Source organism: Cyprinus carpio, chromosome A7, assembly GCF_018340385.1.
Source record: "Cyprinus carpio isolate SPL01 chromosome A7, ASM1834038v1, whole genome shotgun sequence".
NCBI classification, from domain to species: Eukaryota; Metazoa; Chordata; class Actinopteri; order Cypriniformes; family Cyprinidae; genus Cyprinus; species Cyprinus carpio.
Window position 1 is genome coordinate 36,867,745 of NC_056578.1, and position 60,948 is coordinate 36,928,692.

General features: G+C 38.1%; 1 long non-coding RNA gene across 2 annotated transcripts; it reads left to right on the top strand.

Moving 5' to 3' along the window:
• Positions 1–55,911: 55,911 nt before the first annotated feature.
• On the top strand, positions 55,912–60,325 carry LOC109057593. Of its 2 annotated transcripts, none has more exons than XR_006160509.1 (5): positions 55,912–56,364; positions 56,464–56,526; positions 56,968–57,225; positions 57,450–57,554; positions 59,830–60,325. It is a non-coding gene; the product is annotated as an uncharacterized LOC109057593 (long non-coding RNA). The 2 variants fall into 2 exon arrangements; XR_006160510.1 differs by having other exon boundaries at positions 56,968–57,076.
• Positions 60,326–60,948: the final 623 nt, after the last annotated feature.

Sequence of the window (60,948 nt, forward strand, 5' to 3'; positions counted from 1 at the left end):
ACTAAATGCCTTTTTTTAGCAAGTAAATCTGAATATGTCTCCTTTTCAGTCCATGGTACATGCTGTCACTGTGCATAAAGTGAAATAAAGTTTATAATATTTCAAGAAGAATATTTTCTGAACTGAAACAACTAAGGTTTACTTGATTATCCATACATTTTGGTGAAAGTGACATGACATACAGCCAAGTATGGTGACCCGTACTCAGAATTCATGCTCTGCATTTAACCCATCCAAAGTGCACACACACACACACCGTGAACACACACCCAGAGCAATGGGCAGCCATTTATGCTGCAGCGCCTGGGGAGCAGTTGGGGGTTCGGTGCCTTGCTCAAAGGCACCTCAGTCGTGGCGCCAGCCCGAGACTCAAACCCACAACCTTAGGGTTAGGAGTCAAACTCTCTAACCACTAGGCCATGACTTCCCCTTTGATTTTAGAAAAATCATATTCAAATTTAAGGACCAAATAAAATATATCAAGAGTTTGAGGAACATTTGTACATCTATCATCATCACCTTATTGCATACAATAAAAACTTCAAAGCTTTGATCATAAAACTAAAGCCGGGCTCAGACTACAGGAGGTTTAAAATCCTAACCGATTATGAGATCTGGCTGCAGCACACACAGAACGAGAATCTTCGCAGATTTTCTTTCCTTTAACCTTAAACACGTGCACACTACAAGATCTAGAAATCGTGGCGCATTGATCATCAGATTGTCTCAAACACCAATGTGAAGCAGTCATATAAATGTATGGGGATGCAATGCATAAAATGCAATTTTGAAATAGTCATGGCTACAAATGACAAAAGGAGGACACTGAAAGAATGCTCAATGGTCTTTCAATTAGGCCAATCACAGAGAGCATGTGGGCACACATTACAGTCACAAGACTCTGCAGAATCACTTCCTGCAGTGATACTGTCCCATTTATTCAGGGTCAATGGACCATATTTGACACGATCATCATAGCTTTCATGGTTTCAATCTTTACTTCAATTATAACACAAATTCCTTGTTAAAAGGTTGAACCTAGACATTCCTGAAAGAGTGAACCTATTTCATCCCTGCAACTGTCAAAACACTAATATGATAAACTGAGCTTGTGTTTCATTGTCACACTAATCTTACTTTAAAAAAAAAAAAAAAAAAAAAAGCGGCAAGATTTTAAACACAAACAGTCAAGGCAGACCTGTTGGATCAGTCTTATCAAACTTGAAAACAATACCACCCAGAAACCACCTCTAATCAACTGAAGTTATACAATTACTTGGAACCAAAATATGAAATGTCATTAATATTAAATCCATTTTTAAATCCTTGTTTTTGAAGGACCAGTAAGTGGCAAATTCTGTGATTAAGGAGTTATTGATTTTATGTGCAGTCAAGTAATGTTGCATCTCACCGAATACAAGTTACACTTATTTTTAAAACTCATGTCAAATTATGTAAATGAGAAATACCTGAGTATGTTGCAAATAACACATTGAGTGAGAATTAAGTGAGTTGTATATTACAGACTTCACCCAAAAATTTACATTTTGTCATCATTTACTCACCATCATGCCATGAAGAATGTTGGTAACCAAACAGTTCACGGTAGCCATTGACTTCCATAGGATTTTTTTTCTTTTCTCCATACTATGGAAGCCAATGGCTACTGTCAGTTGTTACCAACATTATTCAAAATATTATATTTTGTGTTCAACAGAAGAAAGGAACTCATACAGGTTTGGCACAACTTAAGGGTGAAAAAAGATAAAGTTTTTAATTTTGGGTGAACTATCCCTTTAAAGTAAACTTGTAACACAAGTAAACTTGTCAAACCATTCTAAAGAAAGCAGTTACAACAAAAATCTGTGGTAAAATAAATGTTATCTTAGAAGGATGCTTTTAAAGTTCAGTCAAGGTGAATAGGAGTTCATTGAGCAGGTCCACACAGAATCAGCAACCGCAGAAAGATTTCCACAGAACTGAAATGCACCTTGCATTTGTTTATTAGATATATTCAGCTAAATTGATTATGGTTTCAGCGTGTTTCGGAGTGTAGTATCTCCACTTTCTTTGACATGTTTTTCCTCCATATTCGCTTCATAAAATGCAAAAATTTATTTGATTTAGAGATTGGAGATATTTCTTGACCAAGGATATATAGACAGATCTTTTTGGCTGTTATTGTAACACAACACGCAGCATTTTTTTTCTTTCACTGTAGACAGACAAATCATGATGGTATAAAAGCAAATGGTCTGAGCATTGCATGGGAGTGTGTTTGTGAATTAACCCTTCTCATGCATGTGGTCAGGCAGAGAAAGCATAAAAACTTCCTCTTTCTGATTGTTTCAATGTACAGAATCTGTAGCAGTGAAAATGCAAAGTGGTCTCTTTTTCTCTAAGTGACAAACCTCTGAGCCTGGTGAGTGAAAGTGCAAAAGAAGCATTTCCCATGATGGTTTGAGCATGAGCCTGGAAGACTGACAACACACATAAACACTCACAACAACAGTTCAACCTTTCTTTGGCAAAGGCCAGATACTTCTTCAGTCATCCAATCAAAGGCTACCTGTGTGTGCCACAGCAGCCAATCAACTTCTTGGATCTTTTCTCCAGCAGTTCTTGCAGTTTCTCATCCCCAGCCCCATTCACAAAATGCTGTAGGGTCTGTTCACATGTGCCATTTGTTCTTCATTGAAACTATTGTGCAACCACTTAAAAGAATCAGGAACTGAAAAAGCAGAAGCTGTGCAAGCAGTCAAACTCAGAACTTCCATTTTCACCCATTTGTTTAATATATTCAGAACATGGCCGATCATTGTAGCAATGATAGTGTTTTAAAGCACATCTAATAAGATGACTAAAACAATGCAATGTATTACATTAGGAGACAAATGTGTCAATAATAGTCATTTGAAATTCCAACAAAACAAAATTCACCCAGTGGTAACAGTTGTCAAAAAAAACATTCAAAATCGTGTGCTACAATGCTACAATAAGTCGTGTTGAAATATGCTCAAACTTTTATAGTGTGTTTTGATTTTCAATGGAAGTGTGAATCAGCATCCATTTTAAGTGTATGGAAAAGAGCTGCTTGGACATTCTATATACAATCTCCTTTTGCTTTCCATGGAAGAAAGAAAATCAGTGGTTTAGAATGACGTGTGGGTGAGTATATACAGTATTTCTCCATTAATTTCCCCCTTTTTAGAGGAAAAGCACTGAAAAGAACATCACATTTGAACATTTCATAGAAATGAACTAAGTGAAGCACAAGGAATAGCATGCATTTGGGATTCTGACAGCAGTGTGGGGGTTCAAATAGTCTTAACAGGATCTGACCTATCCGCTCGGCCTCAACCAGAACAAGAGCCCTTTCCCTCAAACACTGGCTGGCCATCTTATGCAACACATTACCCATCCTCAAAAAATGGGGAAAAAAGGCTAACTAACTTGTGGGACTGTCATAAGAGGTGGCGATCTATAGGGCTCATATGGGCGGACACTTAAAAAAAAAAAAAACAGAACAATCTTTGCGGGGGAATGATAACAAAGACATACGCTTCTGCACTTTGTGCAGGCACACACTTGAAAACAGACAGATTTTGTGATAATCGTTCTGTTGAGTGAAAACTGATGGTCTTAAAAAATTGCTGCTGTGCACTTTGGTGGAAAGTGGAGAAACACTATATCTCCTCACATCAACAAAAACTTCCAGCCGGGAGGAAGACATAGGAAAGGGGGATGTAAAGGGGGAAAAAGATAAACAAAATCAAGCACGGAGTGCTCAACTTCTCAGACACAAAAGCAGGAAAGTTTGTTGGACAGCTACAAAACATAGCATATTCAAGCACTTGTGGGTAGCTTACATTTATCCTATATAACAGATTTAGCCTGGTGCTTGTGCTTTTACCAAAATAACAAACTGTACACAAATGTGCTTCTAAGAAAAAGCATGTGCTAATGCAGGGGCGTCATGCCCATATTATTTTTGAGGGGGGACGAGTAAATGGTGGTGGTGGGGGCGGGGTATCTTGATCCTCAAATATGTGAAGGTAAATGCATTTTGCACCTTTATAAATCATATTAGTTGATCTACTGTACATTAATATTAATAATATTAGTGTAATCTATTAACTACACATAAAATCCATCATTTTAAATTAAGTAGGCCTACCAGATATGGGTGTCATCCCATAAAATATTTTTGATATGAATGACTTTGTATTTAGCGTGAATTTAATAAAAAAAAAAAACATTGTAAGTTAGCCTACTAATAATAACACTTTCATGTACAGAAAGAGAGCAAAGAACATTTTCATTGTCAAAGAACATTATCATTGATGTTCAAACAAATGTGTCTAAAAAACAGATGTCTCAAAAACTCCCATTATAATCGCTGAAGCTGTTTACACTATTAAATGCATATCTTAATTACATCATTGTTCCTGAAGAGGGAATTAATTCGCCAGAGCAGAATTCAGTCACCGAGCGCACACAGTGAACGAAACTCAGCAATGACTCATCTGAGCACTTCTGATTGGCCATTGCATTCATAAGCTCAACAGAATCATGTGTGATTGGTTATAATGCTCAGCGCTGTAAAAACGCGTCTGCCTCTTGCTCAGTGCCAGCCAACCAGTGATCAGAGATTTGAATTTAGCAGCTAGTGATGTGCCGCACAGCATATCTGTGTGTTTGTATCAAATATATATATATATATATATATATATATATATATATATATATATATATATATATATATATATATATATAGATATATATATATATATATAAAAATTACTATTCGGCTATTTTTCTCTTTAGGAAGCTGCATTCAAATCCACTTGGCTCAGAAATCTCAGAGCACATTGCTCAGAGGAGAACTTACGTGGGAGCATTACCCTGCCTAGTGTGTGGGCTGGGAAGCCTTTGTTGTAGATTACCGTCCCATGAGAACCTGGAGCAACAACCAGGCGGGGGAAGCAGGCTACATGAGGGAGGGGTATATGGAGACAGACATGCATCAAGCAAGGAATGCTGTCAAACCCCACCACCCCCATGCATACATACACACGTACACACACAGAAAGATGGGTAGATGTACACACATGTAGACAAGCGTACCCACACACCATGGCCTCTCAGCGAAAGGTGCATTTGAGCATAAAGTAAACAAAATTGATGAGAAAGCTGCATAAGGAGATTCCCCTTTACTGAACAACAGCTGGGCTGGGATGTGTATAAAGCAGTCAATAAGACAAACTCAGCGCTGAGGTAAACACACGGTTCCTTGACAGATATCCCTGTCTGATGAAAGATCAATGCTTGGAATGCCATTGGATTTTGAGCTTCTTAAGAGATGGGGGAGAAAGTCTATTTATATGAAGCGCGGCAAGCTGGGTAAAGCTTGGAGTTCATGAAAACTCTGTTTGAGGAACACTGACTGATGATCTTGTGGAGATTGCTGGAGTGCAGCCTTATTATGCTACACATTATTATTGTAGATACTATACTTCAAGCATCTGTTTGAGGTCACAGATTTGTGTGCTTCTCTCTCCTTTTCTCTTTGAGGAAAGTACAAATTACAAATTTACTTGATGGACATAAAGTGAATAGTTCCCAACTCTTAAAAAAAGGCCACATTAGGACTATCACATGTCTAACATGCCATTACAGGTCAGGACCTGTCATGTTACCTTTGATATCAATATTTGCAGTCCACTTAATTGAACTGTCCTACCTCACCTAACTACACCCAATTTCATCCCCCAAGATGTCTCTGAGTGTACAGCCACAATGTGTGTCCTGTCTTATAGTACTTCTAATACAGTTATCAGCTCAAAGTTCCATAGAAGCAACTGGATTACAAGCACCACCTAGAGGACCCTGTGGGGAACTACACTCAGTTCATACCTGGCATTTGGAAGCACAACCAACTTCAAAATGAGCAAACTCCACTTTCCCAAGCAATCTTTATGACTCAAAAGTGGTTAGGTAAATAAATTTTTTATTATCTGAGGACATCTGAGCAAGTTGTCCATTAAAATTGTCATGTAATGGGCAGAAATAAAGTGTAGGTAAAAGAAGACTAAGATAGTCTTGAAAACTTTGAAGTTATGCAGAGCTGACCTGATTGTCTTTTGCAGAGCTCAGTCAAGTTATTACCATGTTTTATTACTTTCTTTCTGAAAACAGTATAGACAATTCCACTTTCATTATCAAACTATAAAATTCAAGGTCCCGAGATAAAACAGTCAGTAAAAAGTCAGTGTCAGTTTATGTAATTTACATCTCTGAAATAATACTGCATGATAATGTAGAGATGCTGCTGCAGCGTAAGATGCTGTTTAACCTTAATGGTGCTATGAATACATACATATATATATATATCAAGTGGTAGAGCATTGCGTTACCAAGCGCAAGGTTGGGGGTTCGATTCCCCGGGAACACATGATAGGTAAAAATTGATAGCCTGAATGCACTGTAAGTCGCTTTGGATCAAAGCGTCTGCTAAATGCATAAATTTAATTTAATTTTAATTTAATATTATATATATATATATATATATATATATATATTATATGTGTGTGTGTGTGTGTGTGTGTGTGTGTGTGTGTGTATGTATGTACAACTGATACCAGCTTTCAAGTCAAAACATCAATGAGAAATTACTATTATACATTGTCTAATTATTATCCAAGACTTATGTGTCATGTGATGTTACAAGAAAACCCATTCCCGAGAACCATGAAAAAGGGGTTCAACTCTGCCATTCCCTGATAAGCAAAAATTATCACCCACCCATTTTTCTCAGAGGGTGTGTTCACGGTCCACAATGACATTGCACTAATGATGTCCTGATGTTATGTCCTCCGTTGAGGGTGTCCGAGATGGACTGAGTGCTGTGGGAATTGCAGTACTGATAGCAGTGTCTGAAGCTTTCTTCATTATCATGGTTTCCAAGATGTCACATCAAATCTACATCAGAGATGATTTAAAGTGACAGGTCCCAGACTCAAGACTTGGAGGCCATTGTCTTTTACTCCCTGAATTCAAGAAAGATAGCGGGTGCCATTATGCCTGAGCCCCAACAACCATTTGTGGGTCTAGGAGAGTGGAAGGGAATTCACAGGATTGTTTTTTTTGTGTGTTGTATGCTTATGATAAACACATGGTAAGGTTAATTTAGTCAGTGTGGCCAGATTTACAGCGTTCTTCTCTTTAAGAAAGTGGAGGCAAGTGTTTTGAAGCTTAAATATGGTAAGTAACGAAATTTGGTTTCAGTTTTTGCGACTCCACAGAGGTCCCATCCAGGATCAACTCATCCAGCGAGGTGCAGTCCGAACCAGTGGCTGGGTCAGAGTCAGCTGTTAGTGGTGAGCATTTGAAAACTCAGTTGGGACAGATGAAAACTCTGCATGACCTTGGGAAGATGTATGAGACCAAATAGGGAGGGGTGACATGTCTGCCACGATTGTTATGGCTTACCTCAGGCCAGCACCCTGTGGGCCTCTGGACACACAACAGTGGAAAAAGCAGCTGCATGCAATTATAAACAGCCACCAATGAACAGGGCATACCTTACCCCTAAAACCAGGTGCAATCTGTCATGGCGAATGTCCTTGGGCCGACCTGGGATCAGGCCCTTGTTTGCATGACCAAGAACCTGAGTCATTTGTCAAAGAGGCATCTTTGAGATGAACAAAGCCTCTGGTTCTGTCCTTCCGTTCACTTGTAACTAGGTCAACCATGCATATCATCCTTCAGCTTGCAAAAGAACACAAGAGAAGGTGATGAGAGACCCCTTCATCATTAATACGTTGTGTAAATATGACAGGAATTTTCTTTTCTCTCAAGATAGACTTGAACATACACAATTAAGTGGCTCCGTGAGAACACACCCCAAAGTAAAACATTCCTCTTAGAAGACACAGAAAACTGGCTGTGTTCATGATAAAGCGGCAAGCTTTTAATATAGCTCCACACAGTGCTATCATTATCTGATTGAAGTTCATATGAATATTGTTTCATGGATGAACAACAGTAGATCACTTGGCTTTTGTAAAAGAGATATATGCACTGCCTTCATTCAAAGCTGTGAATGTGACATATTGCCCCATGTTACTTGAACTGCACCTCAGTTTCCTCTTAGACCTCCTCAGGAGTGTGCAGGAGGAAATGATGAGCTGTTTACATTGTTCTTTTTGTTAATCAGGTACACTAATTGGGAAATGAACCATAGGTAAACATTAATAATGGATCTCCTATGTTGGCATCCACCCCTATTTGAACAGTATAGGTCAGGTGACTGATGGTATGAACATTTGTGAATGAAGGAGTGAGCTGCTGATATGTAGAGGCCTCCATTCATGCATTCCTGCCTCTTAGGGAAACATGAGCCAAGGGCAGAGGGAGGGATCAGGATCATGCTACACAGGCACAAGGCTATTATCCTGTTCACTGAAGATCACATGGGCAACCGCTAAAATTAAGAGCTGATAAAGAATGAATGAATGAACGTACGAAAGAACGAAAGAACGAACGAACGAACGAACGAACGAATGAATGAAAGGTTAGGCAAAATGCATCATGAGTGAGTGACTGAAGGAATTAACAGGCATTCACTTAATAAATTAATCAATGAATGAACAATCAGGCAATGAGTGAGAGAAATAATGAATTAATGCAATTTAATGGATGAGAGAGCAATTGATTAATTGAATGGACAAACAGTCCAGATGAACTGAGTGAAATAATTAAATATTTGAATAAATGAACAGACATTCTGTGAGTGAGTAAATTAATGAATCATTGAATGATAAGTATTTTAATCAATGGATGATTGAATGAATGCAAACAGTCCAGATAAACTGAATGAATGAATGAATGAATGAATGAGTGAATGAATGAACTTTCAGTGCATGTGTGAAGGAATGCAGTTTAATCAATGGATGAATGAATAAATGAATGAATAAATGAGTGAATGAATGAACTTTCAGTGCATGTGTGAAGGAATGTAGTTTAATGAATGAATGGATAGATGATGGATAGATGATGGATGGATGGATGGATGGATGGATGGATGGATGGATGGATGAATGAATGAATGAATGAATGAATGAATGAATGAATTTGTGTTTTATCAATAGATGACTGAATGAATGCTCAAAAAATCCAGATGTTCCAGACATCTAATGAAAGAATTAAGTAAATAAATTAATTAATGGCTGAATGTAATTTAATCAATCCTCGAGTAAATGAATGCACAAAGTTTATATAAACTGAATGAATGAATGAATGAATGAATGAACGGCCATTCACTGAATTAGTGAGTGTTTACATGAATGTATTTTGTTTAATGAATGAATGAATGAATGAATGAATGAATGAATGAACACTGAGTGAGTACATGAGTGAATGAATGTTGTTGAATCAGATCAATGACTGATGGACTGAATGAATGAATGAATGAATCTATGAATGACTGAATTGAACACTGCATGAGTACATGAGTGAATGAATGTTGTTGAATCAGATCAGTGACTGACAGACTGATTGACTGACTGACTGACTGACTGACTGATTGACTGAATGAATGAATGAATGAATGAATGAATGAATGAATGAATGAATGAATGAGATGAGATGTAAGATCTTTGTCAGGGCCACAATTAATAAATGTTCAAGGCTCTTCCTGTCTAGGACTAACACATGAGTGCGTTTATGGCATGAACATCTGTCTGCATATGCTTGACAGCGCTGACTTGTCTATTGTACAGTATGAAGGAGGTAACCCAACTCCACAGCCAGCTGTTACTCAATGGGTGTTCTGAAGTCAGGAGAACATTACTCTTCACACTGGCCCCCTTCAGCCAGCACTTCTGAGGAGCAGTTTATAAAAACTGAGGCACTGTCTCAACAAACCAGCTCATTCCTGCACTCCTGCCTGACCTCTCCAAATTTAACCTTTGGCCCGGAAGGCCAATATTAACTCTTGGCCAATTGTGGGGGGCTCCTGACTTCCCCTGCGCAGTCCGTGAGAACATTCCAGGGGCGGTTGCCTGGCAAGATTGGGTGTTAAAGAGTTGACCTCCAATATGTCCTGGGTTACCCTTGATCTTCTCTGCTGCCACCACGGGTAAAACCCCTGCTACCAAACGTTTAGAGGAACTACTATTCAGACACAACACCTTCACAATTATCCAATTATCATTTGACACCTGCAGACAATTTCTGATAATCATAATCATAATCATCATTAGACTCAACTAGTTGAAGAGCCATTAACTGTTCAACAGGAGAGCATCTAGAATAAAACCAAAAAAATAAATAAATAAAAAATATGTACACGCATAGCCATCAAAAAACAATGCATGTCCATTCAAGTTCACCTAATCTATGCACTTAAAAGGAACTCATAATTCCACCTGGAGTGAGATCTGCACTGATATTAATCACTTTCCATTAGATAATTAAAAGTAAATGAATCTCTTCGGTCACTTGGGTATTACTGTATTACTATCTGTGGGAGGAGACGTTTTGCCAAGTCACTTGTGCCTCAGTCCAGGAAGGACCTCAGAGAACAAAGGCCATCGCCGCTCTATCACTTTGTGGGAGGATGAAAGGCTAGTCCCTATCAGGCCTGAGCTAAGGGCAGCTGAATTCAGCTGAAAAGAAAACAACCATATAACACAACACACATTGCAACACGAGTGGGTCCAGGAGTCAGGTGACAGTGATCTGCCTTTGAAAAAAAAATATACAAACTGTCAGCGGCACAAAGTGGAAGGTTTCCCTCAAAAGGACAAGCCAGGAAACAAACCATCAGAGGTGGGCTCTGGGCTAATCACGTTTTCCTCATTAGCTTGACAAGCAGGCAGAGGCCGGTATCTGAACAGAACAATACAGCATTGACAAATTAGCAGCACTAAATGATAATTTGTCAAGAAAATAATCAGTGATGCCAGGATTAAGATTAATGTTATCAGAGGACAGCACGGTTCTGTTTTAAGTCAAGGCCCATGCAGATTAGCTGCCAGTGTAAAGAGGCTCAGTGTGTCTCATAGAAAATAGAAACTGAACCCATTCAGTTAGTGGTGAGAGGATGGTTATGAAAAACTATAGTTTAGCTAACACCATGCACAACACCTTAGCAATAGCTTAGCACCTGACAATGTGCTCCAATCATATTTTGTTCAGAAAATCTAAAAAAAACTGTAGTATTTTCCATACTGTTTTAAAGACAACATTGACAATGTAGGAAAAAATCTTATCTTCTTATCACTACAGTGGCGATATCAATATCCTTATCAGAATATAAAATGATTTGTCATGTTCCCTTGCATATAAATGTCAATTTAAAATCATCTGTGCAAAATATACTGTATATCTATATTTTCTTTGAAACACTTCACATTTCAGTGTGTTGACTAGATATATTATAAACCACTGATTCTCAACTTCTCAACCCAAATATTTTAAGAAAGTATAAAACTGTTTATAATAATAATAATAATAATAATAATAATAAAACACAAATACTTATCAATAAACATTAAAAATTATAATGTTACCAATTATTACCAACTGCACAGACTCAACAATTTGCAAAATGATTCAAATAACAGTCTGAATAAGAAAATTAACAATTTTAGGAATGCACTTATAACAACAGAAGTGTGCATTATTAACACGTGAAACAAACACTGGGCCAAATATTAGACATATCAAGTGGCAGATAATTGTGTAAAGTTTGACTGAACATGTGGCCGTTGATGTCAAAAACACTTTTTAAAAGTTGATAAGCATATTTCATTTGCTACACTATGCATGATTATATATAGTTGTATTTAACATTTACTCTAACTGTCCGCTAACAGAATAGACTCCCACAGATCTACAGAAAATGCCCTAGTATGCTGAAATCTGAGCCAATCAAGCTCTTAGCACATGCTCAAACTCATGACTCGTCAATCTATGACATTTACACAGCAGCTCAGTCAGTCATTTACACTTCAGCTTCAACTTCCGCATAAAATAAATATCTTCAAAGACTTTTATAAAGGTTAGTTAATGATCACAGGTGTGGGCGAGTGAATCAGATATCATCAGCACAGGTTGATCGTACGGTGGGAAAAGAGGTAAATCTGCAATAACGAAACTAAAAATATAAGGTGCTGGATGTTGCAAAATTCTGGTGCTGAAAAAAGAGTTCTGGATAGTTCAAGTGCATATATTACTGCATTTGTTTGTGCAGCAGTTACTGGGCAAATCTCAGTATTTACTAATGCTGCTGAATTTTGCTCTCCATTCAGGTTCACATGGAAGAAACAAAGAAAAAACTTTTTGAATTTGTGCCTCATAAAACAAATATGTCCTAACTTCCTGCCTCAGTTTGCCAATAAAAGACCCAGACCAAAAACCTGACAAACAGATTGACAGTGATAAATGGCTGTTGGAGCATGAAACATTTTAAAAGAGAACTACAGTCAGAAATGTATCTGTCCTGTGGCTTCCTTGTCTTTCATTTTTTGTCATTTTTGCTTTTTAAATTTAAAACAGTTGTAAATCCCCTCTGGATTTAAGATAGATGACTATCTACTATATATATTGCACACAAAATTATATACTATATATATTTCACACAATACTCATAATATAAGCAGCATTTTTTATTCTTTGAAGATGGGCATAAATGCTGGTGTATCAAAAATAAAATGCCATACTGGAGTGATGTGTTTGGAATGTTATTTTACTTTCTGACAAGTTAAATAGGTCAAATTGAGTAAATTTTAGGTCAACGGGTAGATAATTGGGTAGAATTAAAGCAGCTCTCAGAGAATTAAAGTAGTCCCTCAGAGCATATTAAAAGAAAAACTGACCATCAGCTTGCAACTTGTATATTAAGTCATCAATATGTTACACTGTAACATGATTATACAATAATTCCACAGCCAAAATAATAATACTGATTAACTGATTAATTACACTCATATGTATTGACTATATATATATATTTAAAAACATGTATAACTTTAAGGATGTTGATTCAATGAGAAAAGTGTTTACTGTGTAACTTTAGATGTTGGAATGAATCAAAAGTATGATGTGATTTGTGTTTTAATAGAGTGACTCATAAACACTTTCCTTTATAGGCCACACAGGAAGATTAACAATGGAACACATTCCCTGAAAAACAATGCCCTGAGACACTAAAACTTAAAAAGGTCAAACTATTTATAAAGGTGGTGATTCAATGTAGTATTTTGAATCATTTACTCAAACAATTGTGAACTGAAAGCAGCGTTCCTATTCTTTCTGTTTGTAAATTTCTACATTACACCTGGAAGGGCTACAAAGACTGTTGCGGTAATGCATCAGAGGGTGTGCGGTCAGGCCGTATCGATCACAGGGGAATGACCGTCAGGCTGACACAGCGGTTCTGACTGACAGCATTCTGAAGGGGGGCTGTGAGTCAGCAAACCTGGAAGGCAAAACACTCCATTCATCACCCCTGAGTTGTGGGTTATGATCAAAGACAGAAAGGTGGACTAAAGAGACTGATGAAGTGACTACATGAGGTTTCTTTCCCTGATGTATAATCATAGCCTGAAAGCAGGACATTTTTTTTTAGAATTATAGTTCCATCAGCTGACGGCCTCAAGAATGTTTCCAAACATGATTCCTATAAAATAAAGCTGCACCAGTTTACTCCACAACTTCATGACCAAACATTTGGTTACACTTAAGCCATCAAGACTATGAAAACACACGAATGGAAGTTTGGGAATTATGTACTGGGAATGAATAAATTAATTAATATTTAAAATAATTTAAATATATATATATATATATATATATATATTATTTTAAATATTTTGAAATATTCACTTAAAATACAATAAACATAGAATAAATGTCATATTGCTGTTTATTAATTCAAGTTTGTTCATAACACATTAATGCATTTTAATTTATACAACTTGAAAATGTTAAAATGATTATTATATGTAGAAATTAACATAAATCTAGATTAATACACTTTAAAAGTTGGCTACTTTTCCAGTCTAGTCCAATTCAGCAAATAAAATAAAACATAACATAAAGAAAAAAAAAGAGAAAAAAAAAACAGTTGTAAATCCCCTCTAGATTTAAGATAGATGACTATCTACTATATATATTTCACACAAAATTAAATACTATATATATTATAGCACTTTAAAAGTTGGCTACTTTTCCATTTAGAACTTAGTCCAATTCAGCAAATAAAATAAAACATAACACAAAGCAAAACAAAAAAACTAAACAAAACAAAATTAAATTTAATTAAAATTTTAAGTATAATCAACATGGTTGTACAAGTTATTTCAACTTAAATTACACACTGTAAAAAATAAAAGTTAGGAAGGCTGTTCACCCAAAACTCTGATGTTTCAAAACTTACATAAAGAGATCATAAAGAGTAATATAAATCCATTTGAATTGAGCAGTTTGTAGAGCCTTCTGTAGAGATGTGATTTTAGGGCTGCATGATTAAGGGTTTAGATAATAGTTTATTTGATTTGATTGTAGTTTATTCTCATTATTATTAGTATATTTATATTATTACATTTTATTATTATTATTATTATTATTATACTTTCTATATATTATCTATTAATATTGTTTTTTACTCCTCTATCTGCCTGGTCTTATAATATCTTGTACCCTCATTAGGGTTTTACAGACGCACACACACACACACACACACACACACACACACACACACACACACACACACACACACACACACACACACACACACACACACACACACACACACACACACAGCAGCATGTAGATTCAGTTAGGTACTTTTATTTTTTATTGACGTGAAATTGTAGCAAAAATTACAGTGCCCTAACAGTTACTAGCTGAATACATTGCAACTGAACGTGAATAAATAAAGAAATAAAACACAAAATGGAAGCAGAAAATAGATGTAATGAAGACCAAGTTCCAGTGAAATGCTGTATCTTCAGGATCCTCTATGATGTTGTGGATGTGATGCATCTGAAATACACAACTGAGTTTAGAGTTACAGTGTGTTCAATTGTTTATGTAAAAACAGTTGTGTTTCTGAAGGCCAAAAGCAAAAATAGACAGTATGTGAGCCCTTCACAATACTAAAAAGTAAAAGTGATTTAAAGTCATGGGTAGGAGCAAAAAGGTGGGAATAAAGAACCCTAAACTTGGTTCTAAATCTAAACATGCTACATGTACTACATGTAATGTGAGTGAGTAAATGATGACAGAATTTTCATTTTTGGGTGCTAAATTAAGCCAAAGAAGACAACAGTGGTAAAGTCATCTTCTAGCACAATCTGCTTCTCTAGTACTACACCTAGGCACTTTTGGGTTCGAGTGGATGGTGTCAACAATATCTTCCAATGACAGTTAAGCTGCCCATTCTCATCCCCTCGGTGTGGAAATCCTCTGGCCCTATGTCCTGCAGTAAAAATCAGCATAGATTTTAGATTTCTACTAAATACTGACATTAAATGTTTAAGACATAAAAAAACATATATAATTCTAACTATTAATTCAACAACCATTTGTCTTTTGTATAAAATAAATAAATAAATCCTTAAAATTTTGTCAATATTCAGACATGTCAATTTTAGTTGATGAAAATACTAGTTTAACTAGTCAAACTAGTTCTGAGAGGTATGACCAAAAGTCTGTGCCACTTTTTTCTTTTGAGTCTCGCTTCACAGTATATCAAGATATTTTTTTTATCTTTGTAAGATTGGGCCGCTATATAGCTTTAAAGTGGTTTATTTTACTATCGAGAGTACATAAAGTAATAAAGTTTAATCAGTTGGCCTGGACAGTACATACATTACATAACCATGTAAAAAAAATACTGCATATATTCACTGTACGGAATAAATATTCCTACCTAAGCTGCTAAAGTTATTCAGTCAAGATCAGTGTGTTGTCTTAGCTTTTATTTTTTTACATTAATGCCAAAGACATCAGCTGGTTTATGAGGCTAATGCACGGATCAAATTTAGTCATACACATGAAATTTTTCTCCCGACTGTTTACTCTCACTTCAGACCAGACATAACTGACTGTTTATGTGAATACTCATCATGATGGCCATTTTAACATAACACTGTGTGTATTTGACAGTTTAAGCACATTAAGCTGCTAAAGAGAACTTGATTTGTGATCTATACTGAGAAGCAGCCTTCTGCGTGCGCTTTGGCTGTGTGTAAATCAGCATATTTAACATCAAGCACATCCTGCACTTTATTTTCTCATTGATGCATGTTTCTTCATGACGATGGCATCATATACTTTCTTGGCCACTGAATAGATTCAGCAATTGTTTCATATATGCACCGGTATGATGGTATAAGAAAAAAAAAAGTAAAATAAAAATTCACCTCTATAAAGTTCTATATTCTATTGGTCAAAAAATAAAATTTCAAGCTTTAAAGCATACTGTTGGTCTTTAGATCAAAAGATCTTTACTGATCATGAGAAACATTTATTCAGTCAAACATGGCTAAACTTTTGACTAGTAGTGTTTTCAGTTGCTTTTCAGTTCTCACGTTAAGGCATTGATGTGTGAGAGCGAGTAACTTGGAGAAGACTGATTAAAGTGCAAAGGGCTTCTGCAGCTCAGAGCTGGAAAGGTTCAACCCGTGTTTGTTCATCCAAGAATTCACTGGCCAGGTGAGAAATACACAGAACTGTGAAGCTCTGACAACCACACAGCGGCTGTAAGAAAGACATTCCTGTAGTGAATGATTGAAAGACCCACAGCTTTCGTGGCTTTGCAACTCCTCACATGGGTCGCATTGTCTTCACCTGAGCCTGCATCCCCTCATTTCACACAGGGCTCGCTCAGGCTGAGGGTTAATGTATACAACTCTTTTGATCACATTTTATAGACACGGCAGCAAGTAACCTTGTTCTGCCTTATTTTTCCTGAGTTTGAACATTAACCTCCTAATAACCAGACAAGAACCTGACTGACAAATGGGCAAAGTCAAGCTTTGTTTTGGAGAGAAAAGCTTTCTGTCAGCTGCTGTTTACTTAAGGTCTCTTGGGGGGAGGGGGGGGGGGGGGGGAGGCAATGCTTTGAGAATGCCTAGCATTAGCACTAGCATTAGCAGATTCCATAGGCGTTTATGGCAGTGATCGCTAACTGACCCTCTTTTAAGTGGCATATGCATAACACAATGGTGAACAAACAGCAAAAGATTCAAAACTCACATCTACATATAATAAGAGGTGGGTTAACCTCCCAAAATAAAGGTTGTTGTATAACTAGAGGTCAAACTCTATTAAAAGACAGACAGAAAAAATATGTGATGGCCATCTGTGGGAATCCTTTGAGCTCTTCTCCATTTGTTTGATTCCTGTTGTATTGTTTTATGTAATACCTACCCATTTCTACATTATGTTCTTCCCACTGACCAATCATAAAAGTAACAGGGAAATGAAAGGAGACTAATTGAGAGGGTGGCGAGATTCCACCCCTCTCATGTTCAGAGTTAAGTGGTCCAAATGGCCAGCTGTTCATGTGTAGAACCTTATAATTATGGACCACCCCCTCTTCTCAGCCTGGGCTGGGCCAGAGATACCAGAGACAAGCCCCATGATCCCAGATGAAAGGCGTAGGTGGAGAACTTCAAGCTTCACAATGCAACTGTGTGATATACACCTTATCATCTAAAATGCATCAGCTGTCCGTTGGCGGCAAAAAAGAAAAAAAAAAAGAAAAGAAAAAGCGTCCATGTGTAAACCAGCAAAAGGCAGTGAAGTTGCAGGCCTTCTGTTACAGGAGGCTTTATCCTCATTCTGAAAGACCAGAAGGCCTTTAGAAAAGGTAGAAAATAGACTTCACCTTGTAAAGTATTATATATGAAATAATAGTAAGAAAGTTCACTTTTTAAAAATGGAGAAAAACTTTGCAAAGGGTTTTTTTTTTTCTTTTTTTTTCTGAGTATTATATTTGATACATTAGCCTTTTAAGGCTCATATAGTATGAAACAGTGAGAATATGGAGCTCATACTCAAGGAGAAAAAAAAAAAACACTTAAATTTTAAGTGTGGCCCAAAAATGTATATGGTACAAAAATAAAATGCAATTCTTAAAGGATTCGTTCACTTTCCAGAATAAAAATTTCCTGATAATTTACTCACCCCCATGTCATCAAAGATGTTCATGTCTTTCTGTCTTCAGTCGCAAAAAAGGTTTTTGAGGAAAACATTCCAGGATTTTTCGCCACTTAAACCGTGGTCAATGGGTTGAAGTACAAATTGCAGTTTCAATGCAGCTTCAAAGGCCTCTACACGATCCCAGCCGTGGAACAGGGCTCTTATCGGGAAACAATCGGTCCTTTTCTAAAAAAAAAAAAGGTATACACATTTGAACTATAAATGCAAATTCACACATTACGTAATCATGTTGGAAAGGTCATGCATGGTTAGCTCCACATCTGTGTACTCTGTTTCAAAAAGGTCACGGATGACCTTTCCAACGTGACTACGTAATGCGTGAAGTCAAGCTAGTGCAAGACGAGCATTTGTGGTTAACAAGTACAGGTATTTTTTTTTTTCGAAAATGAATGCTTGTTTCACTAGATAAAACCCCTATTCCTTAGCTGGGATCGTGTAGAGCCCTTTGAAGCTGCATTAAAATTGCAATTTTGACCTTCAGCTCGTTGGCCACCACTGAAGTCCATTATATGGAGAAAAATCTGGGAATGTCCTATTCAATTAGATGACAGAAGGCATGTAGTAGATTGTGCATAACATTTTTCTTTTTTCTTTTTAGCAAACAAGTTTTGATCATGTTGATTATTTAGAGGCCGTAGAAATTTACTTTCAAATATCATACAGTGGGCTTAGGGTTAACACTGAAATATCAGGTTGGACCTTCATGCTCCTTATCTAATTAAAAAAATAAAATAAAATCTTTCATAATGTATTTCAAATGTCCTACATAAAAATTTTAACTTTACAAATGTTTGATAATTTCTTTTATTCTATATTTCATTTTGATTTTATTAGATAAGAGGAACTTAGTAATATATATATATATAACATCCACATGATAATGGGTGCCCTCACGTGCTATTTTTACAGAACATGTCCTGGCCAGAATTTCTATATTGCCTAAAATATCCAGGTTTTGGCTGTCTGGGTGCGCAGACCGACTGGTGTATAAGATCCGTGAGAGCTACAGAGAGCAGACGGCTCATTATGTTTTTGAATCCCTCATGCAGTACTTTCATGCAATACACCGATCAGTCTGTGCAGTGTAGCTTCAAGTCGAATGAACGAACACATCTAATCTCTATGCGTATTTGCATTGCTTTGACCGTTCTCTGCAGATCCTACCTTCTCGCTTGCCTTGATTGGTCGATTATGTACAATGCCTGCACATTATTGGTCAAGCTACTTTTCAATCATTACATTCCGCAAATATGAAAACAGGAAAACAAAACCAAATATAGAAAACCTGGCCAGGACGTGTCACGTAAAAATAGCACGTATGGGTACCATACCATGATATTATGTGGGTGAATGAATCCACAGAATGAATGAAATTAGATATTTTCACGTCACCTGCCACTGTTTAATTACTGTTCAGCTATGGATGTGTCACATGAGAGGAAGTCACATGAGATGAACCCTCACCAATAATCATTCATGATCTAATTAATTACATTATTCTTGTAGATCACATGGTTAAATATATACAGTTTAAAAGGTATTTCTTAATTTTTCTTAGAAAACATACAAGCTGTAGTAATATACCAGCTGTTATAAGCACTTTTTACATTAGAGAGGATAGGAAATGATGTGAAAAGGGGGTACAGGATTGGGCTTATTGTTTGGCTGTTGCTATTACTATGACTCAACAAAGTACAATAAAATTTGTTTCCATATCTCATGCAGTGACCAATGGAATAAGCAAGGCTAGGTTAATCGTGATCTCGGTTGACCTCCTGCTGGCTCACTGAGTAAAAGCAGCAGTGCATGAGTGAATGAGAGAAATGCGTCCCAGCATCTGAAAGAGGAGCATCCTGAGGACCAGTGACCCAGAGCAGGAAAGACTGCAGGTCAAAGGTCCTGACCTAAACTCACCCACAGCATGTGCCCATTTGGCAGCTCAGATTAGCGATGTGCCCGGATGTACAGATAAATTTCTCTTGTCTTATAAGAAAACATTAAACATGCAAAGACCAATATGAGAGTTTTCCTTTTATTGAGCTTAATTTCAACAAGGCTTTTTAAACAATAGCAGTACATCATTCCATAGTTGTGGTGACATTTACATATAATAATAATAATAATAATAATAATAATAATAATAATGATAATAATAAATTATTAGTAGTATAAATATTGATTAATTAAATAAATATTAATATTAGTGTCAGGGATTCACCGTCACAGCCACCTCCATCATCACCTGCACCTGATCCCAGTCACTCCTGATTCCAATCGCCGGAGTACTGATCACCTGCACCTAGCTATCACTCACCAGTATAAAGCCCTCATCACGCCAGTACTCCGGTGTCCGGTCTACTGTTCACTACACTGAACAGTTGCTAGACTCCTCTGTGCATGCTCCCTCAGTGACTTCCTATTCATTATTCATTCCATCCTGTTAATAAACATCATCTTATCTTTAAAGAAACAACCTTTGTGCACAGATGCATTGTAGGCTACTCTCCCAGGTTCATGAAACAGTCCTCCATAAAATGCATTGAACACATCTGAATATTTGGGTTGAACTGTTCTGGAAAAGTGTTGTAAATACAACTTAACCACTGATTTCTAGTTGTGTCCTCTTTTGGAAGGCCAAACAAAGCAGTTTCGCTTTCACAACGAAACACACAGCGTCTCCACAACATGGCGGTGGCGACAACAATAATACTACAACGAGAATCAAAGTTACGCCTTCTTTCTTTACATGAACACTTGGGAGGTATTATGCAGATCTTCCCACACAGTGATGTAGATAAGTGGGGGCGTGTTTAAACAAGATGTTTAAGGAGGGTGTGGATGAGTCTTAACTTTTATGAAGAATATTTCTTTGGGTATGAGACTTTAGTCTTTGCAAATTTAGGGATCTTATCTATTCACAAACAGTTTGTAACACTCCTAAGAGAAAGGAAAACTTGCATCATGTCACCCCTTTAAAATATTTCACTGTTCAAGATTTGAAGTTGTTAAAAGTTTAAGTTTGTTAAGAGTTGTTTGACATTCATATTTTAAACTCATTGCCTCCCTTTCAGTTGGGAATTTACTTACACATCAGCATTTAGATTCATAAGCTGGAGGTAATTCTTAATGAGAATGTGTGGCAAACTGTGAGGAACCACCTTTATTGTCATAACATTGATTCTTCAGATACGAGATAAAACATGTCTTACAATTTTACCTGCCATTTGTTATGAAAACAGCAACATTTCCTCCTTGAAATTAATCCAGTGTGATCGTTAGTGTGATCACAAATACAAATATTTTGTTTCCTCTTTATCAAAGTTATGGTATTACACATCATGACCTACCCCAAAATCACCTGACCATTACTCAAAAATATAAATAAAATAAAAATGTAATATATATATTACTTGTATTTATTTAAAATATAACAAAATAATATATAAAATATATTTTAAAAAAGTATTATCATCAAATTATATTAAAGTTAACTTCCATCTTGAAGGTCATCTTTAAATATTTCACCTATGGAGTTAAAGTCACACAAGCTCTTGTGAGTAGTTTGTTTATATATTTATTAATTTAATGATTCTTATATTTTGTGGCATCATGGTTCACCAATACCATCATCCAAACTGTAAAGAAATTAATTGCAGTATGTATTTAATTTGCCTCATTTTAGCAACTTAGCAAGTCCTATTAGCAACTACTGGAGCAATAATTGACATGAATTAACACAGTCTTTTTGAATCCGGCACATATTGGATGATAGCAAAGTAAATCACACAAAGCTTGCATTTTGTGAGAAAATGATTACTGATTTTTTTTTTTTTTTTTTTTTTTTAATCATGATTACGATATCGAAGCTGCATTAAAAAAGAAAAAATGGTGCTTGCAAATAACAATAATAAAATAAAATAAAAAATTAATTAATAAAATGCTAAATTGTTTAAAACATCTTCCAATAAAATATACAAGAATCTCTGCCTAATTATTTGAAAAGAATGTTTCCCAACAAAGATTTCAGAGTACAACAGGACGGTTTGTTAAAAATTCATTAAAAAGTCTATCCACTGACTCACAATCACACAGATGCCAAACCATGCTGGTCTCTCCAGAGACGTTAATATAATGCCTTACACCGACCGGATTCTGGTGGTTTAATCCTGTTATGAACTACAGTATACATTCATTTACTCTCAGCCACCTCAACCACACACTGTGAAAGACAGAGAGAATAATTCAGAGAGCAAAGTTTCCCGCTTTCTCCAACACAATTCAAATTGTCATTTTAATTTCCAGATCCACGCTATGGCAGATTACTTCTAGCTCAGTGACTGCGACAGGTTCAACAGGTTGTGGTGGCTCATAGGTGGCATGTGCCCAAAAGGACAGTCTCTCTCTCTCTCTCACACACACACACGTGCTGTCAGAGATCCCCACAGAGAGGGGTCCTGTGGAGTGCGCCTTTTTGGGCCAGCTGTACCCTTGCTGCATTTGTGAGTGTGTGTTTGTACGTGTGGATAGAGTCGGCAATTGGGGGCCGCATGCCACTCATATGTCAGAGGACAATACGAGGGCCAGGACAGATATTGGTGAACAATGGTCATCTGTTTGGTAGCCCAGAGACAACACACCCATAAAAAGGAGCTGTCAAAATTATTCAAACTAGCCCCACCATCAGACAAGCCTTTGTTTTTGTGAATGGACAAGGTTGAGAATAATGAAATGTTGCCCTCATTTTCAAACTGAAATTGAATTACATATTCAGCTTACACTTGAATGTCTTCAAGTGGTATTCTATACAACTGTCGAACATTCACCTCAATCTCTTACAAAAGAATTAATAAAACTGCCATAATGCAGGCAGCCTTGCTAACACAGCTGTCCTTTGCACAAAAGCCCAGCTCATCATGTACCGCCACATTGACCTGTACTGTACAAGGTCCTGAATAAATCAAAATCCCTATGAAGCGCCATGCGGGAGGCTCCCTTCCAGGACGGCACTTGTAGCATGACATTCATTTTCTTGAGGTAAGCCTTGAGCCTGTGCACTTGACACGATCATTTCTGAAAGGTAAAATGTTTTCTACAAGTGATCTTACTTGCAAATATTGCATAACTGTCTAGATGCTATTGGAATGGTTGTTGGGACGGGGCCATGGATCCCTGCGTCTTTTCTCTATGGCAGGTAGCGAAGGTGGGGTGGGAATCATTCCATACCTGGAAACACAATCCTCAAGGAATGCCTCTCTCTATAACTGAATGCATCCACAGACTCTGAACCTGGAGAGGCAGTCAACTGAAGCTGCCCGATTCAATTCACCCCTGATTTGCAGCACAGATCCTTCTATTGTCTGAACAGGTCTTTTTTAAAAGAGCACTCGGGGGCAAAAGGAGCACAGACCAATACTCTGCAGTCAGGTTTGCAAACTTGTCGTTTGTTGAGGATAAAAGCATTTAAGAATATCTAGGGTAGGGTTTCTCAAACATGAGGGACAGCAGGGGGTTAATGAGTTGAGGAAAAGCAAATAAATAATTGAATGTAACATTAATAGTTTTATTAATAGTCGTAACTAAAATAGCTTTATTTAGCTATGATTTAATTAAGCATGTAGTCAGTTGCATTGTCTATTTCCGAGTGAAGAGTGACTCTATATGTTTTCATAGTGGCTCGGTTCAGTAAATGCGGCTTCTAACATCCATTACTGCATGTGCTGTGAGCCTGATGGGCATTTGGCAATTGGGAACAACATTCCATCCATACATTTATAGGACTTTTATGTCATTTGGAGCCTCACAGCCTGTGAATACAATGGAGTTTCATTATACATAGAAGATCAGTCTGGACATAGAACTATTTCTATTTGTCTTTGCTATTCATTTTTCTTTGAACCTCCCCTTTGACACTGATCATATAACAATAGTGGCACTTCTTTAAAATAGTCATTTTAGCTTCTACTGGTTCACAGAACTTATTAAAATGTTACAGCATATAAAACCCAATTCTCTTCCAATGCATCATGATCAACCTGCCTGCTTTCCCCAATATTATGAGGTCCAATTAGGGTCCAATCTGGGAAGCCATTCAATGGACAGAAGGACCTTAGTTCCAACTAATTGAGCACCTTCAAACTTCTCTGATGTTGTTTTTGTTTGAAAGTTCCCTGACATGATGTGAGGCCAGCGCGTGCCCCTCATTAACTTTGTGAACCCTGCCAAGCATCTGTTCGGTTTGCCACAAGCCCAGGCTCTGTGCTCCAAAACACGAAATGACTCTGGCCACTGCCCGCTCTGAAGAGTTGCCACCTCCTGTGACCAAACCAAACTGGACCCTCTACCAACAGGGGGTGTTTGACCGGTCTGGTGTCTGTTCCACCTTCTCTTCATCTGCCATCTGTTTCGGACTGCGGCCGCACGCTCCAGCAGCCTGCCAACCTTGCCAGAACCTCACAGCCATTCATACACATCAGCTTTGATTCCCTTTGTTGCTCCTAACTGTACCGAGGGGCTGACATTTGTTCTGGAATAAAAGAGGTCCTTGTATCTTTACTCAAGGGTGGGGCCAGGGTGCAGCAGAGGGAGTGAGAAACTGGACTTTTACGTTTGTTTACCAGCACTTCAGATTAGTGTGCATCCCCCCATCTGATACTTACAGCTAGTGTATCTGTATTGTTCTGCCAATGCCCTCTCAACCAGAGATACACTTCAGCAATTATTCTATTCATGCACGGTTCAAAGGCTGTCATCACTGTAAACAAGGCTGGTGGACAAGATGACTAGATAACTATTTATCACTGACTATAATGGCCATTAGCACACAAAAGGTGGCAGAAGGGTTGTTTGTTTTCCACATGAATGGACACAAACTTGGTAGACAGATACCAAAGACTTGCCCATGAGCAAAGTGTGGCACTTGCAGGCCAGTCTCCAATATATGTATATTATTAGTGGTTTTTGACAAGTCAAGCATCACTATACTGTCACTTTTATGTAGGTTAGGGTTTTGAATGAAATGTGGCACAAAACGCATTCATTTGTTCTATGGTTGTTGCAGAGAGTTGGGCAAATAATCTTCCAAGTGATTGGACTTTACATATAGATGATAAAACCAGAAGGAAAATCCTATTGTTTTTTAGGGGTGTGTGATATCTATCATCTACGACAGGGGTGTCCAAACTTGGCCCTGGAGGGTCGATGTCCTGCAGAGTTTAGTTCCAACTTGCCTCAACACACCTGCCTGGAAGTTTCTAGTATACCTAGTAAGATCTTGATTAGCTGGTTTAAGTGTGTTTAAATGGGGTTGGACAGTGGCCCTCCAACAACAGGACTGGACACCCCCAGTCTATGATAATATATAGGGCTGCAACTAATGATTATTTTGATAATTGATTAGTTGGGCGATTTTTTTTTTTTTTTGTGTATTAATTTTTTGGTTAAATAGATTGATTTTTTATTGAGAATGTTTTTTATTGACAAAACACAATATTCCTATATAAGGCCTATTCAGTATTATTCAACAGCTTATTATTGAATTAGACGGCAATCAGGTTTTTTTGCAAGAGGGGTTCATTTCCCACACAGTTTCATATTAGATTCTATTTCGTGAATTTGAACGCGAATTCGCCACATTGATATGAGCTGCAAGGTTGGAAGTCCCGAGCACCACTTCTCCCAACGATACATCATTGACATGGACTCTTAGCCCACAAATCATTGCTGAAGTTGTGCTAATGTGACTGTTTCAACAACACTTTGCACGAGATCTGCCTTCCCCACTAGAAGAAGTAAGATATCGAGAAGGTGTTAGATGCAAGTATTCACATACTTGCTTGCTATATTTCACCCTTTATTTATCTCTGAATGTCTTCACAAAGCTAAGCTAAGTTTCTTCTTTTATTCTCATTGCTAATGCTATATTGGCAAAAACTGTTCGTTGTTTAAGGCTAGTTCAGTAACATGTTTGTTTCTAGGCAAGCTGTTGCTTTAGGCTTATTGGTTGTATTTCGACATGCTGGTACCCAGTTACCACAGCTGAGGCTTGTTTTTAAAGCTGTTTAATTCTATCTGATGTGACACAGGCTTGCTGCTTAAGGTATCAATCTAGTATTGAATGCAGTTTCTTTAAACTTAACCGACTATTATTGTCAACACGCTGTGTTTAAGTCAGCAACATGTAACATGCTTGTTACTTAACACACAGTATGTACATTTCGCTACTACAGGTTGTTATTCAAATGATAACAATGTTATCTGGATAAGAGCAACATGCTTGTTGCTAAACCTCGGGTTTGATCATATACCTGTTGCTTAACCTTTTCAGGTAACAGTTACTGCATTTAAGTGCATGCTGTGCTTCTCAGTTGCTTATTAAAGAAGAGCACCCCTCCACTGCTGCTCCTCTTCTGTAAAGGGCATGCTGCTCTTCGTACCTTTGGCAAAGCAGAGCACCCCTTTCGCTGCTACTCTCCTACTGTAAGGGGCCTGCTGCCCCAGTCACTGCTATTTCAGAAGGACATCCTTCTTTCAGATTTGCCATCGATTTGTGGTCGGGGGGTCTAGCCTATGGTTTGTTCATTTGTGATGCTCTCTGCCCTGTTAGCATAGATACAGCCCTGAGTGAGAAGCAGCATTGCTGCGAAAAAAAAAAAATGTAAAAGTCCTCTATGTTTGTGCAAATCTGTTTACGCCAGACTGCCTCACAAATGAGGGTCAATTCAGCGCCAGAGTTGTGCAAAGTTTGCTTCTGAAAGAGGGATCAATACCAACGCTTTGTGCATGAATGTCAGACAAAGTAATTATCACACGGCATATTTTTTGTTCAAAACTGCCTTTCTGAAAGAGCTTCTTGGCACTCTGGAAGGCTAATTTTGCTAAAGCTACCATTGCCTCTGCCTGTTTTCACTGATGCTGCCTTCACGTGCTACCAGAATGATTGTTAATAGGAATGTGGTGGTTAAAAATATTGCATATGAAAGCACTGTGAAGTCGACCGCTTGAATTTGTCAAGCTTATATTCACAAGACTTATAAAGTTTGTGGCAGGGATGCAAACTCAACATGGGTGAAAAAGGTGACGAAGACGAGCACCCCCCACCCCCTTAAAATGAAAATGAAATTACAATTATATCCAGTAGATGGCAGCAGAGGATCGCCCATTAGCTCAGTTGCCATTTAAACTTCCTAGTTTTTCTCATGTCTTGCTTTTGTATTTATTATAAAATGACTATGAAGTATAGCAAGTGCAGGAAGTCACAAAGTCTCATGTCTTTTAGAAATAACTAAATAAATAAGCCCAGAAACAAACAGCCTAGTAGGGTTAATTATTTAAATACTTAAATAGTAAACTACAAATTTTTTAAAGTTATTTTTTAATGGTATAATAATTATTTAGTTAATTATTTATTTTATTTTTGTTTGATTTTTTTTTGTTTTGTTATAATAGGAAGATGCGTGTAGGTAGAACTACGCAAACTTGCGAAAACAAAAATTAGATCAGAGTGGATTCTGACTAACCTATAGTAAGCACCTCTGATTGGCCATTGCTTTTTACAGAGATGCCTGTGATTGGCTAAAATACTCAATGCTGCAAAACACGTTGTAAATAGAAACTTTTGGTTTTGTAATGCGAAACCAGAGTGCGCACACAAAAACACACAGGAGAGTTTGCTTGCAGGTGAGTTACATTTTAGACACAATATTTTCTTTATTTTTTTTTTTTTTCTGTTTCGTCAATGAAAGTTGTTACAAACAAAGCCAGAGCAGAACATTTTTGCATCTCAGAGCAATGCTGCAGTGTCTCGTCCCTGAATTTATCTTTTTTTTTTTTTTTTTTTTTGGATGAATCATGTGAGTCAGTGATTCAAAGATCCATTCATAAAAACATTAATTGATTTATTCCTAAATGAATCAGCCATTTTAAATTAATCGTTTGAATGAATGATTCAGTGAATCATTCATTAAGACAGGGACCTGCCTCCACTTACTGGCAGTTTTAATGTAATATTTATTTATTCATGAAAAGTCTAAACCAGCCAAGATTCCAGCAAAATATTTTTTTTGATTATCGTTATCAATAAAAAAATCCCCAAAAAGATTGAGGTATCATTTTTTGTCAATATTGCACACCCATAGAAGGACCTGAGTTATATATGAGATGACATTAATCACACACACAGGATATAAGGCCCCACCTGGGCCAGTATGCAACACCATAGCAACCACCCACAACACCCTAGCAACTACGTAGCAACATGCTAAAACTAGTCAGAATTCTACCCTGCATCACCATAAAAATTAAAACTAGTCAGAATTCTACCCTGCATCACCATAAAAATCATCCAGAATACCATACCAAGATTCTAAAACCATTCAGAATTCCTTTGTAACTATAAACCCCGTGGCCTAAAAAGCAACATGCTAAAACCACTCAGAACGTATCAACAATGACACAGCAGTACCTTAATAACCACTCAGAACACTCTAGTTACTATGTAGCAACATGTGAAAACCATTTAGAACTATTTTACAATCATATAGCAGCACGCTAACAACCTAGTGTTACATAGCAGTATGCCAAAACCTCTTAGAATTCCTTTGAAACTATGTAGCAACACCCTAGCAACCCCAAAAAAACCCTAGCAACTAAACAGCAACACTCAAAACTATTTTGCAATGGCATAGCAACACTTTAGCAACCACCCAGAACACCCTAGTAACTACATAGTAAAATGCTAAGATCACTCATGATTCCTTTGCATCTACATTGCATCACCTCAACACCCATCCAGAACACATTAGCAACTACATAGTAACATCCTAAAACCACCCAGAATTCCTTAGTGACTACACAGCAACTAGGGTTGCAAAGGGGTGGAACGATTTTGGTACATTTTTGGAAACTTTCCAAAAGTTTCCAAAAAATGTTCACAATTTTTTGTGAAAGTTACCAAAAAATGCTTTCCAAAAATTATGGAAATCTTTCAGAAATTTACCAGGAAAATGTCCACCCCTTTGCAACCCTAATAGCAATACCCTAGCAACTACATAGCAACATGTTAAGCCAATCAGAACTCTTTTGCAACTACACAGCATACCCTGGCAACCATCCACATCATCCTAGCATCATGGAGTTGACTGCATGGGCAATTAATTGTAAAAATTTACTTTGAAGAATCACTAAGAGAAATTACTTGATTTCAAAGACAAAACAGCAGCGTTTAAAAGTGTCTTTACAAATTAAGTACAGTATATGATTCTTGTGACAGAGGACAAAAATCCCCTGCTCCTAACTGACAAATATCACATATGAAATGTGGAAATTTCAAAATGATGACGGATGGTCAACCCAAACAGTCTTTGCGTCTATAAAGGGTTTAAGAGTGCAGCTGATGCAAAGTGTAATCATCTCTCCTACCCCTGTCCGCTTTCTTTCCTTCAATTTATTTAATTTTTTTCTACAGCTGGTATAAGGGACTCGGGTCTTAAGGAGATGACTAATAAGTGTTTAGAAGAGCAAGGGGCCACAAGGAATGAGGACAACAGGCTGGGGTATAATGGCCCACGATTAAGGATTTCTGACAGGCCACTGTCTTGGATTGGGCATGGGCTGCGATCCCCCACTGGGCTCTGTCAAAACTGTTGGAGAGGAAACTCATCAAGCGGCATATTGGGGCTGAGAGAGTCTGTCTGATTATGAAAGTGGAAGGGGGAATTACCAATGAGAAAGACACTTTGGACTTGTCTGACTCGTTTTCCCTCCTTTAACAAGCTTGACAATCTGTGGACAAGACCGTTTGAGTATCACCTGCCTGATGAAAGTGTCTGATAAATCTTGCCAGGTGCAAGATTCCATAAAGCAATAAGACCTAAGGTTGCATTACTGCAAGTACAGGTATGATGTTGTCATGCATGCAAAAAAAATACTTTCTGGGGTAATGCCTGTACATATAATGTGTCTTTCTTGATTCTTAGTGCTCTGTAGGTAACAATGAAAATGAATAAGATAAAGAATAATATAAGCAATGCATTAGATAAATGGCAAACTTCCATACCATATAGGTCTGCTGCAAAAAAAATGAGCTATTCTTTGAACTAAATTTGAACTTGCAGTTATTTTTAAACAAATGGTGTCCAGGGTTTTTTAATGGCTATACTGTAATGGCGTTAGTCCCCCTCACGTTCATTCAGGTGTCCTAGCAGAGTAACCACAGGTGTAGCTCATCACATTATGAATGTTTCATAAAAGAAAATTGTGATCAAGTGTGGCTAATGGATAGTTTATGGATAGTCTAAACTCTCTCCACTGCCCTGCAGAGTTTAGCTTTTTGGCTCAGCACATCTGCCTGGAAGTTTCTAGTTTGCATTTTAAGACCTTGATTAGCTGGTTCAGGTGTTTTTAATTGGGGTTGGAGCTTAACTCTGCAGGACAGAGGCCCTCCAGGAACAGGATTGGAGACCCGTGCTTTACCCAAAAATGTCATAATTTACTTTGACAGAATCGTTTGTAGTTTCAAACCTGTATGACTTTCTTTTGTGGAACAGAAAAGAAAATATTTTGTAAACCATTTTGATGACTTAACAAAACAAAACAAAAAAACACTGAGACATTTCAAATTTCAAATATCTTCTTTTAACAGGTTTGGAATGAGTCATGGAATGACGTATCTATTTCATCTTTGGGTGAATTATCTCTTTAATACTTTATATAATAATGATAATACTTTCTGGCCATTTTCATTCATAATCCACTTGATTCTGGTGTCACCTCTATGAGATTATGTTAGTTCCAAAACCTTCCATGTCTAGTCTGCCCAAGGTCTTCAAAAATGACACATCATGTGAGCACTGATGTGAGCGACAGGGTCAGGGCCATTGTCTGCAATCGATTCCCTTGAAAACAAAAGAGGCACCTGTCAGATTAGTTCCCTGATGTCCCATCAGCGAGCATGAGTATCATCCCCCTCACTGGGCAGCCATGCGCCGGACACAAGGCCCCCTTGTTAATCCAACCACCCAGTTCCTCACTTCCAGGAAAACCCAGGGGACTGAGTCCAACACGGTACACCCCAGGGTCATATTGTTGGGTTAGAACATACAGTATGTGGCTTCATATCAGCTCTACTGTCTGCACTCCAGGAAAACAGGTCCCCCTGGGCCATGGACACAGTGGGGAGTGCAGAACACATGCACATGTCCTCCCTCTATAACAAGAAATAAAGGATGCATTATGAGAGCTCTTACTGTACAAGTGGCCAATCTGTCCATGGCCATGCTCATTGTGCCCAGGCCCAGAACCATCATATGCAGGTGCAGGTGTCATTTTCTCAGGCTTCTGCCAAAAAGGGCAGCATGGACCAAAGCACATATGGTGCAGGATATGGCATGAGGCTTCCCAAAGGAAGTTATGTCAAGACACTTGTTGCACATCTGTCCTAGGCTCTAAAACTTTAGTTTCAAAGATTCTCTCTTATTGCCTGATCTCAGTTCGCTTGAGTACAGTATACATTAATCAATAAAACTATTAAACCTGAAGGATATGTGCAAACTTGCTTATACCTTCAAGTAAAATAACTTTCTGGGATAAAGCATGCCACAAATGGCCACATAGCCGGAGGATTGCTTAAATCAGCCAGTGTAAAAACTGAGACAAAATCCTCTAGACGTACAACACAAGATCAAACACGTAAATCAAATGACATCTGTACAGAATGCAAATAGATCACCATAAGTTTCCTTTAAGCTTGTGTGAAATTAAAACCACACCCATTTTGAGCTGGTTTTTAATAGGCTGTAACCATACCTTGCATTGCCTGAATGCTTTTTCATCCCCCGCAAGGGTGTTTGAGCATTCCTCTCTAATCTTATTGAGATTTTCTCACTGTAGTGATTATTATGCCGCAATAGTGAGCTCCTTTACACAGCAATAGCAGTTCGACACTCATATGAGGAAATGGTGTGAGAATAAACAAATGCACAATATGCTACCGTTAGAAATCACATATGGATTAAACACTCAGTCCTGTCACTCAGTGCTTCAAAGCAGTGCACATGACCTGAAAAAAGGGTGTGGGTGAAAGAAAAACAGTGTAAAAATAAAGTGCTAAAGTGGATTGCAGTCTGTCGGCTATTTCAATCAACAAAGTCGGCTATTTGGTAACAAAGTGGCAGAGTGCGTCAGCTGATAAGGCCGAACACAGGTCAGCATGCTGCATAGCAGACTCAGGTACATGTGCTGTGCTGCATTCTACAGCCCACGCTGTGATCACAGGTTAGAGGGTGCAGTCAGTGCGGAGCCGCCTCAGCAGAATGCCTATTTGTTTTGGAGTGTAAATAGAGACAAATTACCATGTGATAAGTTTGATCAGCCCTCTATGTTGTTTGGGGAAAAGGAGACTTGCTTATAATTTTGCTATGGATACCTTAAAAAAAAATGATGGATACCTTGTAGATGTTTGGAAGCATATGACAAAAGAATAAACCTGGAAGGACAGATCACTCAAAAAAAAAATGTATGAAAATCTTAAGTATTTCAAAGTGGCACATACATATGAAACAATACAGTAACAACTTAAATGTTGAAAACATTTCAAAAGGCCAACTATTTTTATGTGGAAAAATTCAGCCAGTGCCACAAAGCAACAGAAAGTAACCTAGTTTAAAACAAAATAAATTAAAACAAAGTTAGTACATGCAGAATTTCAACAATTAGAGTGAGCAGTTCTTTTGTGAATGAGCGCCACCCATTGGTAAATGAATGCATTGACCATGATTCAATTTCCAAAGGACACACAAATTAAGAGGGACATCACTTCTGGGCTTTACCCTGCATGATTCGCAGCATCCACACACAAAGCTCTCTTCACTCTAAGACACATTTAAAGAAACTGAGGTCTCATCTGAAACTGAATGAAGGCAACAGCAAACCAGACAAACGTGCTTTCACGAGAGGGAGTTGCTGAACGCGTAAATCCGCCATGCTCCTTTTAATAGAGCTTCAATTCAGAGGCCAATCGTGTAACAACAAAAGCAGGAACAAACTCGGCACCCCCGCCACCACCTCATGAAAAACACAAGATCTTACGATGGGCTTGAGAAGATGATCAGCGAAGACAAAAGAAGGCCATCTTGTGTTGCTCTCACAATCAAATTACTCTAATGCAAGTGGACAGGCAACCTCCATACTATAGTTAGTGTGCACAATGCACTGTAATTACTTATTCACAAAATGCAAGCATCTTAAATGTAGGTGTAAAAGAACTATAGGGTTGGAAAATGCTATAGTTTTTGTTGTCAATGCACTGTAATTACTTATTCACAAAATGCAAGCAAATAGGCAAACAGGCACACACAGAGGTGAGAGTAAGTAAGCGATCTAACAACAAAAGCAGGAACAAACTCGGCACCCCCGCCACTAACAATAAACTAATAGTAAACTGGGCCCAGTGTATTCGGTGAATAGCTGAAAGTTAGGCATGATACAGAGTTCAGATAAATAAACTGATTTGGTGCCTCTTACATCCCAAAGGTCAGCACAACGAATTCAAAGAGGCCCAAAAGTTTACCACGGGCTGTGTAATGCGGGTGGTTAGACATTGTATGCTTTTAAAAGAAGCGCTTACCATTCAAAGGCTGAAGAAGGAAAGAGGCAGAGAAAGTGAAAGGATAAGTTATAGCCTGTTAAAGAGATGTGTACATGCAAATAAAAGAATAAAGAGAAGTACCTCTAAGAAAGCAAATCTTGTAAACCGAACGCCTTTGGAAAGAACAAGCTACTTTACATGCTACAAATGAGCTATAGTTATCCTAGTTAGTTATTAAGCTAGTAGTAAGTTAACCTAAATAATCATGCCTCTTTGTGACTGCAAAACAGATCATGTGGCATTATAATAGCAATGCCTCTAATATTATAATAACTAATGCTTTTCCAAAAGGAGCGAGCAGAACAAAAGCTTGCTTTTGTCAATAAAGGACAGATTACAGTCAAAGAATGAAAGCTGTAGAGGATCTATATTTTTTTAACAGATGGGTGTTCTGCTATGCTAAGCTGTGAGGGTGTATCCCTTGTGGTGTATATGTTCACAGATGCAAATGGAGGCCACTGGCAGATGTGGCTTTAAATAGCGTCACACTGGGAGCTCAACTGCTGGAACCCTCGGGGCTCAGGCCTAGCCAGGGCTTGGGTGGGGGAGTGGCCCACATGGAAATAAATGGATCTCTTTGGGTTAGAGTCGGTTCTCCGGCATTAAGGCCTCTCACTCTGAGACAGAGAGGTCGGTGGAGGGGAAGGGAATGGTAAAAATGTGCATTTAGCACTGATGTATGAAGAGTTTCAGGGTGGTGTGGCAAAAGGGGGGGCAGGGTGTTCCCTTGAAAACGAAAAAGAATAGAGAAAGCATTTCTGGTTAGCCAGGAAATTCTGTGTTCTTACAATAAGTGACAAGATTATAGCTAAATAAATGATGCTTTGAAAAATACTGAAATACTTTGTTAAGGTCAATTGCTGAATCTTTATAACCGAAATAAGCATAATTATGGATAAATATATTTAGGCCTTAACAAAAGCACTACCCTGAAGCCTTAAACTGCAGCAGGAAGTGGTCAAAGTTAAATAAACATTTCTCTCGCCATGCTCAGTGCTCACACTGAGGTCTTCCAGACACAGCTTATATAGGTCGGAAGAATTTTTTTTTTTTTTTTTCACCTTCTGGACGGAATTCCCATTCACAAAAAGATTAAATGTTGTAAAACAAGCACTGTTCCTCTCATGTTTCAACGGCTGATGAGGCAACTCTGTAATTCAAGAACTGAGCTTATTAGCTGTGTGACAGGAAGAAAAACAAATTAATCAACGAGAGAGAAAAAAAAAACAGTACACAGCAATGATGTATCTAAAGCCTACTTGGAAAAAGAACAAACCTTTTCATATGACTCACCTAAACTTTACACTTTTTAGCTAATTTTACAGGTTATTTTAGCTCAATTTATCATGTTGCACTCCACTCCAGATTGCTTCGTTAAAGATCCACTCAAAATCAATATTTAAAAAAAAATAATAATAATAAATTGTCTGAACATTCACATCTCTGCATGAAACCCCTTTTCCTCAGTTACAAAAACATGTTCACATAAAGACAAACTAATTTTCTTAACAGTTCTCTTGAACAAACTTTAGCCCAATGGACGATAAATGTTATCAGACTGTTTGCTCGGACTCAAGACAGCGAGATACTGACAAATTAAAAAAAAAAAAAGTATTTGCAATGACTGTAGTCAATTCAGTTTATGAAATTACACAATGTTTAAATAGACCACTTAGCATATTTAAGCCACTAGGAGATCTTAGCGAACACAAGCGCACTCAACTTTATCTGTTATCAAGCTCAGAAATTCTTGATTTGACCTGGGGATGTCACACTGGACTGAATACTCTGAATGGACAAGCTGTGGAAACGTTCCAGTGCCTCCTCAGTGACAATGCCTTCACACCCATTCACAATCAGTCATCCATCTCACACGATCAATTGCAAGCATTCATATCTGGTAGGTAACTCACTCTTTAGCTTCCAGACTCTTTAGGGTCCATTACCCATTTGCCATTAGGTCATTTGAAATGAGGACTTACAATATAACGCAGAATTTCAGCGGCTCTCTGTGGTTTGAGTTGTTTTGTTAGAGTGTGTCTGGTCAGAACAGCTGCTCTTAGGGTTAAAATTACCAAGAGTCCACACTGTCTAGGTCAGTTTGATAAAGATCACCTGCAAAAAAAAGCAAGGTGGGACCTGACCCCTTTCAGGCAGATAAGCCAACTGAAAGGATAAACTAAACAAACAGTCAGATAACTCCATAAAACAAGTGACATATTGTTTACCCCTGAGCTGCTTTTAGGGATATGCCTACATCTGTTCATGGTTTCTGGAGCAGGTCTGAGATGCTGTAAAAGTAACAGACCCTTTTGAGAAGTGTATAGCTTTACGTCCAATAAAACAGGCCTCAACTCCATTCATAAACTCATTCCTTTTACATTAGCATTGTCTCGACTGGTCATGTTTTTCTGATGTGTGTGAAAGCTAGAGCTGGTGAGCCAGCTGACTTCGCAACTGCAACTTCTATCCATGGTGGTCCCATTAGGGGCCATTAATTTTACTGATATTTTTTAAGGCCTTAGCATCCAAGTTGACCTGAAGCTTAACTGCTGGCTGGACATTCACCATGACTGACCCCTCCTATAAACATGGCAGGAGACGGTTACACTCACAGTATCATCAAAGCGCTGTAAAGTGGCTATTTAGATGTTGTTTGGCATTGGTATCTCTGGAATCTCTTTGAGGTTTGTTAGAAATCAGAAAGGTGACAAAGACATCAAGAAACCATTTGAGGAAGTGAGGGTGACCAGAAGACAGAAGGTAAAAGGATTACCATGGATCATTAGTCTTTTCACGGTCAAGTACACATCCTCCTCTTGGTGTCCTTAAACTGATAGTGATTGACAAGTTGTAACTGAGAAAGTGGCAAATGTATAAAATTTTCCTAGATAAAGACTGATACCTAATTTGCAATTAATGTCAAAAAAACATAACTAAATAAAACGGCACATAGGTCCTCTATTGTCAGGTCCCCTGAAACAATTGGAGTCTATGTGAATTGTTAAGGCTATAATGAAGCTGCAATTACCCAAATTTACTGTGGCAAAATCTTCTTATCCTTAATCTAGTGTTTGTCCCCACTATCTAAAGATATATAAAGTAATTTGTATGTCTGTTTAATTAAAAAGCCTAGTAAACCTACCTGCAGGGCAGGAAAGGTACAAGAAGCATTCTAAACCCTGTCTCTTGTGCCATACTATTCACCAACAGAGACAATATTTATAATTATTGATATAGGGTCTATAGGACAACTGATAAAAGTGTGTCTTCTACTGATGTTCAGTAGTTTTCCCAGCAAGGTCTCCTAACATTTTTGATTGTTAGCACCCATCTGGTGAATTCAGTGAACCTAGGTCATACTACAGTGATGACAGCATCTATCAACCTATCCATACACTTCTGGCAGGGTAAATACTTGGAAAAGTGTAGAAAGAGCAAGAATGGAGCAGAGATCACAACTAAGACCCTCCACAGAACTTGATATTGAGTAGGTCTTTGGATGTAGGTTTATCACTACATCCATCAAAATCTAACAATGTACCTTAACTCTTCCTCCTCCTAATTCCACTGAACAACCATCCCAGCAATGGATATTTGCCAGAAGATCTGATCAACTGTGACAATAGCTGCAAGTCCAAGATGGTCTATTAGTTCTGCCAACTCCATACCACCTAAACAAGCCTGGACCATCTAACCATGTCTAACCCAAGTACCACATTAATCTTCCAGCAGGGAATTTAGGAGATTCCCATATTTTCATCACTGTGCAGGTTTAAAGATATTTATCTGTCCATTAATTCATGATGACTTACATATAGGTCCTCAGCTGACATGTTATGGTTCGGTCTGGACAAGAAGACAGAGGTGGGGCATTTTAAAGGATGAGCCCTTGACTTTGGAAGCCAATAAAACAATAAAAAAAGACACTAAAAGCTATCACTATGAATCTGAAGGAGGGGAAGAGGTCACACCCACCAGTGAAACAATGTAGGGTGCACCTCTGGAGCTTTGTTAGACAAGTGAGGGGTAGATTCATAATATAAGTCACAAGACAACAAAAAAGGGTGAAGAAGCAGTCTTATAATGCCCCTATTCTTAACTCAATTGAGGTATAAATGCTCTCAAAAGCCATTTGAAGAAGAACATCCCAAGAAAAAAAGGAGAGCATTCTTGCCTTGACATCCCCTCGTAAATGCTGATTCTTTTTGTGTGAATTATAGCGCCATACTCTTTAGTCAATCAAATCCCACTCTTGCTTCACAGGATCTGAACAATTGCCAATATCTATCAACACCAAATGAGAGTGTTTTATTGCTTTAACCTATAAATTCATGAAAAGGAAAAGGAAGCTTAAGCCTGGTCCTTCTAGAGTGGAAGTTGAATTGTGTGGTGCTTAAGGTCTCTCACCTTTCAGTGTCCACTGGAGCATGGGCAGCACACCAATCAATCAGTGAGAAAAGTCAGAGCCAATGCAAAAGAGCACATTCCATGTAATACTCTCCCATGGCTAAGCCCACAAACCATACACACTGTTAGCTATATCCATACAAATAAAACTGTATCAGTCAACTGCAAACAACACTTTACAAACCACATATTTGTAGTCAGTGTCCTTTGAAACTGCCCTCAATCCATTACCTCCACAACTTTCTTTTCATATTGATGGCAAAATGGTAACCGCACATCCAGTACAGATTACACTAGTAGTTTTGATAATAACACTGCTGGCCTCTAAGATGTCATATCTGTGTTTGGACATCAGTACTGTGCACCATATAGTTGCTTTGGGAGATATGATTGAATAAAGAAGCTTTGCAGTTTTTTTTTTTTTTTTTTTTTTTCCAGTTATATTTTTTTCAAGTTTCAAAGAACATTTCATGATTATCTGAAAACAACATAATTAAGTTAAGAAATCATTTACAATTATTTACATGTTAAGAAATTATTGACTGACATGAAAAGGCACTATGTTTGGTTTGCAGTTAGTTTAAGAATGATTATTAGACTTTATAATGATTTTAGACAGTAATGCTCATAATTTTCTTTTGACCTTCGGTTTCTTTCTCAAATGCTTGTCTTTAAACAGCAGTAAAAATTTTAATGTTTCTTATATTCTTAATCTTAATGACCATAAGAACACCAGAAAACATTTTGAAACGATAAGGTGCTGATTTATTTGGCTTTAAAATGCCAACTTCCCCTTTTCCCCCAGTTTTCCTTGATCTTCTGTGATTGTTCCTTCTCTCTGCCCATTTCAATGCCAGCGCTCACCAGCCAAACAAAGACGTAGGAGTATTAATTCTGAAGGGGGGACAGGAGTGGGTACCCAAAGCAATGTGATCTCAGCTGCATGCCATCCACAGGCGCGGGCAGCTGACAGGGCCAGGTTGGGTTGCTGTTACTGTGTTGTCAGGATGTGGTAGTAGGGGGTACAGTTTTGGGGGGGTCCAGCCACACTATTGAGCCCTGGCTTTACCCACTTCAACCTGCTAACAATGACAGCTCTGTCCTACAGAACTCCAGAGCGAGCCCCGGCCCCCTCCCAAAATAAGAGACCTGATTTGTGGAGTGTGCCCCGCTCCCTGCTCCCTCTGATCCCTTTTCTATCCATCCTTCGCTCCTTTCTTTCCACAGCACTGATGTAATCCAAAAACATCCAGAGGAGCAGCTGCACAGCGACACTGTCCTCTCAAACTCTCTCCCTCACTTTCTCTGTCTTTCTCTCAGCTGCTTTATTTCCTTTCTTTCTCCAGTGGCATGCGAGGCTGTCACGGGGGAGAGCGATGAGGAGCGGAGACAATCAGGACCTTTTTCTCTGCTAAAATGGGCTATCACTTCAAATCTCTTTTGCCATCTACCTCTGTATCCTGTTTGAAGAGCCTTCAGCGTCTGGGTCGAGGGCAAAATGAAAACCCTTGGTTTGAAGTTATGCCTTTGCACAATCAACAGGAATTCATAGCAGAAAATAGCATCAATATATCAGTCAGGAAGTCCTGACAGCAGTTATATTATTTAAGGTATTGGTCATGTACAAAAAGCTCAAGGCAAAGACAGAACATGTGTGGTCTCCACTAAAATTGCAGGTGTGACTCATAAGCCCTTGGACACTGAAATGTATCATAACTAAGTCAGCTGATGAAAACTTATTTAATATATATATATATATATATATATATATATATATATATATATATATATATATATGTGTGTGTATATATAAAATGGACTGCAAACGTTACAACAAAGACAGCACAGGTGTATTTCTGTTTTCACATGCAGAAACTGGGTGCTGTTTTGAAAGGCCTGAGGGCTATCCTGTGTCGCAAACAGTGATACATCACATCTTTTAAGAATGCCAGACATGTTTGTGGGGTAAATAAACAGTGTATAACTGAAGCCTCAGCTCATATGTCTTCAAAAACACATTTTCAAATTCAAAACTAATCTGTTCAAGAATAAAACATGCTTTTCAGATCTTATCATAATTCATATCTTATATCTTAAAAAAAACCTCCTGACTGTTTGACCCTCTTTGACCTTCCTGAAATCTGAGTTTAGAGAAACGTCTTTGCAGTCACAGAGTAAGCCATTAGTAGCTACAACTGGGTAAGTGTGTAGCACAGGAGCAGGTCAGGGTGCGAGGGGTTTAGAAACAGGACCCCTGTGCGGCTGCAGGGGAGTAAGTCCAAACTCAGAGTGGCACAAGTGCAAAATTGTGGTATATAAACAGTGTTAAAGTGCTCAATAAAACCCATGTTAGAGAGAACAGGAGAGAGAAGAGAACATGTGGCTATTATTGTTGCATTTGTAGGAAAAAGAGAATAGAGAATTGTTAGTTTTAGGTAACTGACAGTCAGTGGACATAATAATCACTTTAAAAGTGGGTACAAATGTTTAAACATGAAAAGTGAGAAGACCGATCCAAACTTAGCATGCAAACATTATGATGGTGGTGCCATCACTGTCCATTATGCTTTAAATGATGAATACATGCGATCAAAATTGTATCTTACATTTCTTAACTAATCTATTACTAAAATTATCTGTAACACAAATTTTGAATATAGATTAATTCATTGCAGAAATTTAATATTTACAGTTAAGGGTTTTGGAACAAGTGGGATTGTGAGTACTGCCTAGTGCACAGTTTCTTGCTGAGGTGCCAGTTAGAAATATCCCAACTGTCTGGCTGAAAAAAAAAAAAAAAAAAAAAAAAAAAAAAAAAAAAACCTTTCTGTTCTTCAGCAGTTTTAATAAGTGCTTTTCCCATACTTTGAAGCCTAAATGTTTTTTATACAAGCAGAGTGTCAGGTTTTGCCTTGTTGTTGGCTACAACCAGATGCAGGGCTGGACATTAAGCCTTGACATGTGCTTGTCAGTCATTCACTTGTCTGAGTAAAAATATTACTTGTACGGGGGAAAAAAATATTATTATTATTATTATTGGCATACATGTTATTTATTCTGAAGCAATAGTCTCATCAGTTCTCTATCAGGTCTTACTTTAATCAGCATATTTGTGACATTTGCCTAAATTGATTTCTCGGGCACATTTTATCTTTATGAAGGGCAATATTTTCATAACCTTATTAAATGTACAAGTATGTGTCATTATTTATGTCAAATTATTAACTTTTATCAATACATTGATTTAAAATAATTAAACACTGTATGGTTGTTACCATTCAAATGATATCAGTATTAACAAACTCCATCTTTCCACTGCAGAAGAAACACAGAAGCTGCATCAAAAGTGCCATTTAGAAGTATTTACTCAGACTGTTTAAAGAAGATAAGAGGTTGCATAAATGCATTTACACAGTAAAATTGCAAATGAACAAATAATGTAATAAGAATAATGTTTTACTTTTTTTTTTACATACAAATATGAAATGTTGGGAAAATGCAATGATACTTTTACATATGAAACCAAACCACCAGTAGGTGGCGGTAAGTCGCTGTCTTAATGAGTGAGTCACTGATTCAATGATTTGTTCTGTCTTTATGAATGGCTCACTGAATCATTAGCCCCTTCCACACATACAGACTTTACTAGTAAATTACGTTAAGAGATCATGTGTGAACAGGACCTTTATAAAAATAACGGTAAATTTCTTCCGGCAATTTACCCGTATGAGAAGTTATAATATTCAATTATAACATTCTGATGCAGATGACGTATTTACTCCGTGCTGTGTAGTTTGGTTTGAAGCCATCTGCAGCTGCATGAATGTTAAACTTTGACGCAAAAATGAAAACATCAACAAAAACACTGACCGCGTATACCCCTCCATGTTTACAAACACAACACCAGGACGTGCAGCTGTTTAGAGGTCATGTCCAGTTAATAAACAAGTAGTTAACTGACTTAAGACACATTATTGATATCTTTTGCTCCATTTCAAAACAAAAATAGTCCTAGGCAAAGCCACAGCAGAACAGTCGCACATCTCAGAGCAACACACAACAGTGTTTTGCTGCTTAATGATTCAGCATTTTTGAACGAATCGGGTGAGTCAATAGCCCCCTTCACACAGTAATACCAGTAAATTGCTGTAAAATTACTGGGGCGACTTTACCGGTAAATACAAAAATGCACTGTTGACACAGTCAACGGCGTTCCATCTTTTTACCGGTAATGCACCATTCATACATCGACTGCTGCTAAATTCTGACATTAAACTACTGTTGTATAAAATCTGTGTCAATTAGGGATGTAACGATTCATTCAATTCGATTCGATTCATGATACTGATTTCACAATTCGATTTTCTCAGCAGTTAAAATTAGATTTAAGACAAATTATAAATGAAAATGTTTCCTTTTATTATTGCTTGGACAAAATGCTGCACATTTCTTTGTGAAACAGAAGTATGTCAAATAATAAAACTAAATTGAAATTTTAAAACAAACCCCAAATCAAATCAAATAAATAAGAAAAAAAAAAATAATCTCTTCAAACTGTATAAACTGTGCTCTTTCCATTCAAAATTTGAAGCAACCACTGCATTTGAATCACAATCCAAACAACGATGCTGAATACATGCAGCATGAGCAGTTTTTTAAATCTAAATTTGTTTATATAATTTCCCATTTTAAAACAGAATGCTCTGACTTTAGTTTTGTGAAACTATACCACATAAAACATCTGCACAAAACAAAAACAGCAGACGAGCAGGTGGCACTTGTGGAAAAGCAGCAATACAGCATTTCCTTGGCTGTAGACAAAGCAGTGCAGCACTTATAAACACTACTTTAATATGCATTATACAGAGATGAGTTGAAAAGAAAATATCATCTAAACTTTTCTAAACACTGTATAGAGAGGAGTATATTCATATAAACTCACACCCCAAATGTATCTCGATTTGTTTAACATCTCAACTGATTTGAATCGTCACATATTTGTTTTGATTTTCAACCAGCTCACGGTGAATCATTACATCCCTAAAGTAAAAGTCAATGTCACATTTGTAATCATGCTGATAGTCTGGAAAACATTAGTCTTGGTCGTGTGATGTTGCTTACCTATATGATATATTATAAGGAATATTTATCTTTTTTCAACCACAGTATGTTTGCTGTTGCGCTTATTAGTTTTGATTTCTCCACAACTCACACAGGCTGCGTGAGCCTCAAATGACGCGACCTTGATACTGTCAATACATTATCCGTTATCAGTCACCATTTGAAAGCAATAAAATCAGAATCATCAAAGTTTAAAGTCAAAGTTTCCGTGCTGCCCTAGTTATCGCTTGTTATTGACGTTTTAATCATGTTACTTGCCCCTTCACAAAATCCACTTATCCAGAACAAGCGGATGAGCATTAATGTTGAGCCCTTAGATGCATTTGAAATATTATAACTTAAGCCCTTCAGGTATTTACCAGTAGCCAAATGAAATAATATTGCATTCCAGAGGTACAGTCTGTTTCCAAGGAAAGCACAAAGCAGGGTGAGGTTGCCTGCAGTGGCATGTTCTATTATCAATCACTGATCTTCACACACCCAACCTATTCAGAAGCTCCATATCCTCCTCCACATCTTCCCATAATACAATATACACTTTACTCTAACCGGCGCTGAGAACCAGCATAAACAAAGAGTAATCCAAAGAGGCTTACCTCTTTTTCTTAAATGGCAGCTATTTCGGATGTGATCTTCAGTCATCACACACCCAAAAGCTTTATTTCCCAAGTGACCACATAAAAAGAAAAAGATAATGTTTGCAATATATTCATATTATAGCTCATAAATGTAGACTTGTGGGGCAGGGTGAGACAGAACTTAGTCTGACAGGAAAAGATAAAAGAAGAGGAAGTGGAACAAAAATGTGAGTTCGACTGGCAGAAATTGACAGCAAAGGACCACTGTGACCCTACATGAAGAACCCATCTTGGTTTCTTTCCAAGCCACGAACAAGTGCAAAGACATGAGGGCACAGGACCCAGGATGTGGGCTGACTCAGCAGCTTGGGTGGGCTGACCCAGCCTCTCCATATGCCTTGGCCCCTGTGGATAAATGGGCATCAGGGCATGTCTGTCTTGATATATCACCACCTCCATTGACGTACTGCAAGTTAGCAATTTTTTAAATGGAAAAGTTTATTAAGTATTTTGTTTATTATTCAATACTGGTGGTAATTAATTAGATATGTATAGCATGAAATGTAACTGTTGGAAACAATCTTCAAAGATATAATCCTTAAATTCTGAGGAATTAAATAATTATATTCTGCGCTTGCTTACTTGGATTGGAGTGCATACTTTGCAGTTTACTTACTAAACATTGGGTTCAGTCAGGAATAAATTCCTAACTTGCTAACTTGCTGAAATTTATCCCATTGATCTGCTTTCCTGGCAATAAACACCATGCTACTTTCTCATGGCCAGGCAATTCAGCAGCCAGATGCTGCTCTTTTGCGCTAATCTCAATGCGTGTTTTTAAACAGAGGATTAATAATTGGACCAAATTACAAGGCAAGTAGCGCACTAATGCTCAGCTCAGCTGACCAGGAAGTGTACTGTCAACTCAAGAACCTCTCATATCACACATTCTATAGGTATCAGTTTTGTGCCAGTCTAGTCAGTACAGGTACAGTACAAAATTAACTGGTACAAATCTTACATAAAGAAATCCAATAAAATTTGACAAAAGGTCAAATGACACCTGCTAAATCATTATTTAGTTACAATAAAATGTGATAATTAGCAGTTACAATAAAAACAGTAACAATTACATTAATCTTTAGGTATGGATCTTTTGTTGTGTTTTGTTTGTTCAAAATACTAATACAACCTGCTTTGAAATAAGAATGAATGTTGGCATTTATCATTAGCTCCCTTGCTTTATGCAAATCACTTCTAAGCCTCTGGGTTTTGAAAGGTTTATACACAGATCAGACACATTGATACAGTAGTTATTGTATAAAAGTTCCCCAAAGAACAAAACACCCACCTAAAATTATCAAGATCAAATGTAAAGTGAATTTAATTAATTTAAAAAATTGATACATTCCCAACTCTCCCAACTTAATACATGAAAAAAAACTATGTGATTTTAGGGTAAAAGTACCTGTTGAATGACTAATACATTAGCTAAAACATTAGCCACATTTAAATCCAGACTCAAAACCCATGTGTTTAGCTGTGCATTTATTGAATGAGCACTGTGCTACGTTGCACTGTATTTTATGTATAATAATTTTTCTATCTTAAACTGTTTTAAATTCATTTTAAATATATTTTTAGATAATTTTAAATGTTTTTAAATTCCTTTATTGTTGTGATTTTTTATGATTATTTTACTTCCTTTTATGTAAAGCACTTTGAATTACCATTGTGTATGAAATGTGCTATATAAATAAACTTAAACTCTCCTTACCTTACATGAAATGATACCTTGGCAAAGGCGTTGTGCCGAAATGTTGGTAAATAAAGAATCACCTGCAAGTGAGTGTGCAGTTTTATGCCTCTATATATAAATAAACTTGCCTTGTCTTGCAATGGCAGATGAGAGAAGAGTTTGGCAAACCTGTTTGAAAACACTCTGTTTGGTTACTGTAATTGCACAGAAATTGCACAGTTCTTCAGAGGGGCACAACATTTTTGTTTATAAGGTGCTGACTGATATGACATTCATCTTGGACTCAGTGCTGACACTTAGTGGTGTGGATGCTGCATCACACAAAAGCAATAGTTTTCAGTTACCAATTCCACAGCCGAAATGCTCTATTTGCAATCATCCATGATTTATTCTATGAGTGAAAGTATCCAATAACCGGGTGGTTACTGAGATAAAATTAGTTATTTTCAGCTGGTTATGTGATGTCAACATGTCCGTCCCCATGAAGCAACCCACTCTATGTAAAATAAAACTTTTATTGGGCTACTGTTGTAAATGAAGTCTTCATCCAATATGAGAGTACACAATTTTAAACATTTTTCAAAAGTACTATTGATGTAGGGATAAAACATTTACCTTTATGTACACTGAAGGTACAAGAAAATGATTTTAGTACACTCCTCAAAGTATCAACAGTCATTAAAAATACATGATAGATAAACCTCCAAAACAGCTTGCTGAGAAAGATTTTTTTTTTTTTTGATTCCAAAAGAAACTTCTGAGCATCAGTTAGTTGAAGCCTTCATCTCACACTGTTTGTACTTAATGGATTTTGACGGCAAATCATCATTCTAAATGTCTGCTGATCAATTTTTTTAAACCTACTGTAGGGATTGGCACAGAAAAAGGTGGGGGTTAAGGGTCTGTTTGTGTGAGAGGAGAGCAAGGAAGCATGAGTTGGGGGTTTTGGGGAAGCAAGGGTTATTGACAGGCAGGGCGCAACGAATAGCTGGCGCCAGACGAGCTCCACAAGCCTGAGGAAGATTTAGCACCAAAGAGAGCGGAGTGTCACAGCGAGTGTGTGTGTGTTTGGGAGTGTGTGTGAGAGGGTCAGGCTCTGAATGCAGTTCTGTTCAGGGCAGATTTCACGGCTGGCTGATCACAGGCGTCCATGGCTCGACCCTCGCGACAGCTGCAAGGCCCTGCCGTCAGGCCCGCTCACCCCCTCCTCCCCGATCCAGCACAAAGGGGCCCCTGCCTGGCCCAGCGTGGCCCAGCATGGCCCAGTACATCGAGGCAGCGGCTGACAGGCTGCGGTCGCTAACGATGGCAACTGTGTGAGGTATGCATGTGTCATATTGGGGGGTACGGGGGGCATCATGCTAATGGAGCAGGCAAGCGGGAAATAGAGCGGCCTCCCTCTCGCCCTGTCCAGTCCAAGGAGTTCCCATTCCAATTAGATTATTTGTCTTTCTTCTCTCTATTTACTTGGCCCATTTGTTTCACCAGCATTATCTTCTCTCGGTTCTCAAATCTTTTCCTCAATGACTCCACTCCATATCCTCACAGTCATCCAAAAAAACTCTACTAATTCCCAATGTAATGCTATGGCCTCTACACAGGGGGCCTCAAACTGTGTTAAAGTTTTCAGAAGACAGGCTGATGTCTAGCTAGACTTACTGTGTCTCATCAATGGGACACAAGACCACTGAATGACAGGATGATAAAGATAGGGCATGAATGGCCAAAATAATTGATAAATGGTGGCTAACTCAGTGCAAACGAGTGGGAACAATCTGAAAACTGCTGACCATAAACTTTTGAACCTTAGGAATATAGCCTTACATATATTCTAGGACCTGAAGTCCTCGAATGCATTTTGATTACAATCTTAAATCCCGACTGCATATTTTCTGTATTCATTTCTGCAGTTTTCTGTTTTATTTACTTATTTTAAATTGGAAGGCTTATCACAATTTGTCTGAACTACCTGAGGGGATATCCTCATCTGGAAAACAGCAAGGTTCACATTTGTTCCTGTGTGATCAGACAACCATCTCTTGCCTCGTGGTCATCACAGCAGCAAAGTCTTCCTCTGACCCAAAAGAATAACCCTCTGACCCTTCAGGGTCACTGGGCTAGCCACCACAGTGTGCCTCAAAATACTGTAATGAGCTTAGACTGACCTGACACTCCTGGAGTTTACTAGAGTGAAACTAAACCTCTAACAGCCTTAAACTGTTCTGATATTAGCTTTACACTGAACAATCTCTTAGCAGGACACAGACGAATTAACTGCAACAACCAGTACCAGCCCTGATAGCATGTTTTTATAAGCTAGAACATTTTAGCTACACCTTCTTTAGCACCTAGTCAACAATGAAGCTGCAGGGTGTGATTAACCCACGACTGGGAGTTTCAGGAATAGTAACATCAGCCAATATGTTTCCAGAGCACATTTCAACAAACATACTTGATGTAGCATCTTTATGCACCTCTGGATACAGTGCTAGTGTATAAATTTAAGCTGGCACATGCATTCCATACACCAGGACAGCCTGGATGGGCCATGCAAGTGGACAGAGGTGCAGGTAGCTGCGTTTCACCGCTCAAGACTGGGCTTATTGTCCTGTCTCTGTGGGAAAGCCACATTACTTCCTTCAAGGCCGATTACCAGGAAACTTAAGATGCTATATCAATGACGCTTCTCACGTTTGTCGCAAGAACACAGAAACCTGCCCCTCATTTCTACACACATGCACTGAAGGACACATACACATAACTGATGAAGACTAACTGTGCTTTATCGCTTGGCCTAAGTATGAACATCAATTTTCTCAGTGTGGCCTACAGACATGACCAGTTGCTTCTCGACAGGAAGACAGATAAGTTGCTCATTCTGATGGGGTTAACTAACTAAAGATGTGAAGGCAAAAGGTCAGTGATATCTTACTACACAAAGGAGATTATGCAGCTGTGCATCTTTTTCTCTCAAACAGGCTGTATTTGCAGCATGGAATGGTTAAATTACTTGTTTAGCCAGGACACAAGAGTCAAATACCAACTGCACCAGTGGGTTGTTACATAACAGGGTGCGCACTTGCAAAACAAAGCAGAGAGAAGTCAAGGGATTTTTCGTACTCTTTGGACACGTAGCTCTTGCTCAACTAATCAACTGCCACTACACGCACTAAAACTTCTCAGTTTATTTAGAACAAAGGGAGCATGGGCTGATTGGCGCACACTTGTTGCTCCTGGCACAGTGCATACCGACCTCTAATGGTGGCTGAAGTAACAGCACTGTGCTTGTGTGAGCCAGAACAGTGTTGACAAGGACTAATGGCCCCCTTTGCAGCTAATGATGGAGCTATGTAGACAGCTGCTGCGCAGTCTCTTCAAATGCCAGCACTGACCCCAGCCTTTGAGGATGAGGGGAAAAAAACTCTCTCTTTCTTATTTTTTCTTTCTCTCTCTCCCGTCCCTGTGCATGAAAGTATCCCTCTTTTGCTATTCAAAGCTCATCACCCCATTCACTTTCTTTATCTAGACCTGCTTCTTTTGGCTTTTTCTTCTTCTCACCTGTATGCAAATTGGCCAGCATTCTGTTTCATTAATCTGGGAGAGGTAGGGTGAGATAGCAGCAGATTGCTTCCGCTGCAGCAGAATGTTCACCGCACTTTGGCCACAAGTTAATTTATTACTGGAGGGTTTGGAGCGCCTGGCGCACAGGGGATGTTTGTTAAAGATCCTTTTCTCTCCATTCAGTCGGCCAGAGCACAGCGCTTTGAACCCCAGCTATTCCCTCTAAAGAGTGCCCATTCAGAGAGTGCAGGCAACCTGAGGAACGAAGCAAAGGGCAGTTCTTGAGAAAGAGAGACACATAGATGGAGTGGAAAGAAAGAAAGAAAGAAAGAAAGAAAGAAAGAAAGTAAGAAAGAAAGAAAGGCTGTATTTTACACAAAGGGTTATTAGGGTGACGCCAAGTGGAGGGGTCTTATATTACCCTGAAGGGGGTTCATTTTGCAGTAATGACCGATGGGCTACACATTATCCTTGTTATTGGGGCAGTCGTGTCCTAATGGTTAGAGAGTCGGACTTGTAACCCGAAGGCTGCGGGTTTCGAATCTCAGGACCCATGAGCAAGGCACTGAACCCCCTAACTGCTCCCCGGGTGCCGTAGCAATATGGCTGCCCACTGCTCCAGCTGTGTGTTGACGGTGTGTGTGCATTCAGATGGGTTAAATGCAAAGCACAAATTCAGAGTATGGGCCACCATACTTGACCACATGTCACTTCACTCACTTTACTTGAGGTAGACCGATAGTGGATTTTACCGATACCGATAGCTAGATTGGACCACACTGGCTGTAGCGATTAATCAACCAATATCTTTTAAAATGGATACTTAATGAAAACTAAAATATTGCTTTACTATAATATATATATTATTTTATACTGTTGTCTGAGGTCTACTTATGATGTCCACGTGGTTTTTAAGTAAAGTAATAGGCTTTATAAGTAATAGGCTGTTTTCTACCCAGGTTTTGAGGCCGGCTCGAGAAACACTCAGTTTTTATGGCCGTACTGCATTGAAGACTTGGAAGTAAATGCCCAATGCTATGATTGGATAACAGTTTTACATTGTAAACTAATGTCATTTGTGTCTGTTTGCCACACTATGTCCTTCATAGTTAGTAAGTCACTTCTGTGACTTAGGTTAATCACATATATATAATCAGGACATATCAAGCGATCTCAAACAAAGCAATAGTGACACATAATACAAATATTTTTTTTTTTTTTTTACTCACATAAGTGTGCTGCGCCATTCCTGTCAGATACAACAAAGACGGGACAGATTTGCTTTTTAATTTCAGTCTCTCTGCAAATCCAGCATCGACCTGCGTCTTGTTTACAAATGAATCCGAGGTGAAATGAAGCGAACAAAAACTCAATGTTTTACCCACGTGAGCTGAAACTTCATTAAAAATAAAGTTCAACCACACATTCCTAATATTTGAATCCGAAGGAAAGTTATACAGCGACTGTGTTCTTCACAACCAGGAACTGCATAATATTTTGCGATCTTCAACGGCATGTTTATTGCTTGGTTGCTTGATCTGGTTTAGCACCACTCATGTTATTTCCCTACTATGTCATGTGCAAATCAGTGGGCGGGGCTACAGAATTAGGTGTTGATATTCTTCTGTGAAGGCTGTGTTTAACCTATCTATTACGTCATAAGTAGGCACATTCCATGATCTGGTGTTCGCTGGGCCTGGTGTCAATGAAAGCTTTTATTTCAATAAAAAGTAAGTTTTCAGTTCTGAAACTTACAGGATATTCTTTGAGTATGATGACCTCTTATACATCAAAAGCTCAAGCAAAAGTTGATTTCTCAATTCATGACCACATTAATATTAAATATTAATTATATATTGATCATTAAAGTTAGAAAGAAAAGAAAAAGCACAATATATATTATAGCTCACTATATGAAGCATGCAGACTTTATTAGAGCCACAGAAAGCCAAACGTTTCACTGATAAATGCACAATACACGATTTTAGAGCCTAGGGTGAAGTCATTATGTACAAAAACAATGATTTGGGATAAATATAATGTAATTTCATGTAAAACTATGTGAGTAGTGATCTGTGGCGTGGCAGGATTTCTTTCCGCTGAATCAACATATTAATGTGCTTTCTCACGTCACAGCTTTAAAAGGTGCACTAAGCGATTTTTGACCAAAGTGTTGGACCGAGTCCCAAAACAAACTTGCAGCCAATCAAAAAAAAAGTATGTTCTAAAAAGTATGAATGTGCGTACAGTAGTATGAAAGAAATCTAGACATTCTACATCGCCCATGTTATCATTATATTGTGACTCACAGCATCAGTTGCATTGATTAACTACACTCCTGTGGCCTCTTGGGATAGTAAAGCGTCAATCAAATTTGCAATCACTGCAGACATAGTAGGTCATCAAGTTACTTTTTGCATACTGTTTTATGAATACTATACATTTTGAACATACTTCCCTTTTTGTATGTATTGTTTTTCAGCTAATATGTACACATACTGTACATATTTGGATTCAGAACGTTTAAATGAGCTCATGGTCAGTGGTGTATACTCAGAGGTTAGAACTCTTTTAAACACCATTCAGCAATGATTATGTTCACAGTATAGTACAGCCTCCTCTACCTTGTTTAAACAGAGCATCACAGATTAACAAAGTAATTATAAAGTGGCCGAACAAGTCATCAGTAGGGCGCTACATCTTTAATGAGAAGTTCTGCTACTGGTAACTTACCAAGAAGAACTATTTCAAACTATTCTTCTCACTCCAATACATTTTGATCTGAAACACAAAGACACACACATACACACACACACTCACATACACACACACCTAAGCAGCTGCTGCTCACAAAAGACCAGGCAGCAGGAGAAAGGTGTGGGCTGAGCTGGGGCTGAAGAGTGCTGAACTTTCTTTCTCTCATTGTCTCTCGCTATTTCCCGCCCTCCTTCTCCTTGACAAGGCCAGAACAGGGAGCGGCCAGGTGATAAAGTCGCACCTGGCAGACAGGTGTCTGGGACAGTCTGCCAGGGGTTTGCAGGAGATTAATTGCCCTCGCTCACCTGAGCAGAGGAAGACAGGGGGCAGGTGCATCTGCTGGGACTGCCACACACACCGAAAGTCAAAAGGGCCCAGAGCGGCAGAGACAGCCACCTAATTACAGTTAAGGAGGTGTGCGAAGAGGGCGTTGAATTGCAGCAGTTGAGGAGAATAGAGGAGGAGCAAAAGGAGTGGATGGTCCAGTCTCTGTGTGTCAAATCAAGGACCCTCCTTGATCCAACTGCATTGTGTAGGTGCAGTGACACCTCCTTTTCTTTGCCATGCCCTGCCAGAGGGTGAGATTGGATATTTATTTCACTCCTATTACAACAGAGTCTGGCTAGCCATCTCCTTAATTACAGTTTGAAAAAAAATGGCAAGGCCGAGTTTTCAGGAGCGGGATTTGGGGATGGGGTCCAGGTGCTGGGCGGGTGAGTGGAGCGAGCGGAAATAGAAGGGTGCGAGAAAGAGGGGCATCATTAGTGCTTAAAGAGGTGTTAAGCTGAACCTCCTGCCAAAGACAACAGAACTGTCAAATGTCCCTAAACAATGGATTCTACACCAGCATCCAACAATACTTAAAACTTTCGGGTGACATCAGTAGAAGCAAGCTGATAAAAGATCAACAAGCTTGATGAAGTTTTAGTATAGCTAACAGGTATACAGTATGGCATAAACAGTGCTTTCATGCTTTTTCTGAAGTTGCTTTTGCTACCTTGTCCACATTGGTTGTCATAATTATGGGGCTTACTAACATGGATTCATGGAAAGAGTGAACGTTTGAAAAGGTTGGTTGTTTTGCTAACTTCAGCATGTTAAGGGAAACATTAGACAAGCTCTGCAGTGTTTAACACCATAGAGTTGCCATTCACGAAAAATAAATAAAAATAAATAAAAAACCTTGATGAATGATGAAAAAGACTACTAAAGCCGTGTTTCCACCGCTGGAACTTTACCCGGGAACTAGGGACTTTGGGCTGGTACTTGGTGTGTTTCCACCGCAGGAACCAGGATCTAAATAAAGTTCCGGGTAAAAAAATGCCCCTCAGAAAGTCCCTGCTGGCGAGGCAGTACTTTTTCAAAGGTCCGGAACTTTCGGGGGCGGGACTTGGGCGCTAAACATGCTGACTGGTTGAGTTCAGACAGCATTATGATTTCAACCACCATTTATTTGGATCATTTTCAAAATATTACTGTTATTGTGTCATGAAATGTCATTTTAAAAGTATTTCAGGCGAGAATGTAGTTGTTTAAAACTCAAATATGCAGTTTATTTATAAAGACAGCGGCTATTAAAAAATGTGTTTCGCCGATTTCGCGATCAGCAGGAGCTCAGAGCTCATGTATTCGCGTAGAGCACTCTCAACTCGGCTAGTCCTTCTGACATTTGCTGCTGGCTCTGATGTCTCTTTAACTGTTAAACATAAAATATAATTCGTTTGGGGTAAATCTAACAGGTAATCTTTGGTCTGTATTCAATTTATCTATATGTTAAAATGAAAATAAAAAGAAGCAATTGATATAATATTTCATTTCATTGTAATGGCTGTACATATACACATTTCCTTGAACTAAGAACATTTCTGCTGCTATTCTTATTTTTAAATGAAAAACGAAAGGAGGCAGTGGTATTTCATATCATATTTCATCTTATTGTAAATATACAGTGAGAAAAAATTGCAGTAGCCAAGGCGAGCTGACTGATGTTATCAAGTACGCTGCTGTTTGCAGAATTACTGGACTTGCGTCATTTTGTCCGCGGGAGATCACACTCCTGAGTCGAATGCGCAAAGTCAGAACTACCGAGGATGCAAGTCCAAAATTTGCATACTTTTGACCTACGTCACCAGACTATTAGCCTTATCTTCCCGGTACTTTAGACAGCAGTGGAAACGCAGAAAGCAACAGATCTGGGGAGAAAATAGTTCCTGGGGAAAAAAGTTCCTGGTACAATTGTTCCGGGTAATTTCGGTGAAAACGCGGCATAAGGGTGTAACTGTACAATTACTTGTACCGGATTTTCAGTACGGGTCTTTCAATTCAGCATGGATGTGTACTGAACAAATGCAGTGTTGACACGTGTGTTTTGTCCACCTGCTGTACAAAAACATCCCAAACCATAATTTTTGTGTAATAATACACCTCTACAGACTTTAAAAAAAATAACAAATTTAAGTCACTTTCAGAATCCATATTGGTTACACTTTATTTCGATAGTCCACTTTAGACATTCTACTAACGGTAAGTAGCTTTGTAACTACATGTGAACTAATTCTCATTAATTTGCAACTACATGTCTACTAACTCTCAGAGTAGACTGTTAGGGTAGGTTTAGGGTTAGTGTTAGGGGTAGGTTTAGGGTTAGTATAAGTTGAGGGTTAGTATAAGTTAAGTTGTTTCAAACAATCCGCCATATCTATAAACACAATTTGCCCTAAATCAAAGGGAACCCCTATTGATGGCATATAATTTTCATCTTTGCACCCTCATGTTCCCACTTATTATGCATTCCAAAAGCAAACAAAACAATGAATTGATCTTGAGTTCACTCCAATCCAACCAAATGTAAATATATATATATTAGAGATGGAACAGTTCAACTTTTTCAAGGTTCAGTTTGTATCACGGTTTTATAGTCATGGTTTCGGTATGGTTCGGTATGTGCTATGTTTATGGAAAAAACTATAATATTCTGTCTAACTACAAGCAACAGCCCAAATAATTGCAAAAGAGTAAAGATACAAATAAAATAAACAGTGATTTTTCAGTTTTTTTAGGTAGGTCTAGCATTAGTTTTTAGGTACAGAAAATGAATAAAAAAATCAAATGTTATACATTTATATTGCATATTTGACTTTATAAATTAAAGATTAATCTTTATTAAAGAAACAAATGCTATTCAATCAAAAGCAGTGAGTGATTTATTTGTTGTTGCTGTTTGATTAATATTAAGACTGTCACTTTAAGAGAATGCACTGATCCAGTGCACTGATACAATATGTTCAGCCGGCTATGACTGCTATAGGATACTTACAAAGACGGGGATTTTTACATAATTTTTGTGTTAATTTGGGTTTGCGCGCTTCGGATGACCGTGGAGAACACAAATCGTCTCGCTGGGGGTGGGGTCTTGTGTCTTTTGGATGTTTAAACTGGCAAAGCTTAAATGAGTTTAGTTTAAATACAGATATCAACGTGTGCTGTTCACCTGTGTGCGCGCGCGCCTCAGCACCCGGGTGATGACGGAATAAATGACTGCTCATATTTCAGCACACGGCATTGGCATTGAACAAGAGTGAATGGTTTGTCAACGGTTTTTTTTCTTCTTTTTTTTTCTCATCGCTGTTGTTGTAATGTACTGGGAAACCAGAATGAGCATCCATCAACAGAAACATACACTAGCCAAACCCTGTTTTTCTTTTACGTGTTAAACCATAGTACAGATGCGTTGTCAGATTTAAGTTGAACCGCGGTCCTAACGCGTGCCGAACCGTGTGTGGAGAACCGAACGGTTCGATTTTTTTTTCGCGAACCGTCCCACCCCTAATATATATATATCCCACCCAGCACCAGACGTCATTTGGACGTTGTTTTCTGGTCTAAATAAAGTCGGCCCGTCATGGCTTTCTTTTAGACCAAAAAACGACGTTGAAAAATGGTCTTTGTTTGGTCCGAGAGATTTGGTCCAAATTAAGCCCAAAAAGCGACGTTTAACGTCTTTTTTTTTTTTTTTAAATCCAAATTTAGCCCAAAAATAGATGTAGATGGGCTTTTGTCCAAATTTAGCAGAAAAACACGTTTATTTCGGACCACAGCCATTAACGTAAATATAGCTAGTGAAGAAATAGATTATACATCATATCTGAAGCACTGTAAAATATATTGAAATATATTTTGAAAACACTGGATGGGCGCGCGCTGAACTGGAGCGGAGGAGGTCACCATGGAAACGGGGCGGCAGCTTAATTGTCAAGCACCTGAACGCTGTCTCTCATGGTTGTTTTCACTCATTTCAGGTAAGTTTCGTCCCTAAATTACACAAATAGTACATAAAAGTGTTCCTGTAACTTTCTTTCATGTAAATGACACGCTTCCGTTGAACATTTACTTTATAGAAATGGCTTATTGTCTTCAGAAAAAGTCCGTTAGCATCTCAGCCTTAATGCTAACTACAAGAGGTAACTAAGTTATATGCATCTTTCACAATATATTTCGCCTATCAGCATGAATCTGTATTTTTCTTATATATGTGCGTCTGTATTTATATAATATTTTCATAATATGTGTGTGTGTATGTGTGTTTGTTTGCTTTGTTAGTTATTTTGATGTCCACACTGTAAGAGCATTATCTATAAACCACCTCGCTATGTGTACTGCGTTAAGCTCACTGAGACGTGTAATAGCGCATGTATATGATTGCTCTTTTACTTGATTCAGTTAGTAAACCTAAAATTTTAAATTCTGCTGTTATTATTCTTTCTGTTTTTTTTTTTTTTTTGGATATTCTGTCAATTTCTTTTCTGCATTTCACCTCTGCTACAGTTTATTTATAATAAACCTGCCATTGTATAATAAATATTGTTGGCTTTGACAGATTGACAGATTTCTTATGTTCCTAGATTCTTCCATGCTGATGTCCATACCCTAGAGTTGGAGCGTGTATCTTGTCAAAGATCATTTTTAGACATTATGAGACATATGACTTGGGGGCAAAATACATTGAGTCAAGTCAGACATTCGACAGTCATAATTACTGATCTTAACACACAGGGAAAATGTGTAACGAATGCCTCGCAGATACAAACGGGGTAAATAATAGTTCATCATTGATATATATTTTCTATTTCAGAGACTGAAAATCATCGATAAACCACAAGGTAAGAATCATAGGAGAATCATAAGAATAATAAGAATAAAAGAAAATGCATCTGTAACTTAATATTGCTTCTTATTTTTCAGTGTGTTGAAAGTTCTCATTAAACACATAGCTTTCTTCTCATCTTTGTGCATTTTCAGATGTTGTGCATATTTATGAATCAAATTTTTTAACGTTGTTTAACTTTTTAACATTATAATATTGGTTGTCTTCTTTTTTTGTCAGAGTTTAGCTCCAACCCCAATTAAGCAGACCTGAGCAGCTGATCAAAGATCACCAGAAACTCTGCAGAACGGTTGTCCTGCATGCCCAGGACTGGACACCAGTGTTGTAAGTCATAAATCTAGAAGTAATTGTGCCTCTTTGAATGGTCATGTTCAGAAACATATAGCAGGAGATCTCAACATTGTCTCTCAAGGTCCACTTACATGCAGAGTTTTGCACCAACCTAGTGCAGTGCACCTGAACACATTAATCAAGGTCTTCAGTTTTACTAACTATAAAGTCACAAACAGGTGAGTGTGATCAGGTGTGGACTGAAGATCTTTGCCTGAACCCGACGGGACCCGATGGGTTCGGTTGGGTTCAGTCTTAATTTATATCATTTTACACGGGCTCAGGCCGGGCTCGGGCTTGCGCTCCGGTTTGCGAGGTAAATGAGCGGTCATATGATGGGTTTCGATTAGCGCGAGAAAGACGCGAAAATGTATGCTGAGTACGTGAAACGGAGGCTTGCCTCTGGCGATTACGTTTTGGTTGCACCAGCAACTAAAGCAAAGTCTGAGGTGTGGAAAAGTTATGACCATGTTTATAATGAGAATAATGAGCCAGTGGGTTATATTGCTGGACGCACCATCAGTGAGCGAATGCGCTGAAGCCATCTAGTGGCGAAGCAAATCCTGCGGAGCCTTTTTCGTAATTTCGTTATTGCCAAATACCCATCTTAATTTAGAATTTAACAATTTAATTTGTTAAGAAAGGCTCGTTTTTATTGGTGCATTGGCCTATTTAAAGGCTAAATGAGCCTATGCCTAGGCCTATTTAGAGTGCTGAGATGTTACGATGTGACAGAGGACATATTTTATTTCTTTGTTCCAACTTCCAAGTGGCCTATAGCCTAAGTTAGTCATGAATAAATTATGTTAAAACATGTATAAATGACTCATTCTTGACAAAAGAGCTGTGTGCGTGCGCACATTTGAATAATGTCGGGCTGTAAATGGGTTCGGGCTTTTAAAAAGCTGTCAATCAAAATGTACTAGTCGGGCACGGCCCGAAATCTGTCAGGCTCGGGTCCTGTCGGGCCTAACTTTTAAGGCCCAATTACAGCTCTAGTGTAGACCTAAACTTTGGGTGTGTATCACTTAGGTCCCTTGCTCAGAAGTCAGTGGTTAATGCCTGCCTCAATCACAAAAATTCTTTTTTTTACAGTGCACTGAAATGTTTGCTCCCTACAAAAGCTGTGAAAACCAGGAAGCATCGATGCTCAATAAGTTCCCTTTTAGGATGTTCTGAAGCTCACAACTTAAGACCCTTTCACACTGCACGTTGGACCCGGAAAATTGCCGGAACATTGCCGGGTCGCCTTCTGTGTGAACGCAAACACATCCCGGGATTGATTCTGGGATTGATCCCGGGTTGGGGACCTAGTAACATTGCCAGGTTCAGTCCCGAAACGAGTGCTGTGTGAACAAAAGCCAGAACTAATGCCATGTCGTAGTGATGACGCACGTTATCGCGCGACTCTTTTAGCGTGTTTTGAAGGCAGATCAATGTTCGCGCTGAAACAAATATGTGCAAACTAATGAAGCAGAGATCAGGTAGTTCCTCACTTTCCGCACTGAAGCTGAGATCGTTCACCAGCTTAAGTGAAAGTTAACGTGCCTAGCGTTTTCGACTCATACATTACACGTCACACCCTGATATCACGTGTCTTCACGGGACCTTTACGGGTTGTGTGTGAATGCACAAACACATTCCGGGTAATCACTGGCAGTGTGAAAGTGCAAAATCTAGCGACCAGGGAGCAATTGCCGGGACACATTACCCGTGTATTTTCCGGAATCGCAGTGTGAAAGGGGCTTTAAAGAGATAATTCACTACAAAGTTACACGTTATAGATTTTAAAACACAAACCAATATTATATTTCAGCATAAACGTATCACTAGACAGGTAATGTCTAATCTAGTAAACATTTCTAATTTATGACTTAAATCTTGCACATACATGTAACAAAGAATTTATCATAATGTGCTGTAAATAGCATTAAAAAAAGATATCAGCTTTACTGTTGTGCATTAATGTCAGTAGTGATGTTGTACAATGGGGACAGGAAATAGTCACCAGTGTATAGTGAGCCACTGTGTTTACCAGTACCAGAATTCATGTACAAAATATATTAATTCACAACTTAGCGAACTGTGAAGCTGATTGAGACGTAACCTCTGCATGACAGTGGACCTTAAGAGTTGACAACCCCTGACATACTGATTAGTTAATAATCCCTCATGAAGAATGAGTACACTTTAATTTGTACATTTTGGACAACCATTGTTTTTGTATATTTTTTTTACATTTTAATTATTGTTTTCTTTCTCGCTTTAGATGCTGGAGAAAAAACAGCGAAAAAACATCTGCCATGGCTCATTAATCCAGAATTGGGATGGTGGAAGGAGCAGAAGAACCAGAAGATCAGAGATCAGGCAGAGATCTACTGGTGCCCCTGTGGGAACCAATTTACCTAATGAGTTAGTTAAACCGAAGATTTTCATCACTCACCTTCATGTTGTTCCAAGCCGGACTTTTGTTCATCTTTGGAGCATAAATGCAGAACTTTTTAATGAAATCTGAGAAATATATTTTTTTATTTATAAAATAACACATTCACGAGAGCACCATGATGCATTAGTGTTGAGTTGGCGTGAGAGCTAGAAATCTCATGGTACTTTTGTGAAAATCTGTTGGGGATACATCATTTCTGAATACATTTTTTATTTTTTTATTTTATTTTTTGCTGTTGTTGTTGTTTTTTGTACACAAGGCATCTGTTAAAAAATCTTAATTTGTGTTCTGCACAAAAGGGTCTTATGGGTTTGGAGCAACATGAGGGTAAGTAATTAATGACAGAATTTACATTTTTGTTGTTTTATTTTGTTGTTCTAATGTGGTTATAATTTGTCATTGTTTCCATTTTCAATATTTTAAAGATTTATTGTCTTGAAAAATTATGTTTATACAGAAAGATGGATTCATTTGATAAGTTACAGTAAAGACTTTTAAATTGATAAAAAAATTAAAATAAATACTGCTCTTTTGGAAGCTCTATTAAAAAATACAGATAAATGTAATGGTTTCAACAAAATATTGTGCAGCACAACTGTTTTAAACATTGATAATAATCAGAAATGTTTATTGAGCAGTAAATCATCATATTAGAATGATTTCTGAAGATCATGTGACACTGAAGACTGGAGTAATGATGCTGAAAATTCATTTTACATGGATAAATTATATTTTACAATGCATCCACATAGAAAACAATTATTTCTGTAGTTATATTTCACAATATTACTGTTTTTACGGTCTGTTTAATCAAATAAGGCTTAAGATGTGATCAAGAAAGTGTTTTTGTTTTTTTTACATGAGAGATGTGTTTAATGTGTCAATAAATGTGTCAGTATACTCTTGGGAATTGTCTTATTTTGACTAATTATGAATATGAAA